We start from the raw sequence: 72089 nt of genomic DNA on the forward strand, positions 1-72089 counted from the left end.
AATCAGCTATTCACGCACTATTGGAGCTTCGAGCCATAGGTCCATAAGGTCCCTTTGGTAGGTTAATGAATTCAAGTCGAGAATCAGTTTTTTGGTCAATTTGAAGTGTTCAAATTGACAAGAGGGAGTTCGATTATATATAATATGATTGAACTGGTTAATATATGATATGATTGACATTATGTATGAGATACATTTTTTTGGAGGAAAATGATATAAATATGATTTATATCTAATGGAGGAGAAAAGATTATGGTTAATGTATTGCATATGATGTGATATTAAACCATAGGTTAATGAATATAATATGATTATATTTATTATTTTATTTGACAATTATGGGATAATTGTTGTGTCGATTTTTTCTCCGTAATCGTGTGATAATGGGAGGTTTTATTTAGTTTGTATAACTGCAAGATAAAATGAAAATCGTTTTCATTTTGCAAGAGATCTGTCATTTGCTCACAAAAAGTTATATATTGCCTATCGTATAGCAAAGTGAGAGCCTACACAATAGCTCAACGTTTCTACATGATTGTATACAAGCACACCTTTTACTACATGATCACATAGGATTTGCTAAACGATCGTGCATCCGAGCATTTACTAAACGATAGTCTATATGATCGCAACCTATTTACTAAACGATCGTGTACCGCTTCCTAAATGATCAAGCATCATCTATAAGATAGATATCAGGCTTCTCCCACTTGCTTGGTCGTGGTATACGATCTTTTTTCCTCCTTCCCTCTGCCAAATCCAATAAAGCCCACACCTCCTAGATTCTCACACCAAGAATATCGAGGGTTCTAAGTGGTGGTGTCCTCCTCGTTGCTGTGTTCGTCTGAAGGCTGTTCGTGGGTAAATGATCGGGATTTAATGAATGATTTTCTTGGACGTGCTTAGCGAGAGTGAGAGGAGCACTCATGTACGAGAACGAGTTCTAAGGCGAAGAAGGGTTCTTCAACTGGTATGTTTTCATTCTCTTTGTTATTTATGTTTCCCAGCATATTGGTAATTTGTTGAATATTGCATATTTGTTCATTGTAAATGCGGTCATTCTGTCACAATGAGTTGGGAACGATCTCGCTTCCGCTCAGAGGTATTCTTTGATAAGAGTTCCTTCACTCTGAACTCTCGGTGTCGGAGTGTACTTGTCTTATGGCCCGTTTATCAATTGGAGTGTCCTGAAACTTCTTCTTAGCATCAGACATGACAAGACCCTCTTTAAATTTTTTCTGCATTAAGGATCCAACCCAGTAAGATGGTTAGTGTACATTTAACAACCGAATAAACTTACTGTGGCTAGATTACACTTACATTTTGAGACTAAAAAAATGTCTCTCTTGAGTACTTTGAATGACACCGAGTGGGAGCATGATCATTGTAATATACGAGGCACAACTACCTTGTTCTTTTGAGTGACAACATTCCCTGCTATTAACAATAGGATCTCGTACATCCACACTTAAATCCAAACAACTCATATTTATAATATGTTAATGTTAAACTAAAGATAAAATTAAGTTAAGGAACATCTACCTGGAATGCTTGGGGAAATCCATGGAGGGAGTACTTCACGACATAATTTTTATTTCCCCTCATCTTCTCCTTGTATAAACCAACCTTGTAATTTGGTGTAGTCTTCAGGGCGTCGAGTGTCCTCTACCAAATAATTGTACCCCAATCAAGATTGTTGTCATAATTTATGTCTTCAACATCGTCAAATAGAATACCATCGAAACATTCTTTTGCTTGTTTTTACTCATCATTGCAACCTCTGTGTAATATACTAGGGTAATTTTAACAGCATCATTGTCGTTTTCAAATACTAAATTTTTGTATTATTCTTCTAGTAAATTCAAGTGGAATGCGTCTAAGGTTGACCAATTACCAAAGTAACTCGTCGCAAGTTCTTGTGAGGACTCTTCACAACTTGCGTAGGAAGCCACCACAAACCAGTGATCAATAAAAAGTTGTCCTTTGAAAATGTGACGATCTTTCCTCTGACAAAGAAATTAATCGAGTCCGCTCCCGACTTCTTCAATTCCCTCAATAACATATGGTGGATTAGTGGGTTGTTGAATACAAGTTCAGTGTCTACAAATCGCCCAAAAACTGTTCTCTTGAACATCTTTAACTTCCTTCTAGTAAGCTTCTCCTTTACAATCTTGTTGGCATTGGCAATGTGGGCCAGGCTGGTTACTTGCCCGGGAAACCTACCAACTTCACGAATTTTCAAAGATTTTGATATCTTAAATTACTCCTGCATTGTATGAACATTCAATTTATCAATTAACAGGTTTGTACTAAAAAATCACTAACAAAGCATATTGTTATAGTCTCAATCTCGCCAATCTCGCTCATTTCCCTCTCGTTTATCTCCCTCTCTCTTGTCTCGCTCTAGCCCATCTTGCTCTCCCAAAACTCGCGCACTACCTTGTCTGACTCTAACTATATCTTCTTCATCCTCAACCAATGCATAACACATCGAAAACACATCGAAACCCAAAATAAAAAACAGACACGACCGATTAAATCCCCAAACCAATTATGAACGTGACGACCGATCAAATGAAACCAATATAAAAAGACGCAACACAACATGCAAGACAAACATTAAATTCACTTACCTAAGAACTTCGATTACGGCAGTAGATGGACGATGGTTTTGCAGAGCGAGATTGAACAACACTTGCACGAGAATTTTGAGCGTGGGACGACCGTTAAGTTTGAGCGCACAAGTATCGTATAGACTAGAGGAGCATTTTTGTAATCTCATACCGTGATGATGTAAGTAGAGGGTCAATTAACAGTTTTTAAAAAAAATGGGTTCAATTGGCATTATGGGCTGAATATTAGGTCATCAGCCCAAATTTCCCAAAAATATATTAGATTTTATTTGAATTACAGTGAAGCTCTATTTTGATTAGTAAGATCTACTTTTGAGTTTTTCTTTTCCTTAGACGAGAAAGTAGGTGTATTTTTGCTACTTTTATTATAAATTTGTTTCTTTTCTCCTTCCAAATATGTGAGAATTGGCATAGTGTACCTGATCTGACAAACATTTGTCCTTTAAATATATATATTTTTTGGGATATGTAGGTATGTTCATATTATTATTATTTTTGAAACTGCTATAATGTTGAACAAAAATTGAGAGGTAAATATCACTACACTATCTAGGTCATCATGACAAGCATTCAAGGATGCATTTAAGGTCCTAAATTCTAATATTCTATTTGTTAAATTTAATTTAATTTATTATTATTGTTTCTTCTTCTTTTTTTTATACTTTCCTAAATTATATTCAAATCAGAAAACCTCAAGCTTCCTCACTCAATTCCCCATCCATTTCACGGATGCCTCAATGCTTCGTCAAAGCGCATTACTGATTGCTTTGCAATGTCCGAAACTATCCCGAATCGCCAGAGCTTGGAGTGAATCAATCTCTGAAATGAACCGGCAAGCATTACTTCCCCCACAGAATTTCGAGAAATGCCACTGGTTTTCCTTTGATGTTTGATGGCCGCATCTGTATTGTATTGACCCTTCATTATGCGTATGCCCTCATTCTGGGGAATCCAGAACTCCTTCCATTACCCTTTTGCAAGATGGAACCACTACCCCGATTACTTGAATTTCTTAACCAGAAAAGTTGTTGTGATACAAAACTAAAACCCCAGATGGCCAATCGAATGCCGATTTATATATCATTTCTTCATGAACTCTTCTGCATTTAATTACCCCACCTCTTCTTTTACTCCTATTTGTCATCTTTCGCTTGCCCCTTCTCATTTGATCGCCATTCGATCGACTTCTGCTTGCTTTCGTCTTGGGAGCAGTGTTCCCAAGCTCTGTTTTCCACGTTCTCGGCTGTTTTCAGGCGAGTTTTCTTCCTTGCTTCTTATGATTAACACAAAGAAATGGGAAGTTTGTTTTGCTCTTCTGCATTTGGTTTCTGGGTCATTTCGAAAGTTTCTCTACTAATTTGATTTGGAACTGTATTTCGATTGTTCTTTTGTGGGTTTGGTTTTTTGAACTTGTGCTGTTTATTTATACTCACACACCAACTAGATATGACTTGTTTGTTCTTATGTTTTTGGGATGAGTTGTTGTATTGTTGACTTTATTTTGGGGTTGAACTAATGGTGGCTTCTTGTGTTTGGAAGCGGATGATAATATTGGGATTCATTTAACAAGTGACTATAGTTATAATCTTCATAATCTTCTTCAATTTCAGAACGGTTATTTTGCTTGGTGCACTTTGGTCCGCTACTTGCGTAATAAGGCTGTAAAAATGGTGTTGGTTATCATGTGCATCTGACAAGTGAGATGAACTTTCAGCCATCCTTGTAAAGCCATAGTGAAAGATCTACTCACCACTGAATCGTAAATACTACTCTATCTCTATCTTCTCAACTTTCTTTCATATGCCTAACACGTGTTAGCCCAAGATTGTTGCAGATGATGGGAGTAGTAATGATTCAAACTGGGAGGGTGAGCTATGTATTAGATGTCCTTCAATGTTTAAAGAATATTGGAAGCTTCCTGAGGAAGGTAGATGTGAGAATAATAGTTAGGGGTATATGGGTAATATTAGTTGCATATTAGTAGGCTGTATTATGAGTACTTAACTAGTGGGGTTTTGACTATAAACAAAGGGAGCTATAAACTTTAGAGAGGGTGGATGATTTTGGTGAGATAACCCTCTCGGAATGCTATTGGTATATTGTAACTTCTCTTATATCGCAACATATTACATTTTTGTGGTTCTTGCGTTCTTTAAGTCTTCTTGTTAGGTGGAATTCTAACAGTAGTGTAGAATTGTAAAAATATGTAGTTTGAATGTCTTATTGATTTGAGTATTTTACTGTCCAAAATTGGAATATATTCTGACTGACACCTTATATACTCGGTATTTTACTAGTTGAATAATTGAAAAATGAACCACCATAGTGGTTAAGGCATGTACTCTTAACCCTTCAACTAAGAAGTCGGAGGTTCAAATCCCCACCCTACATATCATTGGACTATATAATGAGGGGGGTTCTAGCTTAAAATCTACTCCCCACACATGCACCTTTACTAGAGAGAGAAAAAAGGAATGGTAATTTATTCAAATAAATCCAATGATTTTTCTTTCTGCACATTACCAAAGAATTGTTCTCATGTGTAAAACTCTTAGGTTTGAGAAAGAATCAAAATACTCTATTTATTCACCAAAGATATGAATATATACAAATGTACAAAGCATAGAAAAGGAAAATATCACAAAACATTTACAAGAATGGAAAACCCTAACTATAGAATTATAACACTCCCCCTCAAGTTGGAGCATATATGTTAATCATGTCCAACTTGTTACATAGATAATCTATACGTCTTCCATCCAATGCTTTTGTGAAGATATCTCCTAATTGTTCTCCAGTCTTCACATATCCTGTAGATACCAACCCTTGTTGAATTTTCTCACGTACAAAATGGCAATCAACTTCAATATGTTTAGTCCTTTCATGAAATACTAGATTAGACACAATATGAAGTGCTGCTTGATTATCACACCACAACTTTGTCGGTGTGGTGATTTCAAATCCCAACTCAACAAGAAATTCATATATCCAAATCAATTCACACACAGATTGTGCCATTGCTCTATATTCTGATTCTGCACTTGAACGTGACACCACATTTTGCTTCTTCACTTCCAAGAAATCAAATTACTACCAACAAAAACACAATACCCTGAGGTTGATCTTTTGTCTTCTTTAGATCCTGTCCAATTAGCGTCTGAGAAACATTCAATATTAGTATGACCATAATCCTTATATAATAAACCACGCCCGAGAGCAGCCTTCAAATAACAAAGAATCTATTCCAATGCAGCCCAATGATCAACTGTAGGGCATGACATGTACTGATTCACAATATTTACTGAATAGGCTATGTCGGGTCGAGTCACTGTAAGATAATTAAGTTTTCTCGCTAACTTTCTATATCTTTCAGGATCTTTTAACAATTCTCCATCTTTTGTGAGTTGTAAGTTGGGCATCATTGGGGTACTACATGGCTTAGCCCCTAGCTTTCCTGTTTCAATCAACAAGTCAAGTATATATATTTTCTCTGTGATATAGAATTCCTTTCTTGCTTCTTATTACCTCAATTCCTAAGAAGTATTTCAACATGCCCAAATCTTTTGTACATGCCCAAATCTTTTGTATGGAATTGACTATGAAGAAAGATCTTTAGAGACTCGATACCTAAAGCATCATCACCAATAATCACAATATCATCCACATATACGATTAACAAGATGACACCACCCTCAGATCTCTTAAAAAAATCTGAATGATCTGACCTGTTCTTCCGCATTCCAAAACTTTCAATCACCTGACTAAATTTTTCAAACCAAGCTCGTGGGCTCTGCTTTAATCCATACAAGGATTTACGAAGGCGACACACCGTTCCATTCTCCCCTTGAACAACAAACCCTGGTGGTTGCTCCATATACACCTCTTCTTGAAGATCACCATGAAGAAATGCATTTTTAATATCAAGCTGATGTAAAAGCCAATGATTGATTGAAGCTAATGAAATAAACAACCTCACAGATGCCATTTTTGCTACAGGAGAAAAAGTATTAGCATAGTCAACGCCATAAGTTTGTGCGTAGCCTTTCGCTACAAAGCAATGCTATTTAACCGAGCAATAGAACCATCAGGATTGACTTTAACTGCAAACACCATTTGAACCGATAGCTTTCTTTCCTGCAGGGAGAAAAACTAAATCCCAAGTAAATTATCATATAAGGCAGTCATCTCCTCCACCCTTGCGGCAACACCACCCAGGATGAGACAAAGCCTCAGAACAGTTTTCGAGATGGATACAGACTCTAAGGCATGCAATGAATGACATGTGGAAGGGCGAAAAATGGTTATATGAAACAAAAGAGGAAATAGATGAGCACATGTACATTTACCTTTATGAAGAGCAAATAGGAAGAATCATTACTCGTTTCTAGATCCAATGACGAAGAAGTCTGGTACAAAGCATGGAACTGGAGGAGGATTGTCGAGTATAGACCTTAAGCGATGGGAGGAAGAGTAAGAGGTAGCCACAGGTAGAGATGAAATCAGGAAGAGGATCGAAAAGAGAAATAATGTGTAGACAGGAAATCATCCTCTATAATTCCTTAATGCTCCCTTGACTCTTATTCGAAGAGAAAGACGGTGATGAAAAAGATGGGGTATGTTAAAAAACGTGATATAGGAGACACTAAATATTTATTTTAAACTAGGACAATAACACCGATACCCCTTTTGGATACGGGAATAACCAAGGAAAATACATTTTAAGGACTTTGGATCCAGCTTGGTAATGCTGAGGCCGAACATCCGAAACAAAACAGGTAGCAACCAAATATTTTTGGGTGGAAGGGGAACAAATGTTTGCTTGGGGCGATAAAGTACGAAAAGGTATCTCACCCTTAAGAATGGAAGAGGGCATGCGAATTTATTAGAAAAACAAGTTGTGGAAACAGCATCAGCCCAAAAAGGATTTTGGAACATGCATCTGAAACATCAAAGCTCTGCCTGTCTCAAGGAGATGACGATTCTTTCGTTCTACAATCCATTTTGAGATGGAGTATCGACACAAAAAGATTGATGAAGAATGCCATGGGCATCTAAATAAGACTTGAGTGTATGAGAGAAATATTCCTTAGCATTATCACTCCGTAAGATTTAAGAGCACCACTAAACTGAGTTTGAATTTCAGCATGGAAGTTACGAAAAATGAGAAAGTAACTCATAATGACTTTTCATTAAATATAACCACGTAACACGAGAATAGTCATCGACAAATGTAAACAAAATACCTAAATCCTCTTTGGACTCAACAGGACATGGACCCCAAACATCAAAAATGGACTAATTCAAAAGGAGCACTAGCTCATTTATTGACTCGAGGTTAACGAAACTCAAACGATGAAATTTAGCAAACTGATATGACTCACAATCTAAAGAAGACAAATGTTGAAGTTGTGGACGAAGACTCTTCAACACAGTGATAGACGGGATGACCCAAATGAACATGCTTTTCAAAGGGAGAGAACAACACGCTAGAGCATGTGATGGCCGTAGGTGTTCGTGGTTCAAAGATGTAAAGACCTTCCAAATTCCGCCCTTTACCAATAGTCTGTTTCGTCGTAAGATCCTGAAATAAGCATAACCAGGAAAAAAGGAGACACAACAATTGAGATCACGAGTGAGTTTACTGACTGAAATCAAATTAAACGAGAAATGTGGTAAAATTTAAAACTGATGACAAAGAAATTGATTCAGTGAGATGGACGGTTCCTGATCCTAAAACAGGAGTGGAGGGTTCCATCAGCTATATGCATAGGATGAAGAGGTAGATGTACAAAGGTTAGAGAATAAACTGGGGTTACCTGTCATATGGTCTGTAGTGCCAGAGTCAATGACCCATTTTGACGTGGAGGAAAGAAGGCATTTAGAAATGTTACCTGTCCGATGGTCGTAATGGGAGTAGAAGATGATGCCTTCAATGACTCTTGATACTGCTGAAATTTAGCAAACTCCTCTGCAGAAATCGTAATTGACTTGTCAAGATTATCAGGAGTAGAGGCGACATGTGCAGAGGGTGATGGCATCCTTTGACCTTTATTCGGCAATCTTCTGCATTCACATTTCGTATGGCCAGGTTTATGACAATAATAGCAAACAACACCTCCTGGATTTGATCTCCATGAATAGTAGTTGGATCCTTCAACTTGTGTTTAGTTACTTTTGACACCATAGGAACAATCTCAGACATTACTAGTTTCTTATCAAGCCATTACCTCAAAAAATAGACACCGGACAACAGAGAATCAAACCCTAATTTACCAAAGAGATGTATTTATAACCAGTGAGTATATCTATATATCTCAAACAAACACACCACCAAGAAGAGCCAACAACACTAAGGAAACCCACAGAAGACGGACGAAAAACGACGGTGCACACGCCTACACGCGCCGGCGCGTGGACGGATAGCAAGCTGGAACAATCGGCGCGTGAGCCTCACGTGCTGGTCAGATGGCAACCGAACTTTGGGGTTTTGTAGATCGGCGGCTGGGCTCCTCGTTGGACTGGGTGGTGTCGAAAAAACAGCTTTTTTTTCCCTGCGGCGGCGGCTAACGACGACGAACAAACCAAAGATGACGACTGTGAGCAAACGTGTAAACTCACCTCTCCACAAAACCCTAAACATATCACAAATGGGTTCTAAATTCTCAAACCCTAAGGTTCACAAAACCCTAAGTTTGTTTAGAGAGCTCTGATACCATGTAAAACTCTTAGGTTTGAGAAAGAATCAGAATACTCTATTCATTCACCAAAGATATGAATATATATACAAGTGTACAAAGCATAGCAAAAGAAAATATCACAAAATATTTACAAGAATGAAAAACCCTGACTATAGAATTATAACATCATGAAAAAAAAGGTAGATTACCAAAGAATCGTTAACTGATGGTGGTTTCTTCAAGACCAGATATGCTAGACTTTGATGGGAATGGTATTAGGGTGTTGTTAGAGTATTAAAGGTATATTAGTAATTAGCTAGAGAGTTTGTTTGGCTATAAATAAGAGGGAGGGAATATAGAAGATAAGCAATATTTTGGAGAGTGAATTAGGTCTTGAGAGATCTCAAGGGGGGAGGGTAGTCAAAATACTTGGTTATCTTATAAGTTTCCATCATTTACATTTCAACATAGTTTTATTGTGTTTTAGTTCTATCAACTCGGTGAAGATGGTTACTACATCATACTAGAACGTAAGTTACCACTAAAATACAAGTATCTGGTGCTTCTATTTATAAGATGCCTTCTTCTTCAAGTCCTTCACCAATACGCTACGATTCTAGTTCATAGTTCATCAATTGGCTGCTCTACTGCTTACCAGTGCTTGTCAACTATTTGTATTCTTAACTTTCATGACCCGTTTATCAGATGACATGTTTAGTGGTCTGAGCATGTGATGAAGTAATTAATTGATACCTATTAGACAATAACATTATCTTTTACCCTGTTGAATAAAACATGTTGTCTTATTCCTTGTTGGGCATGAGAATGTCGCGGGATCCTTCGATGTTCCATTTTTGCCAGTCCTATAGGAGTTGGTACATGCATCTGACAGCTAGAGGTTGTTAACAAAGCATTTCAGAGATGTGTAATGTGTTTGGATGCTCATATCATGTTTGAAAACAATGACTTTCTGAGCTTCATGCCCTTGTCAGCTATTATGTGCATAATAGGCAATAGAATTGACTTGTAACTTTGTATATTTTGAGATAAGTATATCCCAAAGTGGGTGGCACAAGGAATTCAGAGGCCAAGTATCTCTCTCCTGTAGTTGAGTTGAGTTCAGCCAATAGCAAGATAACTTGGAAGTGCCCCACCATTAACTCATCAACGATCCATTCTTAGTCTTATACTCCTTCCATAACTTTCCCTGGTGTTTTCTCTATTCTCTGTAATGATAAATTAATGGTCAAGAATCCATGTCAATGTCATGCATTGAACATTTTTTCCCCCTCATGTTTCAGGTTCAAGCACCGATATCATGAACGTCGGAGGATATAAATTCTCAGCATTAGAGATTGAGAATCAGTGATTTTGAAGGTTACCTCATTGTTATCCTTTGTACTCTCTCTCAAGGAAAGTGAAAGACAACCCTCACACTTACAATAGAAAAGGAAGAATAAAGAACATGAAATGACCACCAGCCAAATCACTTGTGCAGCATCTGTCTGTCATAGAATGTTGTGTGTTGGGATTACCAGACAAAGACCATGGAGAACGTGTTCGTGCAATTATTGTGCTTCAGCCCAACAAAAAAATGACGACGCCTGATGAGTCCCAAGCCTACTATGAGCTTAGATGAACTCCCCACATGGGCTAAAGACAAGCTTGCTCCATACAAGGTAATCCAGATTGGAGATTTCAGTTGTTAAAACTGTCATTTCTGTGCAAATACATTGTTAAGACAGATTGATAAAATAATAATAATATAATACGATGACAAGTTTTTTCCTAGTTATCGTCCATGTTACTGTTGATGGACTCGCTGCCCCTCGGAACGGTGGGTTGAATTCTTTCATTCTGTTTAATGAAGATGGAAACTTCTCTTGAATTGCATTTTTCTTGGTAATAGTATTAGTATTGATTATTTGATAACTTGTAATTTGTGCTGTTAAGCAATTAATTAGCTTCAATAATGTATACCATTCATAGTCAACCGAAGAACAAACCGTTGTTCTTCTAGAACTTGTTGCTTTTGGAATGAGTTGTAAAAGTCGATGATATATGCTTTAATCGGTTGAATTATTTCTTTAATGGGGTCTAATACGGTCACTTTTATGGTGGATATAGCTTTCTAAAGTAACTCAGAAGGAGAAATAAATTATAGAATATGCAAATGCAAACTTAGGATTATACATATATATATGATTATGCCCCTCTTGGCTGTTTGATCAAACAAATAGTACACTGACCAACAAAAAGAACGTATATACACACACACAAACTCCATATTCAAGCCTGCAATTCCTTGGCCTTTTGGAACTCTCCTTCTTCTTCCTTAACCCTAGCTTCCAACATTGACAATTCTTCCTCATTTGAGCTGATCTTTCCGTCGTCCATGGCGGTTCTTCTCTGATCCACACTCGGTCCATAAGCCCAGCTACACACAACATAGTACAAGATATTGATAGCACTCAAAATTGCAAGAAGCCAATAGTAATTCTCGAAATGCCCTTTGTTTATGTTCTTCGAAACCCAGCTCTCTTTTCCCCCTTTCGAAGTTACATTATCCACAGTACTCATAATCGCACTAGCCAACAAATTTGCCACCGCCATTCCCAATCCGAACAATGAAGAAGCAACGCTCGACATCGTTTTGGGGAATTCGGAGTAGTAAAACTCAGTTTGGCCAATCGCATTTAGGGCTTCGGCCAATCCATTCAAGCAATGTTGTGGAACGAGCCACAGAGCCGACATGTCGACGACGGCGTTGGGATCATCGACGATGCCTAGTGCGATGGCTTTTCTGCGGCGGATGTTCTCGACGATGGCGGAGAGTGCCATTGACATGGCGGAGCAAACGAGACCGGCTCCCATTCGAGATTTGACTCCAAAATGGACTGGTTTGCCGCGGATTTTGGAGGCGAGAGGGAGAATGGCGCGGTCGTAGAGGATGACCCAGATGACGATGGTGATGATGACGAAGGTGCCGAATGAGCCGGCGGGGATTTGGAAAGTGGAAGAGATGTGACGGTCCATGGATTTGGCTTGAAGAAGAGGGAAAGAGCTTTGGCTGATGTTAATGGACATCATTACGCCGGTGGACCAGATCGGAATTACTTTGATTAGGGTTTTGAGTTCTTCCACTTGCTCCACTGTGCATAAACTCCATGGATCTGCAGCGGTACCGTCGCCGGCGATGTCTTGCCCTGGGTTCTTCACCACACAGGCTTTATTCAAAAACCTAAAAACAATCCCATTCAAATTCAATGTTAAGTTAATTTTTAACCATTTGATTAACGAAAATATATGATGTAATAATATTAGAAGATTTGGCAACAACATAGGTATATTTATTTGCATAATTTAAGACATAATATTTGTATTATCAATCTCGTTAGATTATTCTCATCCATCTCTACTTAATCTCATCAAATGACTTTATAACCCTATAACATTTTTGTTATTAAGGAAACTTGAAAATTTAAGTAGGTGGTTGTCATGAATTTAACAAATTTAATATCTTATTTGGCCATTAGGTTAACCTGTGATGACAATTTAGAAAAAAAATGTTAAATTAATGCTATTCGATTTTAAAACTTCAAATATTAAATAAATACCATTTCGAAACATTACATATTGATAGTAACTTTAAACTAATAGATTAAAAGTAGATTAAAAAAAAAGATAATTGATTGAATTACAAGTTTCATCCATAAATTTTACAAAACTGAGTAAAAAATCATGAACTTTTAAAGTTGTATGTAATATGTAATTGCTTTTAAAAAAAATAACAAGTGGTTTTAAAAGATCACTTTTAGAAGATTAAAAACATGTATTCAACTATATAAAAGAATCATTTGAAAAGAAATAGAACTCTAAAAAAACAATAACAATAAAATAAATAAAAAATAAAAAATAAAAACACATATTTTGGGGGTTGTTGCATAAATGCTGTTCTTTATTAAAAAGTTTGAAAAGCAAATATTATTTGAAATTTTAGTCAAACATGGTTTTTTTGAATATGTTGAAAGACTATACACTTTTAATAATGTGGGTCTAAATATAGATAGAAATTTGGAAGGTTTAAAAGAAACATGAACATGAACCCAATTGATGCATAACATATTCCTTCTAAAAATTAGTTACTTTAATTAATTATTTTTTTTTAAAAAAAAGAGTACTTTTAAGAAAAGGACCAATCAAATTAAGTTTTATAATTAAGAAATCACATATATTATACTTCTAAAAGCAAAGGAAGCACTTCAAAGAAAGTGATAGCACTTTATAGAAAGATAAATGATTAACAAATAAAAGCACATGCTTAACATTAATTGTCATGACAACAACACACACTATATATAATTTTATATTACCTTAACAACTCAAAAGATTGGGAAGAAAAAGTGTTTATTTACTTTATTGCCCATCAAAGCAATAATACATGAAACAAAATCACCTTTCCAATTCAATGATATATAATAAATAACAACAAATTTAATCTCTATAATTTCAAATTATTCCGCAAAGTTTCAAACATTATAATTTGATTAATATTATTTAATTGTATAATACAATTCATCTCATCACTACCATATTAAATATTTGCCACAACCCAATGTTTTTCTTTTACCTATTTAATTAATAAATTTTTAATAAAATTTAAGCATGATTTTCTGTGGTTTAATAAAATTAAAAAGAAAAAACCACTATAATCGTACTTCATTACATAAACCCCACCTTCTTCAAGACTAATATTTTCAAAATTATACAAATAAAATGTAAATGAAACACAATCTATAGAGGTTATTAAATAAAAAAATTTTAAATCATCAAATATTATTATTTTGAAAAAAAAAATCTCGACAAACAATTAAAATTCTTATAAATAAGAAAAAAAATATATTTTAAAAAGTAAATTATGTATAAAATAAACTCCCAGTAAAGAAAAAAAAAAAGAAAAAAATGTCATAACAAATAACACTATTAAAACAAAACCAAACAAACATAGAAGATTAAATTATAAATTTAGCCATGATTGAGGTTTAGAATTTAGTCCTATAATTTAAAAGTTAGAATGGATTTGTTTGATAAAAAAATTCATAAAGAGTTGTACTCAAAGATTATTTATTAAAGTTTTATGACCATTTACGAGATTTTATCATAAAATTCTAATTTTTAATTAAACAAACAAAATTTATAATTTAATTAAAACAAAATTTACCTGAGCTTATCAGAGGGTTGAGTGAAACAAGAGTCCTTATGATAAAACCACTTATTAGACGCCGGCGACGGTGGGAGTGGGAATCTCCGATTCTTAAACGCGGCGACGGCGACTTGCGCAAAGCTACTAAACAAACTCTTGGTAGCCTTCTGTTTCACATAAATCGACGAAGCCGCAAAGAACAGAACGGTACCGAAAAGCATAAGACTCGCCGGAACTCCGAATCCCACTTTCCAACCCACGTGATCTTGAATGTAAACAATTCCGGTTAATGCGATTAGAACTGAAAACGAAGCCGATGCGTAGTACCACCCGAAGAATCTCTCCAGCATTCTTTTGTTGTTCGGATTCTCCCGCCGGTCGATTTGGTCGGCGCCGAAGGCCAGAGTGCACGGTCGGACGCCGCCGGCCCCGATGGACATCAGGATCAAGGCCGTGGCGAGAAGTGTCATTTGGCCGGCGGTCGGAGATCGGCAGGTCTCAGGGTGGAGCTGATCGCACGCCGGTGGTTTCGTCGCCGGAACCATCGCCGTTAGCCATAGAAGTAACATGCCCTGCCAGAGACAGAGAGATAACAAAACGACGACGTAAATCCAGCTTTAAAATCCTCATTTTTAGATTCTATTTTGATAATTTTCAAAATATTGTCGACCAGAACATAATTCCATAGGTATAAAACACATGTTTAGTGTTAATTATATATAATTTAGTGCTAATTAACCTATAATTCACCTTTCAAAACTCAAGATCTAAATCTCCATGACTCATTTATATTTATTGTACTAAGTAATGGTATTCATAAAGCTCGATAACCCAAAGAATTTGATAAACACAATCTAACCCATATGATTTGGATAGCGTCATCAATTTAATTACTTGAATTTCAATTCCTAAATTTTGTTTAGATCGGGACAATTCTTGATTCGCCTAAAATTACTCTAAGTACCGTGGATCCCACAATTAAATAATTTGAAGGCCAAACACTCTGCTCCTTGTCCAAAAGATAGGACTGAGCAAAACTTGATTTATTTTTAAAACACACATTTTTTTTTATGATACAATTATTATTTATTCTCCAAATAAAAAGAATTTTGAACTGTATGAAATGCAATTTTTCAAAATACATATTAAAAATGGAGTAACAAATCTTAATTGAATATAACTGAAAATAAATAAATTGACGTTGTCTACGTATTAATAAACATTATACTTTTTCTTAAAATGAAATTTAAATGAATGTCTCGATAACCCAAATCAATCTAATTAAATATAATCTAAAATTTGTCTCAACTCGTAATCTAACCATGGGATTACTAGAAAAGCTTTAAGTGTGAAGCAAAAAGAAAAATAAAGAAAAAAAAAAAACTGAATTGGAAGCCCCACTTGAACAATAATAATTTATAAATAAATTAAATTAAAAAAAAAAAAAAAACTGTGTATTGTTTGATGAATGAAAGAAGAGAGACATAAACAAACAGTAAAGTATTTTAACATAAACAAGATCTTCCCAAAAATAAACACTACTTTTTTTCTTTTTTTTTTTTTTTTTTTCCTTCACATTAATAATTAGGAAAAAAAGTAGAAAATGATTAATAAAAATGAATTCCCATCTGGAATTTAAAAAATTTGAAAGTGTAATAAATGGAAGATGGAAAATTCGAAAATCCTGAAATTAAAAATATAAAAAGATGAATTGAAAAGAGAAAAGAGAAAAATACCAAGAAACTGGCAATGGAGCCAAAGCCAATGGTGAGGAAACGACCCAAATAAGAATCAGAGAGAAAAGCACCGAGAAGAGGCATGAAATTGGTAGCAGCAGACCAAAAAAAGAGGATGTTATTTCCTTTAGCAAATCCCAAATTGTAATCCTTCATTAAGTACAATATCATATTGGGTAATAGCCCGTAACTCGCCACTTTCTCCAACGACTCGTTCACTGCAAAATTCCAGAACGAGTCGTTAGTAAAGAGTTTCTAGTCGATATAGTGATTGAATTTGAGTATCGTTTACAAGCGTACCTATAATGAAAGGCATAGTGAGAAGGCCTCCTTTTTTAGTAGATTTGGATGATTCTACTTCTTCTTCTTCTTCTGTGTTTAGACTCTGCATTGTTGCAGAGTTTTGTTGTTCCATTGCTCAAAATCTGCCTTTGGATTTGGATTTTTTTTTAAGTGAAGAAGAAGAAGGGAGAGAGAAGAGAGTGAGAGATGGGGGGTTTTTTGTGAGTTGTGGACATTCCTATAAAAAGGGGCCATTTTGGTGATGAGATCGCTGTCTAGAATTTTGAAAAAAATTAACTATTTTTTATTTTATTTTTTCAAATAAATATGTTTTTTTTTTAATTTGTAAAAAAAAAAAAAAAAGGTGTTTGATAAAGTTTTGAAAATAATGTGTTGAATTTAGCTGGCGCTGTCTGGGAAGCTTTGGGTCGGCGGTTAAAAGGCTCCCCGAAGAATGGGTTATCTTCTGGGATTAATTATTGATTTCAGCTTTCTTAATTCAAACCAATATAATATTAATATTAATACAACTACACTTTTAGTGATAATACTTTAAGTGCATCTCCATTTCTGCTCTCATCATACATAAGAATACTCAAATATTTTAGAAAATAAAGAAAATTTCACCATGTCTCAAATTATGATCAAACAATTTAGTGAGATGCATGAAGATAAGTATAGTTTAGGATGTACGTAAGTATTTTTCTTATAATTATCTGGAAAAAAAAATACAAAATTGAAATTTATGAAAAATTAAAGGGAAGAGGGTGTGATTGTTTGTTCAAACATAAACATATCTCTACTATTAGATCATGATGTTTACTTATATATAGAAGGATGACATATGTTGCGCAATCGTTTCGACCGGATAGTTGTAATGGGCAAACAACATGACTTTTCTTCATTCAAACATATATCCCCTATTAGATCGTAAAGTAAATTCATATCTATGGCGTAAATCATACTCATACACCAAAGGAAAAGCCACTTTAATCTAAATAGTATTGATGAGACAAAAGATGTGACTATCGGTTTAAGTATACATTAACTAACAGATTGTGATATTCTATATCAATGGTTTAAATCACACCTATGCACAATATATATATATATATATATATAATTTCATCGTGTAATAAGTTCAACTTGAATAATTATACTGAGAATGATAACATAGGTATTATTAAAAGATGTAAAGATAAAATAAAGTTGTAAAAATTTTCACTTTACAAGCCACCTTTTTATACATTAATGTATAAATTTTATAAGGTAATAGTAGTGTAGTACTACTTAATTAAGAAAACTAAACAAAAGGAACATATGAAGAATTTTAACAGAAATCCCAAGTCTTTGGTGTGACAATTTAGTTTCAACTCCTATGATAATTCTTCAACACAACTCCTTGATGTACCATTAGTATTTGAGTTGTGCTAGTCAATTAGCTTGATGTTCGTTATGAGATTTTGCACTCGGTTTTTATTTACATGTAAGTAAATATCTAAAAATTCATTTTAATTGACTTGAGAAAAAATTGTTTTTCAAAAAACCTATTTTTTTCTAAACACTTTGGATAAAAATTGATTAAATTACACTTGAAAAACTATATTAAGTGGTTGTCAAACATTCTAATTTCTTCCAAAATGACATATTTTTTAAATTAAACATTTGAAAATGTATTACAAACACATCCTAAATAAAAACACATACGTAATATAACATTGATAAAATTTTAGAGAAAAATGACAATAAAATATTTTTTTTGGTTAACATTTATGAATTTTGCAACGTTATTAAATGGTTAATTTGTACATTAGGCAAACTTATTTTTGTGTAAAACTTTATTTTATAGAAATTAATGAGTTCATGAAGATTACTTCACTATCTAATTTTTATTGGGTCAACTTCCTCGAAGCTTAGGACTTAGAGTAAAAAAAGGAAAAAAGAGATATTTTCAAGTAGGTAATAAAACAATTTACATGATTTATCAAAGCAATTGGAGCCAAATTGAAATTATATTATATCAATTAAATTCAATAAAACTTAAATGGAAGGATTTAAGTTTTTTTTAGTAGTCCAACCTTTTCATTTCAAAGTTTAGATCGATCGAATTATATTATGTTTGTCAATATGAGTATATCTCAATTTATATAATGTTCGTACTATCAACTTGAAATAAAAAATTTGATTTTTCCTACCCACATTTTAATACAATATCTTTGTGAAAATAAATTATACAATGTTCGTGAAATGATTTAAGTTAATGTTAGAATAAAAGTAGAATAGTTGAGATAAAAAAAAGGAAAAAAATGAGAGATAATAATGGGCCTATGAGGGAGATATAGTGCGGTAGGCTTTACAATAATTACAATGGTCCACTGTCCACCGTGTCAATTTTTTTTGCGTGCCCTTCTTGCATTGCAATCACGGGCCACTATTAGAAATAAAAAATATACATTTTTATATAAAATTTAAAATAAATAAATAAATGTTAAATCTCATTTTAGTTAAAAGTTCAAAATCCAAAATAGATAATTTTTTAAAGTTGATATACTAAAATAGAATAAATTGAAAAGTCAGAGAGTAAAATTGACGTTGAATTACCAAAATAAAATAAATAGATTAAAACGTCTGGAAATTTTAAAATAATTTTAACCTGTAATAAATAATTTCCCCCCAACCCCTAAAGAAAATAATAATTAAAAAATTGATTACTTCATTGTCCTTACACAGATGCTATGAATAGATGAATTGTAAGTGAATCTTGACTTTCTGATCTCATCCCATACTCTTTAGTTCACTTTTTTTTTCCTTTTTTTTTTTTTCTTTTTCTATTATTTTATTCTAAATATTTATAGGTAGGTCGATCTAACATATTTTATCATTTCAAAAAGCGATAGTTTAGTATGAACTCAAATGAAGTGTTGGAGTGTTGAATAAATGTAAGTATATATATGTCAAGAACAAAGTTAATTAAACCTTAAAAAAAAAATTACTCGAGATTTAGATTTTTGTCAAAATTTGCAGAGTTTTGATATTTTACGTATAATTTTTAAATCAGAAAAACCTTTGGAACTAATAGATAATAAATCGAGTATTAGTTTGAAATCATATTACAAATTTATATCATGTTTGATAATCATTTGCTTTTTAGATTTTGAAAATTAAGTCAATTTTTTCTCAATTTCTTACCACGATCTTCATCTTTCTTTTAGTTTATAAATTTTCTAACATCTACTTTTTTTAATTTATAAAATTAGCTTGGTTTTTGAAAACATTGGTAGAATATAGATGACAAAACAATAAATTTAAAACTGAAAAAAGTGTTTATAAACTTAGCTTTTGAAAACTAAAAACAAAAACTAAACTGTTATCAAATGAAACAAACTTAAGTTGTTGAATTTTGACATTTAGCATCTATTTAGTTAATGGATTTTTAAAATGACTAATAAATCTCCCGACATTCAAATTTGTATCTAACACGTTTCCATTAATTTTTATATCTTTTAAAATTAACTAACCTATTAAATTTAAATTGGATTTTTATGGTTAAAAATTAAAATTCTTAAGTTTTCATGATGTGTCTAGTAAATTTACGAATTTAAAAAATATAAAAATCCAATGGCTAAATTTTGTGATGTTATATAAATTATTGAATATTATTTAAGCATTATCTTAAAAAGAAAAAGAAAAAAACATTGAAACTATAGTCAACAGAACAAGTTCTGTAATTGATTATTTTTTTTCCCCCTTTACACGTGAAGATGAAAAAGACGAGGAAGAAAAAAAAAATGAAAATCAAAGAACAAAGAAAAAGACCCTTTCGTCCACTTTATAAGAATTATTTATCTTTCTGTATATATGTGTGTGTGCATACGTGTGGTCATTGTATTCACATTTGATATAGAAATATTTATAACAAAGTTTTAATTCATACTCTAGACCAATGTCGAATGTGGTTTTAAATTCAAATAAAATATTCACCCACAAAATCATGTCTTATTAGATTTTAAGGTAATGTCCTCTTATCTAGTTAAAATTAGCTCCAATAATTATAAAGTATTGCACCTACTAATCTTTTTAACTAGAAAATTAAGTTTTCATGAATGTATCCACTTTTTTGTGTACATCTTTATATTTAGACTAAGGGTGCAAAGAGAAACCGTAAAATCCGCTTAAATCGATTGAAACTGCTCGTCAGTTCGAATTGAAACTGGTCGGTTTGGGTTGGAAATATATAACATAAAAAATATATAGGTAGGTTTAGATTAAGCGAAAAAAAGAAAAAGAAAAAGACCGAACCAGCTGTCATTTGGTTAGATTGGTTGAAAGGCATACCTTTATATTCTAGGTTGTTGGTTGGGAAACTTCAAAATTTTGTTTTATTTCTTAAAAAATATTTTGTTGATTCCCTCCCTGCCAGACAATCACGAGTGCACACAAGAATTGGTAAACCACAGATCGAGCCGACCAAACTGTCGACTGGAGTGGTTCAGACAATGAAGTTTCTCTTGAGGTCAGTTCGGTTCCTATTTTTAATATTTCCTTAACCTAATAATCTGTTTGGTTCTGTTTTTTTTTTTTTTTTTTTTTTTTTTATAAAAATCAAGCTAACCGAATCGTTTACGCCTCTAATAATCATTATTTACACCCTAGCATTTCAATAAAATAAATATATTTTGTTTTATTAGTAAGATTTTTGTGAGATTAATTTATAGATATTTTAAAAGATTTGGATGAAAGTGAAGTATATATTTATTTAGAAAGAGGGAATTGAATAATATTATAGGTAGGGGGAGTGTAGGAGTTGAAATGGAAGGTATTTAGTAAAAGAGTAAAAGAGTGAAAGAGAGAGGTTTCTTGTGGAAGGTGGCAATAGGTGAATATTTGATGTTGGGAAATGGGAAAATTGGAGTTTGCAAGTTACCATTCAACTTTTCAAACTATGGCCTACCTTACACTTCACTACCATCAATTGCACTTTCTCCCAACTCAATTCTCTCTTTCTCATTTGCCTTTTCTTTTCTCTAAATACTCCTCTCTCTCTCTCTCTCTCTCTCATACTCATATACTTTCCATTAGATGATGAATTATTAATGGTTGATTTAATCAAAATGTCAATACAAATATCCATTAAAAAATATTTTGATGTATGTAGTAATTGTATGTCCTTCGTCTCTAGGATTTAAAATGATATTTACGACGTTTGTATTTGAGGTGTCGAGTTGTTTAGTCTAGAGTTAGGAAATATTAGAGGGATGGAGAGTGAAAGAGGGGGAGACGAAATTTCTCGATAAATTTACAAAATTTCAATAATAAACACTTTTGAAGTTGGTGGAGTTCAGTTATTTAACATCGATTCATGAAGTCAATGGGCCAAATACCCTCGAAGTTTTAACTTTAGTTTCAATCTAGTCCATAGGTTTCAAAATATTAAAATTTGAGTTTTATTTCAATTTGGTTTTTAAGTTTCGAGATTTACACTTCTAATCTTAATTTTTTTTTTTCATTAAATACTCACTCTTAGTCATTGGCGTCAATGTCTATTAATTAATTTAAAATAAGTAATACAATAAAATTTGAAATCCAATTTTAACGATAATAAAAATAGCAAAAATTGAATTAATTAAAAATTTTTAAATCAATTAATAGATATTAACACTAAAAATGAAAAATGAGTATTTAGTGAAAAATTGAGACGAAAAGTGTAAATCTCGAAACATAGGACCAAATTGAAATAAAACTTAAATTTCAATGATAAAATTGTAACCAATACAAGAAATAACACATACCATAACTAACAAAAAATGCTATAGTAAACCTTTCATAGCCTTTTTTAAAGGTCCTGGATAGTCCATGTTATTAAAAGTTCATGACTTTTGATAGTTATTTTTGTTAGCTATATCTAATGCTATTAAAAACTTTTAAAATATAGCATATTTACCTTACGATCAAAATATATCATAACATTACTTATTAAAGCTATAATAAGTTTTCATAGGAAATAAGAGAAGCTATTATAACTTTATAGTAACATTTTCTTAAAGCTAATATTAGTTTTTATATACCATTTGTATGCACTATTGAGATTTTGATAGCCTTTTTTACGTTGTTAAAAGTTTCTAAAGCTTTTTCTTGTCAATTATTTATACCAATGGATATAATGGCCATTTTTAGCCATTTTTAAAAATTATTTATAGAGATGCAATAAACCATGTGTCATTATTTTTTTTTACAAACCTTAAATGATATCTACAAAACATATATGAATTATATATATAAAATATCACAAGTCCCACTCCATAAATGAAATTTTGTAATTCATTACATTACACATTTAAGTAGTGTTTAATACAATAATAATAATAAAAAAAAAAAAGTCAAAGTAAATTTCTACAAAATAAGTAGACAAAATACAACATTTGTCAAGTTTTGAAGATTAAAGTAACGAGTACAAAATTAAAGGGTCAAGTGAGTCGTTATGTTCATCTATATGCAAAGCCTCGTTCCATCCACCTACAAAACAATTACAATATATATACAAACACATAAAACAAGCATGAATTACTTCATTCATCAAGATTACAAGCTAAGAACTTATGGAATTAAAATGTTAAAAAAGATCAGAGTCCTCTAAACCATCTCTTGTTTCACCCATTTTTTTGTAGGAGAAGACCGTCGCTCATCAAAGCCTTCCTCAGTTAGTAGGGAAGGAAGAACATCATTTTTTTTTTTTTTAATGGAGGCTAACTTTGACATTGCTCAATCATCACAAAAGCAACACAACACCAATGTAGTAACTATATTGCATCTAAGTAAATGATACTTACCTTATAGAGAGTAGAGAGGAAAAGAGTTCCAAAATATGGAATTTTGAAGTCTTGATAAGAGACTTAAATGAATGAAGTTGAAATCCAAGAAATGAAGCTCAAAAGAAAAGATAAATCCATGTAAGAATGATATTATTTGAATACATTTAGTGGTTATGTCTGTAGCATGAATAATCATCATCATTCTAAATATTGTGTAAGGTAGAAGTTGCATAACTACAAAAATAGCAAATACCAAAGACTATATAAAAAGTTTAAACAAAGGAGTACAGAAGTTTAGACTAAAGGCTGACAAAACCAAACTCATATACTTTAGAAATGAACGTCCACAATCACACAAAAGTCTCTTCACATTTTGCAAATCACAATGATAGTGCTCAAGTATTCAATAAAATCATCTTTGTCTTTGCGTGCCCATTGACAAGTAACTCCTACAACAACCAAAAAAAAATAGGTTATTTGGCAATAAGTAGTGAGCGAAAGAGAAGAAAAAACGACAGACAAATAGATCCACCTTTTAGATGGTTAAAAAGAGAAAAAAAAAATCAAAATCAACTGACAACATACTCAACATTTTTCTTTACCATCCTAATAGGTAGAAGTTGTCAACTTTGATGTTCATTTATTTTTTTTACATTTTCAAAGGGGATAAACTGGTTATTCTACTTTTAAGTTATTTTTGGATTAAAATAGAATTATTGAAGAAATTTTTGAACTAATTTGGGATTTCTTGAAAAGAAGAGAAACTCAAGGAGACCCGAGTTAAGAACTGTGCTAGGCAAATTCTTGAAGGATTAAAAAGGAAGACTATCAGTGGTTTTTATTATTTTGTTATGTTGTATTATATATATAGGTAAAGTTTGAAAAATTGGCATGGTCCGAAAATGTGTTTTCTTGGATTTTATTGGTTGACTTAAATTCATGATATATTATTGTTGTGATTTGCATTAGAAACTGGGATTGTACCTTGGAAAAATTTGTTAGCGTGCCTACAGCACGTCTAGCAAGGTAATGTTGACATGTGCACATTCGGTGGGCTATATGGATACTGGAATTGTTTCCACATCATTCATATTGGGAATACCCGGAGAGATTCATGATCATGTCAGGGTTATCCAGTTACCAGGCTGGGAGGGTTGCATTGTTGTTGTGATAGTTATCTTGTGTGAAAATTGTTTTTCCACAAATGTGTTCCTTAAATCAAACTTGTTTTCATTATTTTCTTAAAAGGTACCACTCACTGGGCTTTCTAGCTCATGTTTTTCAATGTTTTACTTTTCACCGCCTAGGTAGTAAATAGTGGAACGTTCTAAGGAAAGTCACCCAAGATTTGGAACTACTACCCTCTCACAGTGCGAAACTCGGATTGGGTTATCTTTAAAAGTCATTAGGATTGTCAAAACTAATATTGTATAATAGTACAAACTTTGTATCTACTCTTTAAAAATTAATTAAGTTCTCATTTATTAGCTATTTGTGGAATGGTATGAACTTGGGTAGTTGGTATCACAAGGGTGGTATCGACTGTCTTCACGTCTCCTTCCAGGTTTGGGAGACAAGGCTCGAGAGGGGGCGTGATATTCTATTTATTGGTTGGACCATAATCAGGTTGTTCATTAAAGAAGCATTGGTACTTAAGGAGTTAGAGGTAACCCAAGGATAAAATGGTAATTTGACACAATTGGAGTTACAAACACTTGTGAATGACTAACTTGCTATTATTGGCCTATATTCGTGGACATAGAAATATATCTGTAGTGAGAAGAGCAGCTGTGGGTCTTTAGTGGAGTGTACTCACAGTTAACAAATATTGATTAACTTGGTTAATGAGTTTAGCCAATCAATCTCATATTGTGGGAGCTTCTAATCTACAAGTCCACTAGATTCTCTTGTTAGCTCACTAAAGGATATTAAAGAGGACTGGTTTGAATTGTTCAAATCAATTTGAAGAAATTGTATATTAATATGTTTGATATGTAATTGATTATGAATGTGAACTATAATTCGAATTAAGTCAGAAAGAAACATTTGAATGAGATTCAAATAATTAATTCAAGTGAATTAGATTCACATAGAATTAATTAATAAATATAGAGGTGTTGTACGTAGACATACGATGTTTATAATAATTAAATATATATACGTTAAATTGGATTTAACGTGTAAATAGTTATTTAATTAATGTACTAATTAATTAAATAAGTTTTATTTAATTAATTGTGCATAAGAAAAAAATGGAAAAAAACTTGGAGAAGAGGGTTGACTATTGTCTATATAAAGTCTTTCTTATGGTCCTTTTGGGACAAGCATTCATTGTGCAAATTTTTTCCTAAACCATAAAAAGAAAACTTATTCATAGTGGAAATAAGGCACAAAGTGTGAACTAGAAAACTCAAATTTCTTTTTTAAAATCATCTTAAGAAGATAGAAAAATTAAGTTCCAACCAACATTGTATGTGATATTTCAAATTACCTGTTACTTGGGAACTCGTAAAAAAGTTCAATTGATCTTGAAGTGTGAATCGATGAGTTTAGAAATTAGAAACCCAAGGGATTTCGCTGTTGGGTTTCTCTTATACTATCTCAAACTCCAAATTTCTTACTTTGTCATCTACTTTTTATCAATAATTTAAAAAACCAAGCCATTAAAACTAAGAAACTAACTTTTCAAAAGTTGCTTTTCTTTTTTAAATTTGGCTAAGAATTCAACCATTGTATTTAAGAAAGATGCAATGCAATCGATGTAAAAAATGGAGAGAAAATAGTCTTAATTTTAAAAAATAAAAACGAAATAGTTATTAAATGGGACCTTAATTTTTTTTTTTTTTTTTTTGAAAATTATCCTTTTCTAAATACTACTTCCACGGTTTCACTTGTATATTTCTTTATGATTTTAGAAATGTTTCCAAAATTCAAGTGGTGTTTCTAAGAACTTAAGAAAAAAAAGAGTTCTTCGAATTTTATTATTCTTTTGGTACTTATCTAAAATTTCAAATGTTACATTTCAAAAGATGAAAACGATGGTAAGAAATGACGTGAAAAGAACATAATTTTAATTTTTTAAAAAAAGAAAAAGGGAAAAGAAAAGAAAAGAAGCTTAATTGGGTTTTGCTATTTTATTTTCCCACTCTTTAATGAGTCATTATTTTATTATAAAGAGAGATGGATTATATTTACAGGTTGTGAATGTGGTATACTTGTTTTGGTATAAATGTCCATATATGGAAGTTTTCTTATTCCCTTTTCACCCACTATATCAACTCCCCCAAATATTTGTAAACATTGAAAATAAAAAGAAGAGCAAACATTCCCATCCTCTATTTTTGCTTTTAATCTTCCTTGTTTTCAGTATTAATTAAAACATTTCAATTATAGTAATTTAGCCTTTAATCTTAAAAAAAAGTTGGTTGATTTAGTTTTAACCATATTATAATTGAATTTATTTGATTTATTAAAAATTTTTAAACTTAAATATTATTTTGGTCTCTGAACTACAAACTTTATCTTATATTGATCTTTAAACTTTTGAAAACGTTCGTTTTAATCTTTAAACGTTAAAAAAGTGCTTGTTTTGACCCCTACCGTTAAGATTTTATTAACTCTAACAAAATTTGAGGTCGCTTGTACTTTTAGATGATTTGCATCTAAATGACTTGGTCAATATTAGGTTTAAAATTGTTGAATCTTGAGGTTCCTTTTGTGCAATTAATTTTGTTCTTTTATCACATGTTCAACCAAAAAATAAGCTTCACAACTTCATCTCTTTGATTAAAATATTTTAGAAGCAGAGAGAAACAATGTTGAAAAGGACATCGATTAAATTAATTTTAACAAAGACAACAAATAAGTAAATGACCCACTTGCATACTAGCAGCGCTTCCTAACCAAACAGAAGGAGCATAGCAATATCATGCCTCATGTAATTCACCACCGTCTTTTGTTTCTTCCTCAATAACTTTATCCTTGCTAGACCATTTTCACTGCTGTTTTGTTGTCGTCAAAACCCTAGCTAAACAAAAGAAAAAAAATTCAATCAATTAATCCTTATTCTTGTTATAAGGAAATAACAAAAATGGATGAATAAAGAAAACCTCATTTCTCACAAGCTTTTCGTAATGTCCCCAAAATCAATGGCTCCTATTTACCAACATTTTAAAAGAAAAATGGGATGAATAAAAAAACAAAAATCCGAAACCCTTTATGAAAAATAAAATTAGTACCATTTGGAGGAGTTACAGCCAATGCGGAAGAGGGTGATGAATTACTTGACGATCTAGATGGAACAAACACCAACTTCAGTGATGGCGCTCATGAATAGATAAAAAAGAAGGGGTAACGATTTACAAAGAAAAAGAAGAGCGATATTGAGGGAGTGGGTAAAAATTACAAGCTACTCCATAATTATGTTAATGTTAACAAAATCTTAACGATGGGGATCAAAATAAACATCTTTTAATGACTAAAATGAAGGCTTTTGAATGTTTAACGAACAGAGTAGAATAAAATTCATACTTCAGGAACAAAAATAAACTTAATATTCCTATAATTATATAAACTTTACTTGATATGAGAGGAAAATCCTAGAATTTATGTCTAGAAGGATTTTTTTTTTATTTTTTGTTTTGAAGAAAACAAACCCATCTTTTTTTAGAAAAAAAAATAATAAAAAAAATTGTAGTTTATATATAGTTTCCATTCCATGGCTAGTATTTAAAGAGAATGCAAACAAAGTTCATAAATTACAGAAAGGTCAGAAAATATATAAAGGAAAATGATTAAAGAAAGAGAGAAGACAGTACAAGTTTATGTTTTAAAATTGAAAGCCAAACAAATGGAAGTTTTGTTTCTTTATGGTTGTCTAAGTAAGGATCTTCAAAATTTTAATAATTTTGATGGTGATCTCAGACACTCAGAGATTATTTAATGCACAATATGTGGAGGAAAAAAAGGTGAAAACTTTTTTTAAAAAAAAAAAATAAAAAAAAAAAAATTCTTCTGGGATTTTTCACTTTTTGCTAGTACTTTGATAAAAATGAAAGAAAAAAAAAACATGGATGAATTTTTTTGTCCAAGAAAATATACAAAGAAAAGGTCACTTCATTGCCTGTCTCACAATTTTTAAGTAATCCTAGAGTATTTGTATTCAAATAAGTGTTCAAATATAGAAAAATGAATTAAAATATTTATAAATAATAGTAAAATATCATAATCTATTTTTGATAGATTGCGATAAACAGCGATAGACTGCTTCAGATAGTAGTTTATCACTGTCTATCAAAAATTAATTGTGATATTTTGTTATTATTTATAAATATTTTTAACAGTTTTGTCATTTAAAATAGTTTCTTCTAATTTGATAACAAATATTAATTAGACATCTCATAACACTAAGAGGTTGTTTGGGGACCCAACATGAGATGGTATATTCTTACATCCTATCATCCCAATTATTCTATCTCACTGATTTTAATTGTTTGTGGGCCCATTTTCGGAACGTATTTCGTATCTCACCGTCATTTTCCTTTCGTGTATCGTATATTATCTCAGTGCTTGAACATATTCGATTATACTCGATCATAACTTTTCAAACATCAAAACTTCTCATATCTTATACCATCTCAATGTCCCAAACAGTCCTAAGACCAAACTCATAATACACGGATAAGTTAGTCAAAACACTTATCCATTTAAGCATTTTCTCGGTAACACATAAATGAACAAAATATAACGTAACAATGACAACTCTTTTGTTAAATATTTATTTAATAAGTATTATAATTATAATTAATTTTTATGTCAAGCTCAAAAAACCTAATAAACATTATAAAAACAAAAAGGGGCAAAAAAGAAAACCTAATAAATCGATAAAAAAAAAAAAAAAAACATAAATTTAATATCTCTTCATTCTCGGTGTAGAAAATTATTGAATTATAAAAGGAAATAAAAGAAAAGGGGTTGTAAGATGAGAATGTCCAAAAAAAAAAAACAGAAAAAGAAAGGTGTAGGTTGGTCATGGTCTAAAATACAATATATCTATCTTTAATAAAAAATATAATACAAATCAACAAATATTATATAAATTCTCTCTAGAAAAACAAGATTGTGACAACCAAATAAAGAATTTAATATTTAGACAAAAGAAAGAAGACATTGGTATTCATCGACATAAATAAAGTGAATGTAGTAATAATGAAACTATTCATCAAAAAAACACAAATGTTTTGTTTAGAAGCATGTCCAAAAAATATTATCTTTTGGTTTAAAATAATTTTTAAAAAAATACTAAGATACATTTTAAGTTGCATATACATCTTTGTGTGATTAATATGATATATTATGAATATGATAATAACTTGTGCCTAGAGGTCAATTCACCTTGGACAACCATTAAAAAAAAAAAATAGCTATTGTGAAAATTGTGATTATAGACGACATGATTAAGAAAATTATGGGTTTTTTTTTTTTCAATTATATGGACTTATTCTAGAACAATGACCAAAATATTTGGTGATATATCCATAAATCGTTTGATATCGATATTATAATTCTTGTTCTAGAGGACTAAAATGATTTACAATTCAATTACAGGGTTACTATACATATTGTAATCCCTTTATTAGAGATATAAAAAATTTCGTATTTCGTTGCCTGAGAGATTCGAACTCTCGTAGGGATACCCCATGTACTTAGCAGGCACACGCCTTAACCACTCGGCCAAAGCAACATGTTTGACAATAATATATATTTTACAACTTTAGTGTAATTAATTAGGCCCTAATCGATAGCCATTTTGATTTTAGCTTTTGATTAGTTTTAAAAATTAAGCCTTTAAATAGTCATTCTACTTATAAACTTCTTACTTTGTTATCTACTTTTTATCAATATTTTTAAAAATTAAAAAAAAAAGTAATTTTTTTAAACTTAAAATCGTTATCAAACGGGGCATAAATTAATATAAAATTTATTATATTGAGAATTGTAATCCAAAATTTTGAAATGAAAATTTATAAATCATATAACCTACTATGTAACAAATCCTTGTTTTTCTTTTTCAGTTTTCAAAAAACACTTTTGAGTTGTTTTGTTGTGTCATTTCAAGTAGAATATATTAAGATAAGTGCAATCTAGGATGTATAAATGATATTAAATTTCTATTAACATATCAATATTTTTATTGATATTTCTAAATTTTCATGAAGGATAAATCAACATTTCCATTGCACAATAAGAAAATCCATAAAACAAGTAGAAAAAAAATAAATAACAAAACATCACTAATGTGAATATAATATAAATAATATACATTTTAACTTATTTTCAAAATCGATTAATATATATTTACTAATTTAAATATTATTTGAATTTTTTTTAGAAACATCTATCAACATCGATATTTGTATAAATTTGACAACTTAACATTTTTTTTTTTTTTTTTTTTGTCGATTCAACATTTTAGATATGAATATGCTGAAATATTATTCATATAATCGATCGAATACGAAAAAAACGATAATTGTAGAATTAAATAATTAGAATTATTAGGGGAGAATTCAAGTGATTTTGATAGGACATTTCAAGGGTAGGCCATAAAATATTTAACAAAGATTATCCGAATCTTAAAGTAAAAAAGTGAGGTTATAGAATTTGAAGACACACGGCCACACTTGAAAAAAAGACCCCAAACCTTTATTTTTTTTAAAAAATTTTTCTTTTCATTTTATAACATATTTCTATGATTTATGAATGATGCTTTGAATCTTCTTCCTTCTTCCTTTTTTTCCCTTTAAATCAGTCATTTTCAATTCAAATCATTATTGAATTATTTAATTTTTTCTGTTCATCCTACCCCTTTCAATGGCTCTTTCTTGTTTGGATTTTTTCGTTTGATTTTTAAACCCATTTTCAAATAATAATAATAATAATAATACATAAATAAAATAATTGAGTTTTGTTTTGATTAAGTTGTAAAAATTTAATTTTTTAGCCATATAAATTTAATATATTCTTGAACTTAGTGTATTTGATCATTAAATTTATTGTTCTTTTTCTTTTTGTGTACTTAAAAAGTTCAAATTTTGATTTTAATAAATCTACTTAGAACTAATAAATGATAATTTTAGATGATGAAAGCCTAAAAGATATATTAATTGAATATAAATAAGAAATGATGGCCCAAAAATGTTGGGGTTAAAATGTAATTCCCACCTAACACAGCGTTTCTTTCCTCTTCTCTTTTTGCTTTTCCACCCTTATTTTGTGTAGCTAACCTATTCACTTCATGTTACCATCATGACATAATAATAATAATTAAAAAAAAAAAAACTTAACATTTATGTTCTTTTTTTTTAGCTCAATAGAGTGTGATTCAAATTATGGATTCTTTAGTTATTAAAACGTATATCGACTAAGTTATGCTCGTTTTGACAGCGATTGTAAAACTGTTCTATCACAAATTTATTGTCTATCATTAGCCATGATTTTAGTTTTGTCTCCATCATTTTAAAATTTTCAATTTACTCTTCGACTTTTCAATTTGGATTTAAGTTTAGTTTAGTTTTTATTGTTTCGCTGATATCACAAGGTGTCTATATATTGTTTTTACTCATTTCATAAAACTTAGCAATTTCTTTGTAGGTGAAATTAAATTAAATGTTGAAGTTTGTGCTTATTTAGTTTTTAAACTTTCAAGAGTTACTAAAAGGTCATTGAACTTTTAATTTTGGGTCTAGTACGATTTTATCTTTAAAAATGATTAACAAAACTCTCTATAATATTACAAAAATTTGTAAAATCAATTGGTTTATTAGTTATAAAGTCGAACTTATTTCTAATGAATACTAAAATTTCAATTTTTTTACTAGGTTCATGAATTTTAAAAAATATTGAGTAGGACAAAAAGTTATTAGACAAAAAAATAAAAAATTTGGAGATTTATCAAACATAAATTGAAAGTTTGAGTATTTATTAAATAATTTTCAAAATTGTAGAACGTATTAGACACAACAATAAAAGTCTAGGGTGTGTTTGACTCACCAACATGAGTTGAGTTGATAAAATATACCAACTCAATGCTTGGCTCACCAATTTTAAATGTTGGTGGAGTTTAGTTAGTATATTTTACTAACTCAACCTAACTAATCTCAACTCTTCATTCTTCTAGTGTTTTCAATGCAACACTCATCGGCCACTGGTCACTGACACTCTGAGAACCAACTCTAGGCTCCAACAACCACCTTTAAAGACAACTCTAATGACCACCTTCGCGCGACCAACTTCGGCGGCCAATTCTATGCTTCGGCAACCACCTCCAAAAATAAACTCTGATGACTAACTCTAACAACCACTGTCGTGCTACCAGTTATAGGCTCCGATGGCCACTCCCGACTACAAACTCCGACGAAAATCACGTTCGATGATCAACTTCAATGACCATCTTCGCGATACCAACTTTGACGATTAACTCCGAGCTCTGACTACCGCATTCGATGACAAACTTTGGCAACCAACTCCAATACTACCTTCATGCGACCAACTTAGGCTCCGACAACCACCTCCGACGAAAATCATTTTCGATAATCAACTTCGAAAACTACCTCCGACTATTATAAGACTGATGACTGTTAGAGTATGTTATAGGACTGTTGATTATATAAATAATAGTATTTTGCCCGCGTTATGTGCAATATTTTTATGTGAAAAATTGTAAAATATATTTTTATTTAATTTAATTCACATATCAAATGAATGTTAAGAATATTTGCAAAAGTATGCATGTAGTTGAAAAGTATGTAAAAAATAACAAAAAAAAAATCATAAAATGAAGAATTTTTTCTTGGAACATTTTCCGGCAAGAATTAGTGAAAAAAGTAACAACAAGAAGAAGAAAAATATGATGGTGATGGAATTCATGGAGAAAAATTAGGAAATCAAAAGGCTTTATTTCTCTTTGATTTTCCATTTTATTTAACCATGTTCCTACCAGAAATGTAATGGGTTAATTGTTGTTCATTACTAAGAAAAAAAAAAAGAAAAGAAAGAAAGAAAAACTTAAAAAAAATAAAAGAAAAAATTGCAATCCATATTTTATTCAAATAAAGTTGAGTAAAATTATTGAATAAAAAATTTTCAAAACAAAAATAGTAATAATAAAAATAGGTTATTTAGAGTTCAAAAAACTACATCAGATACTTCGGCCATGCGAACTCAACTCTGCATCTAAACATAGATATATGAATTCAGACAACATAACTATACATTCCAAACAAAGACATATAAATGAAAAAACATATAAATTCCACATAAATATAAACTCTATATATCATATCTAAACTAAACTCTCTAAACGGCCAAAGACTTATTATAAATTTTAAAAAGTTCATTGACTAAATATATACAAAACTCAAAGCTCAAAAACCTTTCTTCTAATTTTCTTTTTCTTTATAACCCAATTCAGTCGTCTTCTATTTCTTACTCAATTATATGTATCTAATTCGAAAACAAAAATCATCAAAAACAAAAACAATTTATGAAATTTGACTAAATCATAAAACCAAATTGAAAATATCACTAATTTTGACTAATGGATAGACTTCTTCAAATACTGATTTTACAAAATAGATTATTAAAGCAAATGCATAGACGGTTCTCAATGGAAATTATAACTAAGAGTCTTAAAATTGATTCATTTATGAAAGTTTAGGTATTTAATTGATACAATTATAAGTTCGATATAATTTTTTCCATGAAATATAACGAAGGGTGTAGATTGATATACCTATAAAAATTCAAACTTAAATTGATACAATTATTTGTTCACAATCTAAATTACTTTTCTATTATGAGTTTAAATTGATACAACCCTAAAATTTAGGGGTATAAATTGATACTTTCTTAAAAATTAATAATTTGGAGAGGGTTTCTATGGGGGCTAAGACAGGGGCGAACGACAGGTTGCCTGACAACGCTATAGACCTAAAAAACAATGTTGTTTTCAAGTATATATATAATAATATGGGCAAACTACCATTTTAGTCTTGAAGAATACGTGTATTTGGTCTCTAAGTTTTCAAAACATATCTTTTTAGTTTATGACTTTTTAGAATAGATGCATTTAGTCCTGAGTTTTTAAAGTGTATTTTTTTAGTCTCCAAATTTTTAAGAATATATTTAAAAGGCAACCGAACTATTTCTTATTTTCACTCTATATAGTTATATGAGATTTCAAATTAAAAAAATATTTTTTAAAAATAATTTTAGAGAGGAGGTAATCTTAAAAAAATAATTTTTATTTAAAATAATAATAAAAAATTAATGTTTAGGGACCAAATGAACCTATTCCAAAAAAGCTCGATGATTAAAAAAGCACGCTTTAAAAGTTCAGGGATTAAAAACACATATTTTTCAAAACTCGGAGACTAAAAAATAATTTTTCCTATTATATATTATTATATGGTGTGTGGTCAAACTTTGGTTTGACTTTAAAAATGGCTTGTTTGAAGGATTGGCGGCCCAGTAGGCCCAGCTGGCCCACATATTTGTTGGACTATTTTGACCATCCTGAGCCCACTTCCAATGCCTAATTGATTTGACCCTTTAACAGCGACTATTCTATTAACATTTCTCAACAGCTGGATTTTTATTTTATTATTATTATTTTTTATTTTTCAGTAATATCAATTATTCTTTTGGGGATTATATAATATAATATATATATATATATATTCATATAAACCATATGAAAAGAAAAAGTGGTGTTGAATAAATCACATGATTTGTTTCCTTTCACCATCTTACAAACTGTTTCTTACAAATTATTATATTCTCACTAAGTCATTCATGTTCTTGTTTGACACTCTAATCTTTACTTTTCACTATTTTTTTTGTTCTTGTGTAAAATTTAATGTCCATTTATATATTTTAAAAATAACAAAAATGAGGATTGGTCCTAAACTTTCTTAAAAGTAACGATTGAGTCTCTATATTTTCAAATTTTCAACAATTTAGTCTACATCATAAAAAACTCATCAAATTTAATTGTTAATTTTTACTACGTAACTTTGTTCGATAACCCTTTAGCTTTTTAGTTTAGGTTTTTTAAAATTAATTAGCTTATCTACTTTTTAGTAGTGTTTAAAAAAAATCAAACCAAGTTTTCACAACTAAAAAAAAAGGTTTTTAATTCGAAAAGATAAAAACTTCGGTAAATAAGTTGTAAAAAAACAAACATAATTTAGAAAAATAAATTGGTTACCAACTAAGTTGTAACAACTTAGTATTTATAACTTATAAATAAACTTGACCTTTAATCAATTTAATAATAAAGATTAAATCATTATAAATTGTAAAGTTAATTATACATATTAAAGTTGAAGGACTAAATTGTTATTTCATAAAAATGAGGGGTTAAAATTGATGTTTTGTACATAACCTGTTGTCCCATTTATTTTATGGGAATTTTGAAATTTGAGTTGACAAGATGGTAGATTTTTGTTTTCAACATGATACTTATGGGAGATGTTCTTGATTTTTCTTAAAAAAAGTAGAGTGAAATATGTCGTATTTTATATAATTTAAATATTGAAAAGTTTAATTGTTAGGTCTTAGGACAAGGTTTTAATGATTAAAAATGTATTATTGGTTTTTTATTTGCTGTCTTTTAGAGGGAAATAATTAAACTCGTATTATTTTTCTTTAAAAAAAATAAAATGAAATATTAAAATGATTTTGTGATACATCATATGCTATCTTGAAAGGGAAAAAAAATAAATAATAATTTATTGTTATCTGTACTTCATGATAGAAAATAACAAAATAACTCTCATTGATGAAATAATTATAACTTAACATGTGAATGAACATCCTACAAATTTTAAGAATTAAATTTGGGCTCTATTTGGTAATGAATTTCTTTTTATTTTTATTGTATTCTTGAAAATGAAGCGTTAAAAAAGTTTTTTTTTTTAATTTTTAAAAATAGAATAGATTTCTGGATACGTTTTCTTTTTTTTATTTAAATTACAACGCAAAGAAAGTGATAAGATATTCAATTATTTAAGTACCTTACAAAAGAAAAAAGGAAAAATGGTACATAACAAAACATAGAAAATCACAATATTTTGTCATCAATCCCTAATATTCAATTTTAATTTTCAATATATCAATTATTAATGAATTTGTTTTGATTTCTTTTTTTAAAAAAATTCTAAAACATGAAGCGTGTTAGCTTACCTTTTCTTTATTATTTATTTATTTACTTTTAAATTATATATATATATATATATACATTTTTTAAAAAAGCACATGTACATAATAATGTTTTTTTTTTTTCCTTATTCAAGAAAGGAAGGTACCGGTTTAAAAAAGTTTGTCCTTGCAAACATATAATTATTTTAGAATTAATAATCAAATGTATAACAACATTTTTCAAAAATTATAAATATTAACAAAATCTGTAAGTGGTGGTCTCTATCATTTATAGACTTATATTAACGATATAGTCTAGCATTGAAAAACTCCAAAAATTAGATCTAAATCTTGCTATTTCTCAAAAAAAATTTGTATTGTATTATATCTACTAATACTTTAGACCTGCATGCTATATTTGCAACTACCCCATTCTAAATTTGTTAGATTTCTAGATTATTATTGTTATCATCGTCATAACAATATAAAGAAATTGATATGATTTCTAATTTCTCTAAATACTTTATAAACAAATAATTAAGAGCAATATCAATTTATAGTTCTAAACTTTAGGAGTTTTATCAATTTAAATATTGAATTAATAACGTATGAATTTAAACCATGAACTTTTATAAGTATGACGATTTACACTCTTTATTACATTCTGTTTGAAAAACCTTGTGTTCTTAATTGTTTCAGTTAAACCCCTAAACTTTACTAAATAAATCAATTTAATCTCTTAGACAAAATTTTCTTTGAAAATCATTCATGCATTTATTCTAATCTTCCATTTTGTAAAATCAACATTTGAAGAAGTCGACACATGTTTGAGAATTAATGCATGAATGATTTTCAAATGTAATTATACTGAAGAGTCTAAATTGATTGGCTAATGCTAATTTAGAAGTTTAATTTGACTCAGATTATAAGTTTCACACGACATTAGACAAACAAAATTTGGATGAAAGTATAAATTGATACACTTAAGAAAATGATGCAATTATTAGTTCATGGTTTTAATCAATACAACTCTCAAAACTTAGGGATATAAATTGATTTTTGTCCAAGAAATTAATAATCTTTCAACATTATACTAAAGATGGTAATTATATGTTTTAAAAAAGAATAATTATAAGAGCCTTTCAGCATCAATTTCCAATCTTTTTTTTCAATTTTATTTTGAGAAAATTTCTATTATCTTATATCAATCTATGGAATGAATTGAGATAGGATATCTGGATTTTATATGTTTATAGAGTTTATATTTTTGTGGAGTTCATATGTCTGTATTTATGATGGAAAGTTATTTGATCCGAGTTCATATGTCTAGACTCTCTATGTAATTTTTAAATTTTTTTTAAATAATCTACTTTGATGATTACTATTTTTGTTTTGAAATTTTTTATTCAATAATTCTATTCATCTTTGTTTGAACAAAATATCGATTACAATTTTTTTCTTTTATTTTTTAAAGTTTTTCTTTCTTTCTTTTTTGGGTAATGAACAACAATAACTCATTACATTTCATGCAAAAATATAGTTAAAAAAAGAGAAACCAAAGAGAAAGCAAAACTTTTGATTTTTAATTTTTCTCCATGAATTCCATTATCATCTTTTCTTTTTCTTTTTCTTCTTGTTGTTGCTTTGTATTTTTACCTTATCATGGATTTTTTTAATTGAATCTCCCCTATCATCTCAGCAGCCAATGGAATGTCACCACATTTATTCAACAATTTTACTTTCCGTTCCTCCAGGTTTGGAGGATCATTAGAGAACAAGTCTTCATTTTTCACTAATTCTTCATAAAAAATCTTTATTTTATGATTTTTTAAATTATTATGATTTTTTTTATATGTTACATATTTTTTAACTACATACATACTTTTCGTCTAGATATTGTTAAACTCACTTGATATGTGAATTCAATTAAATAAAAATATATTTTATAAATTTTTATGTATAAATATTGCACTTATTGTATACAAAATACTATTATTTATATAATCAACAACCCTACGATATACTTTAATAGTCATCAGTCTTATAATAGTTGGAAGTGGTTGACGAAGTTGATTATTGAAGATTATTTTCACTAGAGTTTATAGTCGGAGATGGTTGTCGGAGCCTAAAGTTGGTCGCATGAAGGTGGTATTAGAGTTTGTTGTCGAAGGTGGTTTTCAGAGTTTGAAGATGGTTGCACGAAGGTGGCGTCGAAGTTGATCATCGAAGATGATTTTCGCCAGAGTTTGTAGTCAGAGGTGGTTGTTGGATTCCGAAGGTGGTATTAGAGTTTGTTACCAAAGTTTGTCATCGGAGGTGGGTTTCGAAGCCCTGAGTTAGTTGTTGGAGTTGCTTGCTCGAAGGTGGTCATCGAAGGTGATTTTCGTTAGAGTTTGTAGTCAGAAATTGTTGTCGGGGCCTACGAAGGTGGTTGTCGGAGTTGGTCATCAGAAGTGGCTGTCGGAGCCTGAAATTAGTAGTCGGAGTTGGTCGCACAAAGGTGATCGTCAGAGTTAGTGCACGAAGGTGGTCATTGGAGTTGGGTCACGGGATTGTCATTGGAGATAGTTGCCGGAACTTGGAATTGGTTGTTGAAGTTTGTCGCGCGAAGATTTCTAGAGACCAAAGTTGGTCGTCAAAGTTGTCACTGGAGGTAGTTGTTGGAGCTCGAAGTTGGTCGCCAGAGTTGTCAGAGCTTGGAGTTGATTGCTGGAGTTGTCATCACATGTGATTGTCGAAGCCCAAAATTGGTCGCTAGAGTTGTTATCGATAGTCACCGAAAGTGGTCAATGAGTGGAGTCATCGAAAAAAATGAAAAAAATGAGAGTTGGGGTGAGTTGGTAAAATATACCAACGAACTCCACCAACATTTAAAGTTGGTGGACCACTCAACTCATGTTGATGAGCCAAACACCCCCAATATATAATAATCGTTTTATTTTTTTTTGAAAACACTTATATAAGTATTATCAACTTGAATTGTTTTTATTTTATAATATAACTAAACTAATTTAGGAACATATCATTGATCAAAAGGTGCAAAGTATACACTAATAGAATAAGAAACATGTTTGTAAAATATATTAATTAGACTTGGATGCATCTAATTGGACATCTAATACTAAAACTTACTGGAATGCAAAATAGCGAAAATGGAAAGTGTTAAAAGTGATAAACATAACTCAATTATATGTGTGCTCATTTTCCTGAAGTTATAAATTTAAGTTCTCATATACAATTAGACGTTTTAGAAGCGTGAATGATATTTATTGATCTTAATGGTAGGGATTAAGTTAAAAAATAATGTCTTTTTTTTTAAAGCAATGACAAAAATAGGGTACATGGGAAAGAAATTACAAGAATAAGGTGGAAAAGAAAAGTATTGACAAAAATAGGATAGCAAAATCGTGTACCAGTTCGCGATTATTGTTAAATCAAGTCGTGGCCTCCATGTCTAAGTATGACTTAGTCAATGAAACCAAACTCGTAGATGAGGTCTATGATTTCCATATTTTTATTTAAAAAAATCATTAAATTTGAAACCATTAAAAAACATTAAATTATATTAAATTTGGAACCATTAAAAACCATTAAATTACTTTTAAAAAACCATTAAAATTGATTAGATGACTGTGGCAAACTTCTATAGTGACTTGGTCTTTGAGATGTCTCGTGAAGTTATTTCATGAGACAAACTTACAAAGTCATGAAAAAATAAACACGCCTCCTGAAGATGAATTAGATTATTCTGTGAAGTAACTTCACGAGACGTCTCTTGAAGTAACTTCACGGTAGGGTTGGCAACGGGGCCGGGCCGGGCCGGGGGTGTTCTGCATCCCCGGTCCCGTGGAGGAAATTATCCCCCATCCCCGCCATTTGAAGGCGGGAACGGGGGCAGGAATTCCCCGTTGGAGAAACGGGGTCCCCGCGGGCCCCATTCCCCGTTTCCCGCGGGAATTCCCCATTTTTTTAGTTAAAATTTTATTAGTCCACAGAAAATTCATTAAAAAAGTATATCAAATTCCTCGTTTTTTAATTCAAGTGATTTTATTTGAAATTTGACTAATGCACAACAAATGAACAAAAAACAATAGACTATTCTATGAAATAAACACAATTGACAATTAATTGACAATCAATCAACAATTTAAAAGATAACAAATCCATTAGATAACTTTACAACTTAAAATTCAATAAAGTTTGAATAAGGAAGTCAATTAAAGGCAATCGTCTTATACATTCAAATAAGTATTTCACCATCAAATCTTTCAATAAAACTCGTCCTTCTCTCTTCAACAACTTCACAATAAAATCTTTCACCATCACCTTTCTTGGCATCATCTCATCCTTAGTTGTATTCATTCCTACATTTAAAATGTAATAAACAAATAATGTCATAAAATTTTTTTTAAAAAAACTAGACCACGAAATAATGTTAATCCTTGAACATATACCTTAGTCACCACGCCATCAATTGTCTGCATCTTCTAGAACAGTTGCTAAATGTGCAACCATTTCTTTTCCCGTGCTTGTACCTTACATTGTCAAATATTTGTAATAAAAGAAAATATTTATTAATATATTAAATGATAGAAAGATGTAATAAAAGAAAATATTTATTAATATATTAAATGATAGAAAGATGTAAAACAAAATAAACAAACTAACCTGTCAAAATTGTAATCCAATTTTGAGCGCACATCAAAGCCTCTATCGTCTTTGGATGAAGTTTGTTACGATGTGGGCTTACAATCCTACCACATGTACTAAAAGCAACTCTAATGCAACACTAGATAACGGGATAGTTAATATGTCTCTTGCAATTTCTTGTAAAATTGGATACTTGACACCATTCAATTTCCACCAACTCAAAATGTCAAAATCGGATGCTCGAGGTAAGATAGATTCATCCAAATATGCATTAAACTGTTGCTTCTGATTCATATTATTGGAATTTGATACAAACAAGTCATAATCATTAAAATCATCAAATTCGATATTCTGTGAGGTTCCATCTAAATTTCTAGCATAATCACCACTTTCACCTTCATGCACTGATATTCTGTTTCCAAATCTGAACAAATTTTTTTAATCCTTTCCACTTCAAGAAAAAAACCATCTCCATAAATTCTAGGGAAGTAAAACTCAGTCAACTTTAATTTATAACGTGGATCTAAAACTACAGCTATAGCCATTACCTCATGAATTGTCTTCCAATACTTATCAAACTTTGACATCATATTTGAAGCCATGTCTCTGATCTCTTGAATGACAGAATTAGTCCACTCAGAAATAGCCAATTTCAATTTACAAAATTTTAGGAAAAAAGATTAACGGTAGGATATTTGGATCCAGAAAATATTTCAGTCACGTGATGAAATATTTTCAGTTTCTCACATATCTCTTTTGCTAATACCCAATCTTAATCCAAAGGCAAACACTTGTACTTTGGTTCTCGTTGTTCTAATCAATAAAAAATCGCTTTGTACTTTAATGCGGTGACTAACATAAAATAGGTAGAATTCCACCTAGTACAACAATCAAGACTCAACATCTAACCATCATAAACATTCAACTGTCGAGCAGTTTCCTCAAATTTCTCTTTCTTTTTTTTGTGTATGCACCCAAAAAGACACACTACTACGTAATCTTTCGATCTCATCTCCTATCACTGTCAACCCATCTTTCACAATCAAGTTCAGAATATGAGCACAACACCGCATATGAAACAAACTCCCATCCAATATTAAGTTTCCACCCAAACTATCAATAAGCATATTAACCATAGAGTCATTAGTACTACAATTATCTACAGTTACTGATGACAATTTTCGATCAATATTCCAATCTAACAAACATTCCATTATTTCTTCATGAAACATCTCAGAAGTGTGTGGAGAAGGAACATATATAAACCTAATTATTTTGTTTTGCAAAACCCAACTATCATCGACAAAAATGAGCAGTGACGACCATATAACCTTCTGTTTGGTGGTTGGAAGTCCACATGTCTGTTGTCAGGGCAATGTTTCCTTTGATCTCATTCAAAAAATGCCATGTTTTTCAACTTTCCAGTCTCATAAATTTTCAAAATCTCCTTCTTTATTGGTGTTTCTTGACACATCTTAAATAATAGTTGGATGACATTACAAAATTCCCTAAAACCTTCATGCTCAACTTATTGAGAGAGGATATTCATGTTTTATATCATCCTAGCTAATGCTTTTTTTGCAGCTTCTTGATCGAAGTTATATAAGCTCAATGTATTGTTCTTCTCTCTATTAGGATTCAATAGGATTGTCGTATGTCCTTTTGTCCTTTATATGGGCATATCTTAAATATGATCATGCAAATATTTGATTCCATTTTTACTTTCACCTAATTTTCGTTTGCAGTAATTACAAATCGCCCTGTCTACTCCATCTATTTTTTGTTTCTTAAAATGGTTCCAAACAACCGATGTCAATCTCCTCTTTAAAGATCCCTTCTCAATATCCTCATCAAGAACAACACAATTATCAACATTCAAATTATCATCATTCGATGAGCATGAAGTTAAAATTTGGGGTTGGATCTGGGATTGAACTTGGAATTAGATTTGAAGAATCTTTATTTGTAGAAGGTGGTGACGACATTGTTTTCAACCTACCAAAAATTTAATTTAAATTTTCAACCTACCATAAAACAACATTCAAATTTCAACATACACAAACATATTTTCCAAACATATTAAGCCTAAAATTCAAAACATTTCAAATATCAAAACATACACAAACATACATATTTTCTCAGAACAATCAAATATGTATAAAAATAAAGACTCATTATCAAACGGCCAAACACAAAAGTTAGATCTTCACCTGAAACGCCGTCGGACGAACTTCTCAACTGAGGCATACTTCAACGGAGGATGGAGTGGAGAGGGCCTGTTTTATGGAGTGGACTGTGGAGTGGGATGAGCGAGAGGGGAGGCCGTGAGGGATGAGGTTATGAGCGTGAGCGAGAGCGAGAGTGGAGGGATTTGGGCGAGATGGGACTGGGGAGGGATGCAGAGAGCGAGAGGCCAGAGGGTCGGCGACTCGGCAGCCGGCACACGGTAGGCAGAGAGCGAGACTCAAGAGGGTCGACACAGCAGGGGATACTAAACGCTGAGGTAGTAGAGTAGGTGGTGTAGAGACATTGAACAGTCGACTCGACAAAGAGGAAAGGGGAGGGAGGTAATAAATTTTAGGGATTTAGGGAAAAAGCTTTTGAGTTTTGGACTTTTGAGTTTTGGGCTTTTACAATTTTTGGGTCTTTTTCTATATAAGTTTATAAAATTTCTAAATATATAATATATATATATATATATATATATATATATATATATATATATATATAATATATATATATTTATAAAATAATATATATAAATTCGGGGTCAGGGATTAATCGGGATCGGGCGGGGATATTGTCCCCGTCCCTGCCCACGTCCTCCGGACGGGCCCTGATTAAATTCCCTGGTTTGACCCCATCCTCGGTCAAACCAGGGAATCCCCGTCCCGTCGGGTTTTTTTGCCAACCCTACTTCACGGGATAAACTTACACCATTATGAAAAAATAAATACGTCTCATGAAGAAGAATAGATTGTTCCGTGAAGTAACTTCACGAGACAAACTTACAACATTATGAAAAAAAAACAAATACATCTTGTGAAGATGAATAAATTGTCATGTGAAGCAACTTCACGAGACAAACTTGTGAAATTACTTTTCAACATATAGATGACATGTGGCTAGAAAATCGTAGACCCAAGTCACGTTTAAGCCTTAAATCGTGGATTGAGTACAGGATTTATCTGCGGACTCTTGTGGATCCCGTCCACGATTTTACAACTCTATATTCGTCAATACTTTCAAACAACTCTATTTTTGTTAATAAATATTAAAATAACATTATTTTAAAAAAAAAAAGTTCTAAATGTAGTGAATTATATTATTACCTAAATATGGAAAACATACTTGTTCATTGCAAATTAAAGGAGGATCTGGTTAGTACACAATACTTCTTTTCATTTCTTCCACTGCAAAAGAAGAGAGAGAGAGAGAGAAGAAATACCCTTCTCTTCCATGAAAAAGAAAGCTTGTTTTCTTTTATTATACAGAGTAAGAGTATCAAAGTTGAGAGATTGTTTCAATATGAATGTCTTTACATAATGGAAAAAAGAAAACAAGAAGCATTGTTGAAGATCAAACCATGGATTCATAGAAGTAGATCAAAATTGCCAGCGACCAAGATGTTAAGATTTAGAACTTCATTTCCAATGGCAGAATTGGGTTCAAGCGTCAGAGTCCCCCCCATTCATCAACTCTCATGACCACAACTCCCACATTCTCCATATCAGTGATATTACCTGATACATAATAAATTCAAAAAATTCCCTCATCAATCCTTAGATGAAGAACATTGGTCTTGAGATTCAATACAAAAATCATACTTCGTTCTTAGAAAGGGATTTTAAATCACTAATCAACCTAAAAACTCAAACTAACAGGTTAGCTAAATTTAATTATACCAATACTTCAACACTCTTAAAGGTCCAGTAAACAACATTACAAATCACTATTGATTACTGAACTCAAAAGCTTATAGAGGAGGAAATTTGAGATACCATGATGAATTTTGGGAGTAGCAGCTGCAGTTGCATCAGAAAGAAGAGTGATAGAATGATAATCCAAAGCTACAGCATCAAAAACAGTCTGTCTGATACAATTTGGGGTTTGAACACCTAGAATTAATAACATACCATGCATCAATTCAAACATTTAATCTACAAAATTCACATTGGAATACAGATTAACAGTAGATATGTATGTTTACCAGAGACGACCAAATCAGTAATACCCATCCCTTGCAGAAGGGAATGCAAATTAGTATTAAAGAAAGCACTGAACCTAGTTTTCACCAATTTGTACTCTCCTTCTTTCATTTCAAGCCCTTCGACTAATTCTGCCCCTTTGCTTCCCTTTGAAACAGGATTCGGCTTCCCACTGCCATAGTAATGGCGGCGGAACCGTTCAACATCGCGTCCTTGAGGATCATGTTCTCGAACAACCTAGGGCAAAGCAAGCAAAACGAAAACTAATTCAATTCAATATTTGAAATCCATCCAAACAGAGGATTAGGGCTTTTTCGTTTTCAGATAAACGGACCCAAACGATGAACAACCCGCGGTTCCTTGCGATTTCGACAGTATTAATGACGGAGGGAAGTATGGTGGTGGCTCCGGGGACAGCGAAGACGGATTGTTCGTCAAGGAAATCTTTCTGCAACGAAGAATTGAAAGAAAGAGTTGGATTATGGGGAAGAGGACTTGAATTGGGAAGAAGATAAGGGGAAAAACCTGCATGTCGATAACAAGAAGAGCAGTGTGTTTCAATTGATCCGCCATGGATAAAAGCAGCAGAAAGAGAAAGATGATGGAATTTTGGGGAAAATAGCGATGGCTTGATAATGAATTCCTTGGCAAGATCAGATAAAGAAGAGAAGTATCACAACAGCTCCGTAAGACGACAGATGAAGGGATACGACCGGATAATTGTACCCTTTACCAAAATTTGTCATCTTTGCTAACTATATTGTTTGTTATTTGAGAAATTATTTAAAACCGTTAGAAAATATTTATAAGATATACTAAAATTTTAGGATTACCAATGATAAATGTTAATAGATATTGATAGACTTCAACTGATAGTTCTAAAATTTTTCTATATTGTATAAATATTTTGGTTCATTTTTCTATATTTAAAAACAACCATTTTTATTTTTTATTTTTAAAAATTAAGTTTATTTTCTCATCTATTTCTTACAATGATTTACATTTTATTAAGTACACTAGTTCAATTCTTAACCAAATTATAAAACAAAAACAAAATTTTAAAAACTATTTTTTTAATTTTTTAATTTTGATTTTTTTAAAATATGGGTAAAAAGTAAAAAAACTAAGGAAGAAATTTGGAGGAGGAATCATGAAAGTAATATCTATAGACTTAATTTAAAAAAAAAAAAAAAAGATCAAATGGTTATAAAACGATATCTAATTTTTTAATGAAATTATTACAATATTTTATATATAAAACGTGTGTACTAACCTCTCGACTTTTGCTCTTGCTGATCTCACTTGTTGTTCTTTTTGCTATATATCTTTATTTTCGATCCATATTCTTGATTTTCATTGCTCTCCTACTTTTAATAAAAATAGTGAGAAGAAATAGCAAAGAGTGTTAACATTTAATCGTCGTAAATGATGAAACATTGAGAAAAACGAAAAAAAAAAAAGAACAAGAAACTAGAGCCAAGAGTTAGACCGAGATGACTTAAAAAAAGGGAACAAAATTCATAAAATTGTGGAACAAATTTCATTTTAGAGACTTTTTTTTTATTAGCCATACAATTATCCCTTTTTTCTTTCCCTTCCTTGGTCTCTCTTTATTTATTTCTTTCTTTATGTATTATTATGAGGTTAAGTTTTAAGTTTGGGCCAACGATTTAATCTAATACGTCCTTCAATGTTGAAAGATAGGTTAAAAATTATTCTGCCCCTAAATTTTTGTAAAAAAGAATCATTTAATCTCTAAATATTGACTTATATGATAATTGAGTCTATACACGTACTTTTAATTTTGTAACAATTAAGTTTCTACATTTTAAAATTTGTTACCATTTAGTCCTTCATAAAATTATTATTAAAATTTAATATTTCTTACATAGATAGATAAATAAATTAATTAGGAACCAATATGTTTACCAGCTACAAAGTGTATATCCTTAAATGGCACTTTTATAACCCAAGCATGTAGCCAAATTGAGATTGGAGGGAGAAAAAAGTGTCATAAATGTGAAATAAGTGCATTTTTAATGGGTAAAGGCAAAAGTTTCCGTATTTCCGAAAATTAAGACAGTTTTAATGTCATTGATTTATGATATTAATTAACTATCATCAAATATTTTTTAAAATTATAATAAAAAAAAAAATATGAAACCCTAATAAGAAACCCTAATAAAAAAAATATGAAACCCTCCAAGTCGTTGCACTCCAACCTTGTCCTCCGTCGACCGTCATGTATTGACCATCTTTCGTGATACCGCTCAGGTTGCTACCGGTAAGGTTCCATTATTCTCTCTCTTTCCCTCTCTCTTAACTAACCTCCCTGTACAGCACCATGCCGCTGCCTCTGAACACGTCGTATGCCGTAGCTGCCACGGGAGTTTTGCTCGGCCGTAGCTGGAGTTTAGAGTTGGATTATCATGTGTTGATCTCCTCTCTTACTCTGTCTTTTCAATCTTGCACTCAATCAGAAATCAAGTAAGTCTTCGTTCGTAGTTTTCTCTGATTTTGATCTCTATGTAAGGACTTCGTTGATAAGCCTTCTAAGTGTTGGGATGTATGCTCTAAAGCCTTGTAATTATATGTTTTTTGAAATAATGATTGATTATTTTTTATATGCAATAATCCATCAAATAAAGAACTAAGGTTATTTGGTTCACACACAAGTAGATCATAGTAATAATCTAAATGGTTTGTAGTATATGGATAAGATTTGGTGCCTTATCCTGGTGACACTACCGCTACGACCCACTTTATAATTGTTACAAAAGTTGTAAAGTGTTACAAACAATTTGATCCTAATCGTTCATGTGGAAACATGCGAGTGAGGGTATCCTATACAAAGAGTTTGTATAATACCAGATCACGAAATGATTAATCTCTTTTTATAATACCGTTGATTGCAGAAATTCACATTTCATAGGATGATCATAGGTAACTCGATCTCAATCCTGAGTGAGATATGAACTCTTGTCTACAAGGGCAATCTTTTGATCTAAAGGGAATTGAATTCCCGCAGAAGCGTGAGATCACTTTGCATTTTGTTTTTCAGTTTTTAAGGAAACAAAAACAACAAAGAAAATATATATCATAATGGATAAACATTATAGAAGCATGCTTTAAAAGAAGAAACAAAGGGATACAGCAACAAACTTTTGTCGAATCCCGAACTCTTCACATTTTCCTCTCCATCTTCTCACGTACGTTTCTTCAACGAACAAAGGACACTACCACAAGTGCAACCTTGTTATTATCTAGGAATTCAAAGGTAGAAGAGTGGTCTTTATCACTTTGGAGGAGGAAGAATAATAGAGAATGATTGAGAGGAAAAAATTTAAGGGGAAATCTAGATTGGAGGCTAGGGTTTTTCAATGAAATTTCATCCCCTAAATTAGTCATAAATGGATATTTATATGGAGAAGAGTCTTTCCCAACTTACCCTTAAGCTCAATTAATTAAATAATATTTGTTCAATTAATTAACGTACGAATTAAATAACCATATATATTAAATTCAATTTAATATAGATTTAATATATATAGTTAATTAATAAATAAATAAGCATCACATGTTTATTTATCTTCACCTCTCAATGAATTTAATATATATAGTTAATTAATAAATAAATAAACATCACATGTTTATTTGCCTTCACCTCTCAAAATTAATTAATTAATTCTTCATGGATCTAAATCGTAAGAATTTAATATTTGAATCTTATTCAAATATTTCTCTCTTAATTATAGATCACATCTATAATTAATCATATCATATTAATCTCACTAATATGTTATTTCATTAATTGGTTTGAACAATTAAAATCATTCCTCTTATCTATCCTTTAGTGAGCTAACAAGAGGACTCTATGGACCTACAAATTAGGAGCTCCAATTATATGAAATTAATTAATTAAACTCTTTGATTAAATTAATCAATATTCATTAACTATCGATTACTCCACTAAAGATCGATTGTTGCACTCTTCACACTGTAGATATAATTCTGTGTCCACAGATATAATCAATCAACAAAGGAGTCGACTCTTCACAAATCGCTCATAACTATAGTTGCGTTAAATTACTGTTTTACCCCTATGGTTACCTCTAACTTCTTATGTATCATTGATTCTTCTAATGAATAAACAATTATAATCCAACTATAAACTAACACCTCTTGGGTAAGTGAGAGGTTGAGGTCTTAATGTTCAAGACCCGAAATTAGCTATTAAGGGAGAAATTTTTCTACTTTCCCTAAGGACGGGAAGGAGTGAGTTCCATTTGTGTAGTTATGTTCCTAGCTCCCTTATCGAACAGATCCCGAAAATGGTAAGCTTGTTGAGTCGGCTAACAAAGACACTCTCACCCATGCAAATCAAAGGATTGTCCTCATAAACAGGAGCTCACAACTCACTCAGAATTAAGGTCAAATCACCTATGGTCATTGTAGTGAAATGTCTTCTAGTAACGGTGTTATATAGAGAGACTATTCATTTCTGAAGGGACTCGACATGAGAGATTCTTGAGTGGAAGCGGATCGTCCAAATTTCATTAATTATTGAATACCAAATTTACAGTGAACATACAAAAGATATGCATTTAAATTAAATTACAACATACTTTTACAAAGAAAACAAGTTTCAAGAAAACTCACATTTGAAGAACCTTTCTTCAAGTAATCCCTCGTACTAGCCACGAACAGAAGTCCTTCTTTGTAGATCTCCTTCTTCACACACGGACACTACCAAGCGAGAACCCTTTGTATTCTCTTTCGGGATTAAAGACTCAAGCAGGAGTTGTAGGCTTTGCTTGAATCCTAGGAAGAGAGAAGGAGATGGAGAGGATGAGAGGGAGATTTTCTCAGAGAACTTTTTTCTGTAATTGTTTGGAAGAAGATGATTCTCAACTTCTTTTATTGCAAGTTAGTTATCGAGAGAATAATGGGAAGGGGTTATAACTCCTTCCCCTTTTATCAATTTCAAATAAATTAATAAAATAAAATATATAATAACTACTTTATTATATATACACTATATGTTATATCAAATATAACATATAGCTTATAGTTTTATATTGCATCAAATACAACATAAACTATAGATTTTATTCCCTCTTAACTATACATGGTATTTAATATAAATCACATTTATATTAAATCCATTTATATGAATCTCATCCATATAAATGATATTTGGATCATATCCAAATATTTTAATTTCTCTCGATATAAATCATATTTATATTTAATTACATGAATCTCATTCATATAATTGGTATTTGAATCATATTCAAATTTCTCTCATAATGTATCAAATACATTATAATTAATTTGAACACTTCAAATTAATCCAAAGATTAAATCCCTGTTGAGCTATAGTGGGGACCTGTAGATTGAAGCTCCAACAGTACTTGGATAAATAATTAAACTCTTTAATTAAATTACACAACATCCGTTAATTGCTGGCACTACAGGAAATCTGACTTCTCTCGACGTCACATTTCATCGAGAAAGTGTGGAAAATTCATCGGGAGAGGATTTCTCGACGCATAAACGGTCGTGGGAGTTTGGTCTAGAGAAACCCGTCAGAAGAGGATCTCCCGACGTACTTTTAAACAGCGTCGGGAGTTAGAGGGAACTCCCGACGCATTGTAGTGCGTCGGGAGTTCCTGGAACTGCCGACGCCCAATATACGGTGTTGACAGTTCCAAGAACTCTCGATGCATTACAATGCGTCAGGAGTTCCCCTTAATTCCCAACGCCACGTAGGCGTTCGGAGTTCCACCATAACTCCCGACGCCGTTTTAAAGTGCGTCGGAAGATCCTATATGCGTGGGGAGTATTAAAATTTAATATATCGTTTGTAATTTTTTAAAATTTGATCTGAAAACCTGTAAAACATATTATACCAAATAAAGATTTACATAACTAAAAAACGAAAATGAAGTCCATTTTATAACAAATAAAAAATTACAATATCCAAACGAAGTCGATACTAGAAATTACAATATCCAAACGAAGTCGATTAACATTCATATCACAAATATATAAAAGAAGTAAAATCAAACAACATCTAGAACACTTCTCGTACACAACATCTTCAACAATTGTCCCAGCTCATCTCCGAACAACATTCTACAATAAAACAAAAACATTGAAATGTTATATCGATAAACATCCACAACACGTTCAAACTCCAATACGGGTGGTAATGAACATCAAAACGAGTAAACAATGACCAACACACATAAAACTCAAATTTCTCAAGAGTAAACAATGATGACAAACAATGATACTCCTTCTCTATACCCTACTGATAACTTATTCCTTAGTTTAATCCATTCTTATTCATCCTTAAAAATAAATATTTTCTGATCAACTTGTAATCCAAAACAATAACTTGGATTAGAGGACAAAATACAAAGTATTATTAAGGATTGAGTTCCATAATTTTCATTTCTTAAGGAAAAATAAACACATAGGTCCCTAGACCGCTTAAATTGTCTTAACAACTTTCAAATGTTTTATTTAGTACGTCTCCAAGCTTTCATTTTTTTGTCTAATATAGGCCTTTCATCTATTCAACATCTTCTAAAATTTACAAGTCTATTGGACACAAAATTTAAAGCTCAATTTTCTATTAGACACAAAATTTAGTTTTATGTCTAGTAGATTCTTTAAACTTTTTTAAAATATTAAATGTGTTAAGTACCAAATTGGAGGTTTAAAGATTTATTTTATATTTTTTAGATTAATATAGACCTTTCATTTATTCAACATCTTCGAAATGTTAAATCAGGCATGCTTAGGCTCCAAATAACCAACATTCGTTATAAAAATTACTCTCAACAATTTTAGAGAATTGGTAAAACAAATATATTCTGCAAAATTGACGAAATATTAATGGACATGATTTGTACAAAAAAAAATTCAGATAAGATTTTAATGGGCATAATATTGATGGGCATGATTTGTACAACAATTTCAGAAAATTAACAAAAACGAATACAATATTTAACACATTTTAATGGGCATTTCACATATGATTTAAATAAATATACAAGATAAAATAAAATGAGAAAATTATCAACGAGGAGACGACGGCGATGGCGGGTAGTTGATTGCAGCGGCGGCGGCGACGACAGCAAAAATTGATGGAAGAAAAGGGAGAAATGGAAGAAAAATTTTATGGGAAAAATGGAAAGTGTAAAAGGATGGAAGAAAAGGGAGAAATGGAAGAAAAATTTGATGGAAAAAATGGAAGAAAAGTTGGATGGGAAAAATGGAGAAAATGAGAGTTAAAGTGTAAAATGATGGGAAAATGGGGTGAGGGAGGAAGAATGGTGAAGAAATATGAGGAACATGGAAGAAAGATGGAAAATTTTGAGAGGGAGAGGAAGAAAATAGGGACGGCTGTGGGGGAGTGGGGAAGAAGAAGGGGTCTGGTGATGCCGCTCGACGGCCGTCGGGAGATCTGTTGGGAGTTCCCGAGAATTTTCGACGGTCCCCAGGAACTCCCAATGAACCTTTACGGTGTCGGACGATCCTTTACTTCGTCGAGAGAGACCGTCTCTCCTGACGACCTAACTCCCGACGCTCTATTTAGGTGTCGGGAGAACTTCTTTTTCTTGTAGTGTGGTCATTCCACTAAAGATCGACAGCTGCACTTTTCGCACTACAGATAAATTTTTGTGTCCATTGGATATAACCAATCAATAGTGCGATGACCTTTCACAAATTGCTCGTAAGTACAGTTGAGCCAAAATACCGTTTTGCCCCTATAGTTACATCTAACTCCTTAAGTACCACTGCCTCTAATGAATAATAAGTCATAGTCCTACTATGACCAAGTCCTCTCAGGCCAAGAGAGAGTGTGGCCACTGTGTTCAAGACCCAGAATCAACCCTTAAGGGAGTAATTTGCCTACTTGCCTCTGTATCGGGGAATGAGTGAATTCCGTTTTATGTAGCCCAGCTTCCTAGTCAGACGAATCCCCAAAATAGTAGGCTTGTTGAGTTGGCAATCTGGCCACTCTCACCGCAAGTAAAAATTGTGAAATTTAGTTAATTTGCTTTAAACATCCTTAGCAATTTCATTTTAAAACTTAAAATATATTATATCCATAAAAAGGAAAGATTAGACTTCAATATTAACAAATGAATCTCATATACAAAACTAAAACCAAAATACACAAATAATTCATCCTTCATTATATCCATCCATATACAAACCAAAGATAGAATAACAATTTCATTCATAGACAAATGAATATCCTAATTCCAATATGAAACAAAACCCTTTATCAGAATAGTAATACAAACAAAACCTACAAATAACATTTATTAGAAAAAAGAAAAGAGAAGAAGAACCAATCAGAGCGTGTGACAGTAATGTGCGACAACGTGCAGAGGTAGCGTGCATTGGCGTTCGATTTTGGAGCAGTGGCCATTTGTATAAAAAAAATGGAGGAAGAAAGGAAAAATAATAAGGAAAGGAGAGGAGATTTGAATCGGTGGGGGACTTAAAGGAAAAGAAAAATGGGGGAGGGGAGGGAGGACAAAGGGGAGGGGAGACGACAGGGAATAGGGGACGAAGGGGAAGGGGGATGACAGGGAGGGAGGACGAAGGGGAGGGGGGATGAAGGGAAGGGAGGACAAAGGGGAAGGGGGATGGTAGGGAGCTGGAGGGGACAGAAAAGAGAAAGGAAAAAAGAAGAAGGGGAAAAGAGAAAGAGGGCATAAATTTTTAGAAAAATGTGCACGTTACTCTATTTTGGCCGACGCATTAAATTTTCGTCGAGCTAAATACGTCTATGCCAACGAAAATGAATGCGTCGAGAAAAAAATATCGAAACAGGTAAAAATTCTTATAGTATATATTTAGTTACTTTCACATTTGACCACACAAATTTCTTCTCCTAAATCGTGTTAGCTGTAAACTCAACACTCAGGGATGGTGAGAAAAGATATATTTTACATCCCAGAGATCTTTTTAGGAGGACCAAATGACTATCGATAAAACTTATCCTATTATGATATCTATCTAGTGTGATGTATGGAATATATGATAAAGTATTTTACAAAGAGCCGACAAGGAATTCCATTAATAACTGGTTGATATTTGTGAGTTTTGAAGTTTGAAGTTGTAAAATTTCTCTTCCATCTTTGTTTTTCCTTGGCGTGTTTTGCAGCCTTGCATGGTGGTTGGTTGTATCAGATTATTCTTTTTGGGACTTTTACTACATCCTAACATGAAGGCCTATGTGCTTTTGTGTTTTTTTTATTATGTTAGCTATTGAGAAATCCAAACTTTTCACAATGTAAGTTTAAGTCTTTTAACTCTTTCCTTTTTTTGGATATTATTTTGGCAGTTGGAGACTATAATAAGATGAATTCCACTATTTTTTTTTCCCTTTTGTTTAGAGATTTTTTTCATTATCTTGATTCTTCTTGGTTAAGCTTCTTGAAAGGTATGTAGATATTTATATTAGGAGTACTAGTTGAAACTTTGTTATTGATATATTAAAAAAGGCGTTTATATTTGATATTATGATTCTGGTTTTATACTATGATCGGAGGGGGAGGTGTAGTTTTTGTTATTGGGTTTAGAGACATTATTTGAAGAGCAATTGACAAGGATAATTTTATGAGAAGTATGATTGTCCTTATATTTCTCATTTTAGGTTGACTTAGAGTTGGACAAACTACGATATTTCTGTTTCTTAGATTTAACGTTAACAAGAGAGAACAATATTACTAAAACAAAATATATCAGATTATTGGACCGTTTTTGTTTTAAGTTCATACTTACATTTTATAGAAGTTCTAGCTTGACCGTTGATTCCATTTATGAATCTTTATCAATCCGTTATTAGGAATGAACAAATGGGGATTACTTTGGGAAGATTGAGCAGGTGATGCATCTTATTTGTCATGCTTTCAGTTATAATTTTCTTGCATATATGCAACTCTTTGTTATTTAGAGAAAAATGTCTTTGAAGATTTTGTTAGGGGAAGGGGGTGAAAAAGCTACTCTCTAATACTTAACAGCTATTTGATATGTTTGGGTGATATTATGTTGAACTAAAGTATAAATTGTTCTTTGGTGCAAATATATGTCATTAATTGTTCACATTAGTAGACTAAGTGAGTGCATAACTTTTGTTATATGAATGACGAATTTGAAGGATGCTTAGACTTACATAAATGTTAGTGATTATCTTTGACATTGATGCTTTGAGTTGAACTCTAAAATGAATTTCATATTTTTTATTAGGTTTTGCACAAACCCGCTAAAGTGATGAAGCTACCAAGCAAGTGGTTGACTTTTGGTTAGTGACAAAACTTATTGTAATGTAGTTACTTCTGGAAATACCTTGTTGTATTTAATTTCTTTGTAAAAATTTTACCAAGTTTGATTATTAGCTTTTTGTATTTGTCCATTTAAGGAGATATGATAGTTTTCTTGTATTTAATTTTTTTTTGTAAAAATGTTATCAACTTTATTCTTATATATGTGTTTGTATCAATTTTGTGTTAAAATATGATTAGTTGATGGAAAACATGTGTAATGACAAGGTTCAAAGCAATAACAAAATATCAAGACATGTATTATATTGACAATATAAAAGTGTCATAAATATGAAATTCTGTGACAATAAAAAATATATCCTGATAGAACCTTTGTTGACATAAAATATTTTTCATAATTCAAATATTATTGACAATAAAGTGTCACCGTTCAAATATTCTTGACAAAGAAAAGTCATTATATATTCTTTTTTTTTTTTTTTTTTTTGACATTTTATAACTGTCGTTAATACCCACAATACTACAACAATCAGCTAATTTTGAGTCAATTGATGACAATAATAAAATGTTATAGTAAACTTGATGATGACAGTTTATCATTGTTACTAATTGTTTATTATTGACAATTATTTATTGTCATTAAAATTTTAATTATGACATTTTTAAAAAAACTGTCTTTGATGTTCATAGCTTCACAGGCGATACAATGACACAAAATAAGTGTTATGAACTTTTATTGTGACAATTTTTAAATGTCATGGAATCCCAAAAGTATGAGGACTAATATGTCATGTTTACTAAAGTATAACAACTAAATTGTTACAAGATTAAAAGTATAGAACTTAAATTTTTATAAATTAAAGTTTAGATACTAAATTATTACCTTCATGAAAGTTTAAGACCATAATTAATTTTTAGCCTAGAAAATATCTCATAGATTAGTAAACCTTCAATTTTGTATCTTTAACAGATTGTTAAACTTTCAAAATGTTAAAATAGCTCAAATTTAAATCTTAATAACTATATCAATTTAAATTAAAAAATTTTGCAAGTCTATCGATTTAGACCATATCAGTACAACAATATCAAAATCTTGAGTCACTTATTAACAACGTTAACCTTCCATAATATATTTGATAGTGTCAGTATATAATTGTCAATTGTTTATTGTCATTAAAAAAAAATTAACTATAACAGTTTTAGAAAGTATCGTTGATATTATTATTTTGATGTGTGATTTAATAACTGAAAATAACTGTCACGAATTGTAACAATTTTTAAGTATCACATAATCTCAATTTTCTTCTAGTGTTAATGCAATGTGTAAACTTCTTCAAATGTCGGATAACAAAATGAATGATTAAAATTGGTGTGTGAGTGATTTTCAGTAGATTAATGAGAGTCCTAATTGATTTGCTTATAAAATTTTAACGTATAATACATGGTATAAATGAATATATTAACAAAATTTTATAATTTAAGTTGATATAATTATTAATTTAGAGTTTTAATTAATACTATATCCATATAAAATCATATTTTCTCTATTTATTTTTTTTAGAAGAAAAAGGTTATACATTACTGTTTGCCAATAAATTTATATATATTATGGTTGCTAATGGGAAAAGTGGCCAGTGTTTGAAATCCATTTACTTAATTAAATAAAACATCAAAACAAAAGTTTGAAATCCCAACACATACAAAAAGCAATCGCTTATTATTCAATAATAATTTCATTGGTATCTCTCTATTTTTTTTTCTTTAATAATGTACCATTTTCATCATTGTATTTTCTAATTTTTAAATTTCAACAATTTTTAACAGGTCAAAATTAATTTTAAAAAACTGGTGGGGGTTTGCACTTATCAAACTCACTGCATCTTTTATCAGTTTTAAACTTCATTTCACTTGATGATAAAATTAAATTATAAAAACAAAATCATACTATAATAACGAATATTTTTATATGAATTTTTCGTCTTTCATTTTAAAATCTGATTTATTTTAATTCAACATTTAAAGTGATAGTGATTCAAATCTCTCACCAACTTATTAATTAAAAGTATAAATGTTAATCAGTTAAATTATGTTCAAATTTTAAATGATAAAACTATAAATTTGATAGAAATTAATCTAACTTGCTTTTCTTCAACAAACATATACTTTAAAGTTAAATCATTTCGTTTTTATTTTTTATTTTTGAAAATTAAATTTATTTTTCAAGTACTAGAGTTGAATCCTTAGCTAAATTTCAAAAAAAATAAAAAAAAATAAAAAAAACTATTTTCTTGTCGTTTTCAAGCTTAGTTTTTGAAAAAGTGGATAAAAAGCATATAAAAGATTTTTAAAAAATAAGGGTAAAACTAGAAATGAAATAACAAAGCTCAAAATTCTTCCCATATAAACTAGGAAAGCCAAAGACACATGCATGTGTAATAATCAACAAATTACCAAAAACCAAAAGAGAAATTCAAAAGGAAACAAAAAAAAAAAAAAAAAGCAAAATTAGAAACAACCTTTTGTCTACACAACATGTGTTATTAAAAGTTAAAACTTTTGGCCTACACATATAACAGTGGATTACAGCTCAAAAGAGTTCATCAAGCAAAGCAAATTAATTAAGCTTTAATAACAACAATATATATTTATTAATTAGAAGAAAATGAAAAAAAATAAAATAAAAAAAGACTCCATTAAAATTACATCATGATTAATTTAAATCCTAATATGAATATATGGGTAGATTTAATTATATTATATATATATATATATATATAGCATCTTGAGCAGTCAGCCCATTTTAGGGTTTTTCAGAAGGGTGACTGGTCATGATGTTATATTATACACTAATTAATAGTAATAATAATAATATTTTTGCTTAAATATAATTGGTAGCTAATATTGGAGGTTATTAATGGAGAATAAATGATTAAATTAGAAGCCAGTTCCATAAGCAGGAGCCCAATAAGCAGCTGCATTATTATTATTATTGTCACCTCCAACAAGGTGTGTGCATGAGACTGGTACCAAGCATAGTCCTCTACTCCTTAAGTCCTTCAATGGCTTCTCTTCAATTTTCATTATTTCCTCTCCCTATAATATAATTTAATTTCATCATCATTTTCACATCATATATCAATTCCCATTTATCAAAATAATTACAATTACATTAAAGTTTCAGCTTTTCTAAATATGTACATGTTTTTTTCAAGTACTTAATAAGTATTTTTTAGAGTGATTTTTTTTTAAATGTTAAAATCATTTTAAAACGTGATCGTAATCCTATAAAATTAATTAAATGGATCATTTGAAATGATTAGGGATATATATAGAAGTGATTTGAATATGATAAAAGTATTTTTAACCATTTCAAAATTCTTAAGGTTAACATAGAAAATTAAATAAAAATAGATAAAATGGGAACGATTATAGAATTTATAGTCAGTTTGGGATAACTTTCTAACCTTTAAAAATAATTTCCTAAGTATTTAGAAGTTTAAAATTAATTTTGTAATGTTTAATTGGTGTGTTCCCTTTTCAAATTTTAGTATCTATGGTTTAAAAGTGTTTTGATGTAATTTTTAAAATTTATAAATTTTATGTTAAACCCTTCTTGACTCTTCTTGACACAAATTATGACTTACATTTGAGATTTTGCTAACATTTTAGAAATTTTGATGGAAATTATAAACTTTGCATCCACCAATTTTTACAATCGTCAACGAGAAGAGGATAATTCAAAAATATTAAAATTAGATGAGAATAAATATTGAAAATAGACTAAAACATATATTTAAAACAAAAATACTCTTTTGGTCTATAGATAAGTCTAATTATCATTTGATCCATAAGTTTCACAATGTTATATTTTTACTCTTGAGTTTTAGGTTTAATTTTCATTTCGTTTCTTAGATTTCAAAATGTTACACTTTTACCCTAAGGCTTTGAATTTAATGTTCATTACGTTTCTTAGTTTCGTTTTGAGTTTAATTTTTATTACATTTCTTAATTTCGAAATGTTACACTTTTATCACTAAATTTTTTTACTAAATTTCACTCGTTAGCTTTCAATTAATTACTCTAAAGTAATTACGATGCGATTTTTAAAATCTATTTTAATAGTGATTAAAACTTCATTGAAACTAATTTAATTATAAAAAATTAATTCTTTAAATCAGATTAATAGATTTAAAAAAAAAACTAAAAACAAGTATTTAGTATACAGTTAACATTAAAATTCAAAATTTTCAAACTCTTCTAAATTGAAACAAAACTCAAAACTCAATTATACTTGAAAATATAACGTTTTGAAATCAAATGAAACAAAAATATATATTTTTTCAGGCATTTTTAAATATAAAAAAATCTATTTAAAAATATTTAAATTTTATAGTAAAAAGTTAAAAAAAATATAAAATATTTTGAGAGCTTTTTGCTACACAGTATAAATATTTTTTTTTTATTTTTCTATTTATAAGTATTTCCTTATTTTTTTTCTTTTTTGTATATTTAACCAAATTTTTTTCTCTTTTTTTTTTCCACTTAAAGAGAATACCTGATTGGGGGTCACTTTTCTCTTGAGACACGAGTCATCAAAAAGCTGGATTGGCCAAAAAGAAAAAGAGAAAAAAAAAAGTATATTAATAATCTCCATCATTCTCTAACTTTTTTTTTTTTTTAAAAAAAAAAAAAAAAAGAATTAATCAAATTAATTATTTAATTTTTTTGGGATTCCAAAACAAACAATTAGGCAGTCCCAAGCAAGACTTTTTTTGGTCTACTTTTTAGTAAGTATTTAAAGATGAGAACCTTGTTCTTTTTTTTTTTTTTAAAAAAAATTTCTTCTTTATTTCAATATTTTAGTCTATCAGATGCTTTGCATTTTTAGACTCAGCCCCCCCTCCTTTCTTTCACTTTCAAACCTTTCAACCATTTTTCCTTTTTTTTATTAACCAATTTTCTCTTCTCAATCTAATTTATCATTTTCATAATACCACTTTTCCCCCTTCTAATTATGATGATGTATTCTTAAGTACTGCACCAATCTTCGTGCATATCCACTCTAATCACACATAATAAAAACGTGTTGTCTTCAAATATAGGAAAATGAGTAAATTTATTTACAATAGACGGAGTCATTTTGTTATATTTGAAAACATTTGCAACAGTTTTGTTATTTAAAACAATTATCCTAAAATAAAATTTCAAAATATATTTTTTAAAAATATTTCTTAGGGGTATTTTCAAAAACAAAAAAGTAAAAGAAATCATTTGTACAAATTGGGAAAAAATTAATCTTTTTTTTATAGAATTTGATAGAAATTGATAGTTGTCTATTAGTGTCTATTAGTTATAGAAATTAATAGAAGTCTATCAGCGTCTATCAATTTTTTTTCCTATTTCTATAAATATTTTGACATTTTTCTTATATGTGAAATTTTTTCTATTTATTATGTGACAAATTGTATTAGAAAATGTCGGTTGATATTTTTTAAAAAAATCACCAAAAAAAACTCATAAAAATGACTCGAATCAATAAAACAAAAGTAAGCCCTTCTTAAAAAGCTGTCCAACATCATTGTCATAAAGTTAAATATTTGAAAATTTTCAGGAAAAAAATATAAAAAAAAAAAAAAAAAAAGAGAAAGTTTACCCTTTACCTAACCGTACCCAACTCTTCAATTTATGAAAATGTGAATATGGCCAACAATGAAGAAATAGTTTTTGTTTTGGAAAATTTTTACAAATACACAAATGTCAAATTATTTATCGAAATAGAAAAAAAAACCTCTATAAAAAAATATTAAAATATTGATATTTTGTATAAATAGTTTTCTTTATTTTTTTATTTTTAAAAATACTCATTTTATTTTATAGAAGAGCAAAAAAAAAATGTTAATTACCAGTTCATAAATAAGATCTCAAACATCATAACCCAAATGTCAAAAAAATTTCAATAAAAAAAACAAACCTTTAGGTAAAAAAAAAGAATATTAGCCATTAAAAGAAAGTTTACCCTTTCTAAATAAGCTCTCAAAGCTAAAAAAAATTTAAAAACCTTTGCAGTAAAAAAAGATAATAGCCATTAATCCAAAACTAGAATTTTGTATATATGCATACCACAGGTTGTGAATTCCTTGAATCTTTTGGAGCATTTTGTAAATAAGGGTAACTAAGTGCCTGCCAGTCAAAAAAGGAGAGAAAAAAATATATATTATGAGGATCCAAAGAAAAGAATGTTCAGAAAAGCATGAGATTTTTTTTTTACACATGACTTACTTTTTCTTTTTATTATTATTATTATTATTATTTTCTTTTAACTTCAAACATTTCTCAGTCTCCACTTATATATTGATAATGATTTTGCAGAGTCTAAAATTATATAAAATTGGCATTACCTCAATTTGTCCTTGAAGAAATCTGATATATCCAATAGCTTCTGACAATACAGAAGCAGTATCAGTCTGCAAAAGGGAAGGGAAAAAAATAATTAAATAAAATAAAATATTATTTATTTATTAAAAAAAAAAAAAAAGCTTCAAAACCCAGCTTGCATCTAAAGCCTGCAATACTTTTGATGATTGTTTTGCAAAAAGTAAAGTGGGTTTCTTCAGTTTGAGCAAATAAATGGATTTTGAAGTTCTTTACTTTAGGTTATTTGATATTTGCATAAGTGGTTTTTATTGATATGAAGGGTTTTAGGTTAGAGTTTAAAAGGAAATTTGTTAAATAGTAATTAAACCAAGGTTAAATTATATCGACATTACTAAACTTTGAGATAGGTTTCAATTCTATATGTTTGATTAATTTTATTATTATAATTTAAGTTTGAAAATTTGTTTTTAAAAAATATAATATATATGCATATATGACATCATTTACGACATTGTTCATGTGAAAATAAGGTGACAATTGATGTATTAACGATAAATAGTGACAACGATCTTATTCAATTGTTACATTAGTTTCCATCTTTACTTTACCGACAAATATATTTTTTGGGAATGATTTCAAAGTTTAAAGACTTTTTTGGGTAATGGCATTGGGTAGTACTTTTAGGAATAATAATTAAATATATAGCAATATTTCTAAAAAATTGTATATATAACAAAATCTATCGGTGATATACTCCTACCAGTAATATGGTCTATCACTAATAGATTTTGAAAGAATAATCTAAATTTTGTTACATTTTCAAATTTTTTTGCATTATGCTATATCTACAAATGTTTAAGGTTTGATTACTATTTTTGCAACGGTTCTTTTGTTTATTTTTATTTTTGACAAATTTTAGAGTTGAAACGTGAAACTATTCAAAGTTTAGAGATATAACCGAAACGTACGTTAAAGTTGAAATTTAACCAAAAATGAACTTTACCTTTCCAAATGGAGAAACTATTTGGTGAAGAGCTGTTATTCGATCTACGAGCTTCTCCTTCCTCACCTGTTATTATATTCCAAAACCCAAAACAAAAGATCATAAAGATGCAAACTTTCATGCAAATATCAAATATGTTTTGGAAAAGATGTGAACTTTCAGCTACCATTTAACCTTAAACTGCACGACACAGGATGTTTCATCAATGTTTGTAGCTAATGAAAAAACAGGGCTTTAAAAATTTTAAGTAAATTAAAGAGAAAAACTTTAAAATATTTCAACTTTTTTAAAGTGTAAAGATAATTATTGCTCTCTCTTTCTCTATAAAACAAAGCTAATTCATAATTAGCTTTAAAGTTAAAGATTTTGAAGTACTATTTACCTTAAGAGGTGGTTGGCTTGAAGATGGTGGATGAACCTTAGCCTTCTTACACGCTCCACCGACAGCCCCGGCAGGACCGGAGTGATTTTTCAACTGTCGTTTCAAGTGAGGGAGAGAAGTTAAAATTCGACAAATTCAAAAGCAAAACTAACAATAAAGAAACGGTGAAAATTGTCGCGAAAATTAAAGCTCACCTCCGACGAGTGGTCGGAGTCGGCACCGCGTGGGGTGGATTGATTGGTGGTGTGATCTTGGTTGTTAGTATTGCAGGAAAAGTCAAGGAATTTGTTGGTGTGATGAGAAGTATTTAAAGTAGGGTGAAGAATATTGAGTGAGTGATCTCTAATATTGTTGGAAACTTCTTGCTTGACAATATCGACAAAATTAGAGGCTTCAACTTGTGATGGACTATTAATGTTATTGTTATTCAAGATTTGGTCTTCCCAATTCTCCAACTTTTTTGGTTGATAATGACTCATCTGGGTTTGATTCAAAACCCTATCTTCATCCCCTCTGATAACCCAAAATAATAATAATAAAAGAGATTAGAAAATTAAAAAAAAAAAAAAAGAAAGTTCAATAAAAAAGTCAGAAAATTACAAGAGAAGTTGGCTCCAAGACTGAGGCTGATCAGCAAAAAGAATTGAAAGAAGGTGGAAACATAGGCCACCAATTAGGGTTTCCAGCCATCATTTGTTTAAGTTTGGAGCACTAAAATTTATGGGAAGAAGAAGATAAGGAGAAATTCTTTGAAAGAAGAAGAAGAAGAAGATTAAAAAAGTGAAATTTTTGATGGCCAAATAATGATTTTGAGATATGCATGAAACTTAGTTTCTTCAGTTGAAATGGGAGAATTTTTGGAGTTTATAATTAATTTGAGTGGAAGAGAAGAAATTAAAGGAGGGTTGCTTTGCTTAGTTGAAGGAAAGTTGAGAGAGAAAGAGAGAGGAAAGATTTTGAATGAAGGGTTTTGGGTTGAGGAACTTATTATTGTATCCTTTGTGTTTCCTTTTGGTTTTTCATTTATTTGTAATTTTCCCCCTTTTTTTGGATGGTTTTCTTTGCTTTATTATGAGTGGAGGCCAAAAAAGTTAGTGAGAGGGCTTCTTCCTCTCTCCATTGTTTCCATCTCATTTTTTTTCAAAAAAATAATAGGTTGATTGCATATTTCGGGTTTCTATCATCTCGAGAAACTTAAAATTTACTTCCTATAATTTGATAAAACATTGATAAATAGTCTATAAATAGAGGACTATTTATGAGAATTTTATCAAACCATAGAAACTATTTATGAAGTTTATCACACCATAGATACTAAATATTCTATCTTTTAAAATCATATGACCATATTTTAACTTTTTCAAACCACAAAGACCAAATTTATAATTTAATCTAAATAATTAATATAAATATTATTCATATTTTTTATTTATAATTGGTATGATATATCAATTTTAGGTCTATCTACAAATTAATATACAAACAATTACTAATAGAAAACGAAAGTTAAATACCACAATTTTTTTTTTTTTTTTTTTACTTTCTTGATCTGGTAAATCAATTACTTTCTTAATTGGACCATATTTGTAAAAAGTTTTCATTAATTTTAATAAATCATATTCACCTTTTGTTGGTTGCTCTCTTATTGGTGATAAAAAATTTCATAAATTATTTTAGATCGATACCCATTGTTTGAGTTTCTCACTCTTACAATTCGTATAAGAGAGCTCTTCCACATAAATTATTTTTAAAATATTATTCATATTTTGAAAAGCTTAATTGCTAGAGCTATGACAACTTTAAATGGTGATTCTATTGATAGATCCCCATACTTTGATGGAAATAGAAATTATGATGTATGAAAAAATAAAATGAAACATTTATGTTTGCTATGGATTTTAACATTTTGTATGTTTGTGAGTATGATTGTCTAAATTGCAATTGAATAATGAGTTGCTTACTTTTAATGTTAAAGCTATTAGTATCATATATTGTGCGTTGGATAGAAAAATATGTGATACAATTTTATATTTTGATTATGCATATAATATTTGGAACATTCTTGATAATATATTTAGTGTAGAAAATTCTCCTTATAGTATTAATGATTTATTTGATGTGAAGAAAAATTATAATTCTCAAACTCAAGGAAAAGTCCATAAAGTAGAAAAAAAAATGTGATGGATCTTTTTTGTGCTTAATGGCTCATTTGGATGAATATTCTGGTGACGAAAATGAAGTAAATAATAAATCACTTTCCGATGATGAGCTATATGATCTTTTTGAAGATATGCAACATGAGTTAGAAAAAGTTAGTTCTAAATATCTAAAACAATAAAAGAAGTTTAAGACTTTGTCTATTGAGAATAAATCTTTGATAAATGTAAATGCACGTTCGAAAAATGGAGCAAATGATGGTTTGATGCATGATTCTCTTGCGATAAGAAAAATGTTTTGATTGATAAGATTAAATCTCTTGAAATGAAAATTAATTTTGACTTGAGAAATAAAAATGAGAAATTTGAATCTTACTCTTTGAAATTAACTAATGAAATTGCTAGTCTGAAAAATAGAATTATTGAGTTGGAAACTAACAATACTTCTTTAGAAAAAGACAAATTTTCTCTTGTTGACAAGATTAAATTTATTGAATGCGATATTGATGAGAAAAATAATCTTTAGCATATGCTTAGAGAGAAAGAATTGCTTGCTAACAAAGAGCTTGAAATGGCAAAAGAGTCTACTAAAAAGTTGACTATCGATGCACATAAAAAGGATAAGTTTATTGATATGGATAAACCTTTTAATGACAAAAAGGAATTAAATAATGTGAATGGAAATTCTTCGTCTAGAGTTCTAGGATTGTTGTTGTTAAAACTACCCATTGTATGTCTCATAATTCTTTATCCAATGTGCCTAATTTGGTTAAATAAAGAATTGTGCATAAACAAAAATTATATTATACTAAAATGTGCTCATAATGTGAATTTTATGTCTAAGCATGAAAAAGGTAAATCTATGCATGAAAAATTAAATTTTGTGCCTAAAGATTTTCATAAAAAATCTAAATATGTGCATAGAACTAAATTTGTGTCTAACATGGAAATACTAGAAATGTGCATGGAAAATCAAATTTTGTACCTACTTGTCATTTTTGTGGACTTAAAAGGTCATATAAGACCAAATTGCTTTAAACTAAAAAATGCTCCACAGAAAGATAGTGAAAAATCCACTAATTAAAAGTAAATTCTTGCCCAATGATGTATGTTATTTTTGTGGAAAAATTGATCATAAATATCATATTTGTTATTTGCCAAACATGAATGCTAGTAGTTTTGGAACTAATTTGAAATGGGTTCCAAAGTCCTTGCTCAATAATCATGCAAGGCCCAAGAAATGGGTACCAAAATCTTTTGGTTGAGTTTTTTTTTGTAGGTGTAGTTCAAGAAGCAAATGGTTGTTTGGACTTTAAATTGGGAAATTAATTCAAATTAAAGCAACTAAAAAGCCTGCTTGAATCCAATATCAAAGAAAATTGCATATTTGGTAATATTTATTTTTTTAACTCTTTAAGATAATTATGCTTTTAGTATCTTTATGGAAATTATATCTCTTGAATGGTTTTGGAAAGTTTAAATTTGCTTTCTTGAATTACATTGTATATAGAATTCAATGCCCATGAGAAATGATTGAATATCTATCTATTTGACATTTATCTATATTGTTTATTATTTGACTTTTTAGTCAACTAGATGTTTGCTTCATCCCTATATTTTTCTTGGAAAATATTGAGGAAGAGGATGTTGAGTTTTGCAAAAATTATCTTTGTTTCGTTTATTAATATATGTTGATTATCCTTTCGATGAAATTGATTAGAGTTTTTATTAAATGCCTTTTGAGCATGAAGTTATGCATATTCTATGGTTTACATTGTTGAATGAAAATCATTTTGAGTTAATGTTTGTCTGTTAAAAGGAATTGATCATTGAGTTTTTTTTCTTTTTTTTTAAGAGATGTTAAATTCTTTTCCATAGTGAGAGTATTCATACAATTGCTACATTCTTGAATCTCCGGTAACATATTGTTCAAAATTGGTACAAAATTCATTTGTATTGCTTCCATTGCTTATATCGATTTGCTAATATGGCTTTGCTATTATTTGGTATCATTTTTTTTTACAACAATTGGTGTTTATGTTATAATATTTGATATTTTGGTGTCTCAATTGTTTAATTTCCTTAAATGATTTTATCTCCTTGGTATTTATTGATTTTTCTCATTAGAAGGAGATTGCTTGATTTTAAGAGGAGTTATGTATTTTATGTATGAATTTCATGTTGGAATGAAAATATTTTCCATATTAGTTTATCAATGTGTGTCTCTCTTATTCTTATTGTTTATCCTTTTAGGGGGAGTTACTGTATTTCCAATAAAATTATGTTTTGAAAACTTTTTTGATATTTCTACCATTAAATCGAATTATGTGCTAATGTCTTTTTGTCCCTTATTAAAGGGAGTGTTCAATTGATTTCAAAAAGAGGAGAAATTTGTAAAATTAGTCTTAAATAGAATTCGCCTAAACTTGGTTGATTCTTTATGATGCCTCTAGAATTTACAATGTTGTTGCTTGATATTTCTTTTAGAAGACACATGTAGATAGGAGAAGAAATACAAATTACGTGTTCATCTTTTACAGAAAACTTTCATATTTTTTTATTATTTTCTTAATTATCCTTTTTTTATTGATTCCAAAAGGAGGAGGGGTAATAAGAAAAATGAAGCATGATAGTATTGAATATATTCTTTGTGTTCAAGTGAATTAAAATTATGTATGTGGTTGATTGTGATTCAAGTTCATATTGTATATCACACATCTCTTTGGATTTCATTTTTCTTGACTTATTTGTCATCCTCAAAAAGAGGGAGATTGTTGGTTTTTTGGCCTTTGATCTCAAATTAATTAATATTTTGATGATACAAACATACTTTTATGCATTAACAATTTGGGTGTTTTGAAATGCCTATTACGTAGATCTCGAAACAATGATTCCAACGAAATTTGAATAACTCAAATCGAAGTTTAAACGAAAAAAAATATGACTGAAACAAGTTTAACGAAAAAATCCCGAGCTGGTGACATGACATATAAGTTTTCTCATCAAAGTGGATCAATTGAAAGGTGCCACTTGTAGCAATAAAAGAATGACATATGGTGGACTTTTGATTTTTGGATTGATTTTAAACAGAAAATGAATTTAAAAGGAAAATGAATTTAATATTATTTTATGTTTGTATCTAACGTTAGTTGAGTTTAACAATCATTCAATTTTCTTTTAACAACATATAATGACCCAAATTGAATTTTGGTTTTTACCTACCTCATCTCTTTTGATACTCTCTACTTCTCCAAAATTAAAACAACAATTTTTATAATTTTCAATCCTCTCAAAAAATACAAGGCTTCCATTATTATTTTCTCCAAGCTTCAATTTTATTCTTTTAATTTTCTTCTTGACAGAGATTTATGTATTGTGAGGATTGATTTGTTGTGAGTTTAACATTTGTAAATCCACTCTTGTAGAGAGTGTCAAATATGCTATTTATTTTTCTAGACTATTATAAGGGTTACTCTTCATCACAGAAAAAGAGTTATTGTAACGATTTGATTCTCAACTATGGAAAGGATTGTTAGAGTTAGCAAGCAATTAGCGAAAACAATTTGGATCTTAAGCACTCTAATTCCATCAATTTTAGCAATTAAGCAAGCATGTTCAAGGATAAGAAATAGGGTCGTTTCTGAAAACTAACATTTGAAGAACTCTTCAATCTTCGAATTCTGCTTGAATCTTCAGTCCAAATTGTTGTAGACCACCACTTAATCTTTCCTATTATTCTCTAGGATCTTAGGTTGGATTGAAGGGAAATCTAATGGAGAAAAGTTGGTTTTCTACCGAAGTTGAAGAACTCTTCTTCAATTCATTTTCAGCCAATTTTTTTTCATTTCATCTCCTTCTTCCCGGTACAAGTTGACTCAATTTTGTTGAGGTCTCTCATACAATCTAATTGAATCCAATTTTGACGGCAAGTAGGTCAATATTAAAGTGGAAATTGAGTGTTCAAAGTGGGGTAAACCCACTTTTAGTTGTTTTTCATTTTTAAATTGATTTTAAATAAAAATCAATTTCCAATTTTGAAACATAATTTTCAAAATTAAAAATAAAAATGAAAACAATTAAAAATAATTTTATAAAATATCAATTCTATAATTAATATTAAGTAAAATTGATTAATTTTAAACAAAATTAATTCTATAATTAATTTCAAATAAAATTAATTTTTAATAATTAATTAAAATAATTTAATATCAAATATTAAATATATCACACTAATTTTAAAATCATGAATCTCTATTTATGTAATTAATATTTAAATCAAATTTAAAAATTATTCAATTCTCCAATATCATTTAATTTGATAATTAAACGTGTAATTATGTCGTATATAATTATTGATTCTCTTATTTTGAATTTGAACGTTTCAAGTTTACTCATCACTCTATTCTAAGGTTTAATCCGTTTGTGAGTTAGTAAGGAGACCTAATGGACCTAGATCATGGTTCCAACAATTCAAGATTAATTGGCTAAACTCTTTAAACCAAATTAATCAACATTTGTTAACTATCGGGTCACTCCACTAATGTCTAGTAGTGGGTCATTTGATTTAACCATAATTAGTAAGTCGACTAGGTGAAAATCTATATTACCCTCGAGATTACATATTGCTTCTTAAGTTAGACGATCACCAAACCAAGGCCTCTCGGGCGAGGGTGGGGCCCTTTGTTCAAGACCGGAAGTCAGTACTTAAGTAACAACCTTTCTACTATCTCGTAGGAATGATTTCCATCTTGCACCCTATGTCCCTAGCTATCTACCCAGTCTTACCCCTAAAATGGGAGACTTATTGAGCCAATCCTCATCCATACAAATCTAATCTAAGGATAATCCCAAATAAACAGGAGTTCATAGTTAGCGGGATTAAGATCAAGTTACCTAAGTCATCGCTTTGAAATAGTCAGTCTTAAACCGTAAACAACGTTATAAAGCAAGGAGTGACTTTATTTTTTGGTCTGGTTTTATACAAACTCTTTGCATATGATGCCTCCACTCGCATGTCTCATATGAATAATTAAAGATCACATAGTTTGTACTAAATACAAAGTGGGCCGCATCTGATAGTGTTTCCAAAATAAGGTTCCCAGCCTTATCCATATACTATAGACGGTTATCTACTCATGTAATAGCCATGGATCTTAGTTTATTGGATTCAGTGCAATCATATTTAATAATAATTTTATTGAATAAAAACTCAATAACCTTTTTTATTGCAAATAGAATATGTTTAATTTTACAAACTGAAAGTTTTAGGACATATAACCCAACAAACTTTTACTTGGACTAAAACTCTAGTGAGTTAACATATATACAAATATATACAATGTTGAGTATGAGAGAATAAATACAATAAACTAGGCATCAGATACCCACTAATTAGGATCAGGTTCGTTTTTACTCTCGAAAAAAGAACGTCGTAGCGATTCGACTCTAAGTCGTGGAAAAAACGAGTTCGTAATTATATACCCAAGAGGAGCTTGGAAAGTGGATGGAGGCCAGTTGGGGCCAAACCATTATAAAATTACCGGTGTCAATTTCTCTATCCCTATACTACTTTAATTTTGTAATTAATATGGTATTATTGTTTATTACATTAAATTAATTGCAATATTTGTTCTTTAAATTAATGGTTCATATTGATTTGTTTTGATTGGTAGTTTTAAATTTTCTATATTCACTACCAATATTTTTATTAAAATTAAATAGGGTGCTTTAAAGTAGTGATTATTATTTTCTTGTTTAATTCAAAGTGAAATTATTTTCATGAATTTATAGTTTAAATTACTTAGGACCTAAAATAGTATTATTCATTTACTTATATTAACAAAAAAAAAAATCATTAATTTTAATAAATCTTGTTCAACCCCTATAAGATTGTCATACCAATCTAACAATATCTCCATTTATATAATCAAACGATATTGTTATTTTGTTATTAAGTATTTGTATTGAGGTTTAGGAAACTTGCTATAGTGATCTTAATTCGTATATAAGTTATTTTAAAGTACTTTTAAAATAAATGATTTTTATAAAAGTACTTTAATATCAAATTACTTCTTAGAGTGTGTGTTTGTCATTTTTATTATTATTATTATGAAAACACATGAGTGTGTAGAAGATAATTTGTTAAAGGACTTTTTATTCATATTTAGATTTTATCGAAAAAGTCTTGTCGACATAATAAAAAGTTTTTTAACCTTGAAAAAGAAGACGCTAACATGTCTCCTAGTCTTATATTATCTAAACATAGATTCATGAAGAGATCTACACTTACATAAAAATTGAAACGTTCAAGAAAAAAAAACTTTTAATGTAGGAAAAAATATTTATTTGATCTCTAAGTTTTAAACTTAATTTTCATTTAATTTTTAGGTTTTAAAATGTTACATATTTAATCCTTAAATTTTGAGTTTTATTTTAATTTAGTTTTATAAATTTTAAAATGCT

The 72089-nt window shown here is 30.2% G+C and overlaps 3 protein-coding genes, 2 long non-coding RNA genes and 1 other non-coding gene across 6 annotated transcripts; 1 reads left to right on the plus strand and 5 right to left on the minus strand.

Annotated features, from left to right (window-relative positions):
• The first annotated feature begins 4243 nt into the window (after positions 1 to 4243).
• On the plus strand, positions 4244 to 11101 carry LOC120085603. Its single transcript, XR_005483997.1, has 2 exons — positions 4244 to 4392; positions 10612 to 11101. It is a non-coding gene; the product is annotated as an uncharacterized LOC120085603 (long non-coding RNA).
• Positions 11102 to 11447: 346 nt separating this feature from the next.
• Positions 11448 to 16764, minus strand: LOC120085601 (protein NRT1/ PTR FAMILY 1.2). Its single transcript, XM_039041668.1, has 4 exons — positions 16550 to 16764; positions 16250 to 16467; positions 14532 to 15085; positions 11448 to 12551 (listed from the first exon to the last, which is right to left on the minus strand). The coding sequence occupies exons 1-4, from the start codon at positions 16662 to 16664 to the stop codon at positions 11600 to 11602; spliced, it is 1839 nt and encodes a 612-aa protein (XP_038897596.1). The 5' UTR covers positions 16665 to 16764; the 3' UTR covers positions 11448 to 11599.
• A 13236-nt stretch (positions 16765 to 30000) lies between these two features.
• On the minus strand, positions 30001 to 30082 carry TRNAS-GCU. Its single transcript has one exon. It is a non-coding gene; the product is annotated as a tRNA-Ser (tRNA).
• A 10680-nt stretch (positions 30083 to 40762) lies between these two features.
• On the minus strand, positions 40763 to 43844 carry LOC120086769. The gene is made up of 3 exons (XR_005484322.1): positions 41209 to 43844; positions 40995 to 41075; positions 40763 to 40904 (listed from the first exon to the last, which is right to left on the minus strand). It is a non-coding gene; the product is annotated as an uncharacterized LOC120086769 (long non-coding RNA).
• A 727-nt stretch (positions 43845 to 44571) lies between these two features.
• On the minus strand, positions 44572 to 46131 carry LOC120086424 (probable inactive nicotinamidase At3g16190). The gene is made up of 5 exons (XM_039043067.1): positions 45924 to 46131; positions 45733 to 45846; positions 45401 to 45635; positions 45192 to 45308; positions 44572 to 44933 (listed from the first exon to the last, which is right to left on the minus strand). The coding sequence occupies exons 1-5, from the start codon at positions 45969 to 45971 to the stop codon at positions 44866 to 44868; spliced, it is 582 nt and encodes a 193-aa protein (XP_038898995.1). The 5' UTR covers positions 45972 to 46131; the 3' UTR covers positions 44572 to 44865.
• A 12322-nt stretch (positions 46132 to 58453) lies between these two features.
• Positions 58454 to 64498, minus strand: LOC120085306 (transcription factor bHLH133-like). Its single transcript, XM_039041225.1, is given in 8 exon segments — positions 58454 to 58804; positions 61832 to 61891; positions 62110 to 62175; positions 63090 to 63155; positions 63472 to 63564; positions 63666 to 63984; positions 64072 to 64109; positions 64111 to 64498. Coding segments are annotated over 8 exon segments (855 nt in total). The 5' UTR covers positions 64165 to 64498; the 3' UTR covers positions 58454 to 58645.
• Positions 64499 to 72089: the final 7591 nt, after the last annotated feature.

The sequence above is a fragment of the Benincasa hispida genome, chromosome 9, assembly GCF_009727055.1.
Source record: "Benincasa hispida cultivar B227 chromosome 9, ASM972705v1, whole genome shotgun sequence".
Taxonomy (NCBI): Eukaryota; Viridiplantae; Streptophyta; class Magnoliopsida; order Cucurbitales; family Cucurbitaceae; genus Benincasa; species Benincasa hispida.

Coding starts and splice junctions, on each gene's coding strand:
- LOC120085601 (XM_039041668.1), bottom strand. CDS start 16,664: ATGGAACAACAAAACTCTGCAACAATGCAGAGTCTAAACACAGAAGAA. Junction 16,468..16,549: donor CACTATGCCTTTCATTATAG/GTACGCTTGTAA, acceptor GGAATTTTGCAG/TGAACGAGTCGTTGGAGAAA. Junction 12,552..14,531: donor CAACCCTCTGATAAGCTCAG/GTAAATTTTGTT, acceptor GATTGTTTTTAG/GTTTTTGAATAAAGCCTGTG.
- LOC120086424 (XM_039043067.1), bottom strand. CDS start 45,971: ATGGCGGATCAATTGAAACACACTGCTCTTCTTGTTATCGACATGCAG. Junction 45,636..45,732: donor GCGGGTTGTTCATCGTTTGG/GTCCGTTTATCT, acceptor GCTTTGCCCTAG/GTTGTTCGAGAACATGATCC. Junction 44,934..45,191: donor TACTCCCAAAATTCATCATG/GTATCTCAAATT, acceptor ATTATGTATCAG/GTAATATCACTGATATGGAG.